Source organism: Priapulus caudatus, unplaced genomic scaffold (genome assembly GCF_000485595.1).
Source record: "Priapulus caudatus unplaced genomic scaffold, Priapulus_caudatus-5.0.1 Scaffold48, whole genome shotgun sequence".
Taxonomy (NCBI): Eukaryota; Metazoa; Priapulida; class Priapulimorpha; order Priapulimorphida; family Priapulidae; genus Priapulus; species Priapulus caudatus.
In genome coordinates, this window is record NW_014577109.1 from 549,380 (window position 1) to 610,214 (window position 60,835).

The window sequence follows — 60,835 nt, forward strand, 5'->3', positions numbered from 1 at the left end:
CATTAAAGATATTGTCAATGAAATCTTGTAAAACGAACCAAACGAGTGTGACACCACAGACTGTTTGTTATCTGCGTGTCTATATAATATGCTATATAATTGCCAAACCCTACCTAATTTGCATAATTTTTTTTAATTTAAAAACCCCTAGCCCTTATTCATTCACATACCAAAAATGAGCAAAGTCCGTTGAACCTGAACTGACTAATGGCAATTCCCATTTTTGCCAAAAAATTGCCGTGGCTCGAACGTACGTCGACTGGCGTGCTCCAAAATAGGACGTTTAATATGGGAGCACAGCAGTAACAACTATACCCAATTTCAAACATGTGGGTCAAACGATTCCTGAGTTATAGTTGACCGTAGCCAAATGTTGACGGACGTACGACGACCCATGGCAATAGCTCAGCTTGACGATGTCAAGGTGAGCTAACCGGACGGACGTATGACGGACGACGACCCATGGCAATAGCTCAGCTTGACGATGTCAAGGTGAGCTAACCGGACGGACGTATGACGGACGACGACCCATGGCAATAGCTCAACTTGACGATGTCAAAGTGAGCTAAAAATATGAAACTCTAAGCCACTTACCAAAAAAGTCTCCCTCCTCGTCGCTGTCTCCGCCCATCTCGCTTTCGAGCTGCGCCGTCATGGCAGCGATCTTACGCTCGGCCTCCGTCGGGCCCTTGGTCCTCGGTGGCGTAATGTGGTATGGGAGAGGTAGCCTTGGCTTGGGGCTTGCCGGAGAGTGAGGCGCGGACCTCTGTGGTGATTCGATGGGCATCGGCGGCGGGAGGCGAGCGACGCCGTTCGGCGCGCCGTACGCGAGGCGGCTCGCGCGCTGGTGAACGGCGTTCTGCAGCTGCGGCGGCTGGCTGTAGGCGGCGTTGGTGGCGTGCGCGAGCGTGACGGGCTGCGGGGGCGCGCGTGGAGGCCGCGCCGCCGCCTCCTGCTCGTCGTAGAAGACCTCGCGCTGTGGACTGTCGTCGCGCGCCTTGTGCACGATGTGGCGCTCGTAGGCGGCGGCCGCCGCCGCGACGTTCGAGCGCGCCTGCGGCTTCGCCTGCATGATCGGCCGGCCGAGCGCGTCGATGGGTCGGCCGAGCGATGAGACGCTGCTGCGCGGGCTCGCGTGCTGAGACTCCTGCGAGTCGGCACTCGAGTCGCGCGAGGCGTAGCTGCCGCGGCCGAACGGACCCGGGTCGCTGACGTCCGAGTGCACGATGACGCTCGACTGCGGACTCGAGCTGCCAGACTGGACGCTGGACGAGCGCGGACTGGACGAGTCGTAGATGTGGTTGACGACAGTCATCGGCCGCGAGGGGCTGTGCACGGGGCTGGCGACGCTCTCGCGCGGACTGCTGTACGGACTCGACTTCGGACTCGCCTGGTACTGGTACGTCTTCGGGTACAGCTGCGGCATGCGCGGGATGAGGCTGGGGCCGGCGCCAGGGGATCCGTTGGCGACGGCCGCTACACGACCCGCGCTCGCCCCGGCACCGTACTTTGCCGAGTAGAGGATCGCCGAGCGTTCACTCGCCGGCGACAGCAGCTCGGGCGTGGTCGGATCGGCCGCGCCGCGGCTCATCGCCTTGACCGGGCTGACGACGGCCCTGCCCAGCGGCCGGCCGCCGTGCACCTCCCCCCTGCCGGCCGCGCACTCGTCGTTGGAGAATCTCGCGTGGTGGCGCATCGGGCTGCCGCTCCTCGGACTGCCCGCATAGCTGCCCGGCGATGGCGGCCGGAAGTCCTGCTGGTTCACGTACATCTCGAGCTTCTTGTGAAAGTCGTGGCCGTGCGTCGCCGCCCTGAACTTACCCCGCGCCTCCGCCTCGAGGATGCTCAGGTCTTCCATGAGCTTTGTCGCTTCACGACCGAGTTCTTCCCCATAGTCTGTCATGGCTTCTACAGAAATCATGTACAACTCTTGAGCATCCTGAAAGACAACGTCGGTTTTATTCGTACGCACTCGTACGCATTGCTACACTGTTCAATACACTGTTCATTCGCAAGTCTGCTTAGAATACACACACACTGTGAAATCATTCACACATTGTAGCTAATTACAATAACCATCACAATTAATAATGCAAATGTTGGCTGTCAGATAGCAAGTTGCCTGTAACACTTTATTTTCGTTTATACTCATATAGCAGACCAAAATAGTGTCATGTCGGTTAACCTAACCGAAGGAAAGTTGTCCGTCTACACCACAGACGTTCTATCCGAGTTTATTAAATTATGATAACTGACAGCTTTGAAGATAATTTAAGGTCACGTGACTGCGAGTTTTCTGTTTACTACTTTAGACGGCACTGCCACTGTGGAACCCGGAGTGTGTGTAAATACGTTTTGTTATTTCCACGCGCAAGCAGCCAAAAGTTAAAACTTATCTCTAGGAGTTTGAACCTGATCGCCTAACTATTCACGTCAAGAATCGAGCCTGAACATGTTTGCATTTATTCTTTCTAATGTGCTAATTCTTTCAATAGGGGTCGAAATTAGATTTTTATTATGGTATCCATTCGGAATACCAGGTATTGAAATCTGGTATCCCCCCCAAAGATTTGGTATCCCATTTTTTCGATAGTAATTTTAACAATTGTTTGCCTTCGAAACTCATCGCTCGCATTCATTTTACATATGCCTCCACAGTACACTGCAGACGTATTGTCTAGACGCATTGTCTGGTTCGCTTGATACAATGTATACACATCACATTTACGCTGGCGCTTGCAAATTATTACGCTATGCCTGCTGTATAACGCTAGAGTGGCCTGCGGTGATCGCGCGCACTAGCTCAGATGTGCTGCCGTATAAAGTTGATAACTCAACAACCACTATCCCGATTTTGACAATTTTTTTTTTACTATCCCGGCGGGATACCAAGCATTGAAATCTGGTATCCAACACAAGAATCTACTATCCCGCGGATATCGGGATACCGCTAATTTCGACCCTGGACTTTTGTCTTTGTGATACTGTACCATCAGTTGCCATGAGAGAGTCCTTTAGAAGCAGTTTCATCGCATAGTTTATTATACATTAACGATTATTGTTTTTCATATTGAAGAATAGCTTGTTTAATGCTAACGATGTAACAATGTATATGCCTATGCAACATACACCCTAGCTATCTGTAAATAAACCCGAAATTCCTTAATTTCACAATTACACTGTACTTACAAGGTTACTAGTACCATAGTCATGCATATAAATATTAATTGGATTAGTTTTCAAAACTATAAATAATGAAACAAATAAAACAATGCACCACATTGCCAATTTCATATCAATGTTGTAAGTTTGTAGTAATCATAACTAGAATAAAAGTATTATGAATAACTTCGATATAGAAAATAGAAATCAATACCACATTTTCTCTAACAATTAACCTCAAATTAATGTGTATACTGAAATTTACATGGGTTATCAGGGTTCTCCAAGCTTTTTCATTATAGCATGACGGGTGCTGCCTTTACGGTCCTAGTTGCAAATCGCAGAAGGCGGTTTGCGTGCTAGGGGGGTCCGGGTGCTATGATATTTAGAGTGGCAGGTGCATTTTAGGATGGCGGGGCTCGTCGATAGCCTGGCGGGCTGCCAGGCTATAAGTGCTCTTGGAGAACCCTGGTTATGACTTAAGGTTGTCGGGCAAAATTGCCAAACACAACTACATAATCAATTCTGCGATGATTGCACTCTAAAATCTATGAAAACTGAATGTTAAAAGCCAGTGAGCCTGTGAAAGTTTGAGTGCCATGCGTATCGCTTGATACCGTTGACCATAAAATTCTACTAGCCAAGCTAAAAACGATCGGAATGAATATTAGTACTGTGTCTGTGAAATGGTTCGGTGCTTATCTCTCTGGTAGAAGCCAAATAACTGATGTAGGAGGTACCCTCTCTAATAAGGACCCTATATTGCATGTGGAGTACCACAAGGCTCGATTTTGGGTCCTCTGTTATTTCTGATTTATGTTAATGACATGTCAAAGGTAGTTAACGTCAAGCTTTTATTATATATGCTGACGATTCGGCCTCAGTAGTTTCAGGGACAGAGGTACTGGCTATACAGGAAGAATTAAGTAGAGAATTGCATTCCATTAATAAATGGTTCAATGATAATAATTTATCCTTGCATCTTGGAAAAACAGAAAGTATTATTTTTGGAACTAAACACAAACTCAGGGATAATCCAAAACTGGACATCAGATGTAATGGGGTGGCAATTGCACATAAAAATACAGTTAAGTATCTAGGAATAGACTTGGAAGACTCCATGAGTGGTGAGGTAACGGGAATTAAGGTTGTGAAAAAGGTTAACAATAGATTGAAATTTCTTTCCAGAAAAGCTAAGTATTTAAAGTTTTTAAACACTGCATTTAAAAGATTACTAGTTTCTGCCCTAATTCAATGTCATTTTGACTATGCAAGCAGTATATGGTACAGCAGTCTCACAAAGCTCACAAGGGCTAAGCTGCAAGTGTGTCTAAATAAAGCCATTAGATGTGTTCTCAAACTAGGTACTAGAGCACGTTCAAGGCTGTAAATTGGGTACCTGTAGAGTTCAGAGTAATGCAAATGAAGGTCAATAGGGTTTTTAAAATATTACATAATCTCGGCCCACAGTATATGACAGAAGGTTTTATGTTAACGTCAGTCTATAGTTTCAATACAAGGGAAGGTGAGATGTCTATTTTTAAACAGAGGGTGGGAAGCAGTGGGAAAAACTCTTTTACTTATACTACAATTGAAGCTTGGAACTCTCTGCCACAGCAAGTTAGGACAAATTCTGTTTATTCTAGTTTTAAGTATAGTGTTAAGAAATGTCTGATGGAAAAGGTAGAAACATTAGAGGCAGAGGAGTATGATTTTCGCTAAAATAATTCAGTTGAAATTAGGCATAAGAAAAGTTTGTATCATCTTATGAGAATGTACCATTCTATGACCGGTTAAAACTACAAATTTGTATATTTCAATAGTTAGTGCTGATAGTAGTGTAATTGTTAGATTCAAAGCATAGCAAAACAAGGACCACAATGTAAATAAATGTGCTAGTCATGCTTTGTGTGTATATATCCTTGGTAGTTATCCAATTTTATGAATTCAAAATTTTATTGTAAAAGTATGCTATGTATTGTATATGATGCATAATTGCCTAAATAAATAAATAAATAAATCGCATATATGCATGATAAACGGTTGCATTGAAATTGAAAGAAATCATGACAGAAATTCATAAATTTATTATAATGAAAAATATATACACAGCACATGCTACATGAAGGGTAGCTCCAAGAAACGATCTTTGCTAATGGCGCCGTCACACCTCCGTATGAAAGCCAGCGTATACCGACGTATGAAAAATTTGGTGAATACGCTGGCGTACGTCGAATAAGTTATGTGTAAGCTTTGTATAAGTTAAGAGCATGCTGAAGCACGCTGGTATACGTCGTAGTACGGAGAGGTCGTCGGAAAATTTTCAGCATGCTCAAAATTTTCCGACGTATGCCAGCGTATGCCCATACGTCCCGCATACGCGGGCCATAAGTTGTAGGTAAGTTATGCGATCGTTGACACACGTTGACACACGTTACTTGTAAGTTACTCATAAGTCGAAATAATGTCTAGCGTACCCAAAACTGTTATTTCTAACCTATGCAGTAACCTGCTCTTGAACTATGTGTAACTTGTATCTCCCAGCGCATATTGACGTATGTAGACGCCATTTGACTTGTCCGGAGCGACCACCAGAACTCTACTAGACGGGTTTTCTAACTACAGCTACCGTATAATGGTGTGATTGGCAGACGTTAGGGAATTAGTATATTAATAAAGTGTAATGACACTGTGAGCGCTCACCACAAAAATAAGGCACAAAAAGTACGGAAGGGCTTTTATATAGAGCAAAGACCACAGACGTAAACATTAAAGACAGATGATGTGGCATCGATAATCGCACATGAATGAATTTATTGAAAACCAAAATGAATCACAATTAGTGACGACGTAAGATGCGCGTATACCCTGCTTTGAGCGATGGCCCGTTTGACAATTAAATAGGGTTTATGCTGCGGTCGCGTACATGTCTTGCTTAAAACTATTACGTCTAATATAGACGTCATTATCGGCAGGGTGGAGAGGCAAATACAGCATTGTGCATTAAATATATGTGTCAATAGAATCTGCTAAGAAACGACCAGACGAGTGTGACAACCACAAGACTGGTTTGTGTCTATATACAGATGCATATTATAATTGGCCAGAACCCTAGCTAATTTGCGATGAATTTTTGATAATTATAACCCGCTACGCTTAGATTCCATCTCACATCCAAAATAAATAGCAAAATCCTGCTTGAACGTGAACTGACTAATGGCAATTCCCATTTTTGCCAGAAAATTGACGATGCTTCGAAAGTACGAACGACTTGGCGCTTCAAAATCAGGACGTTATAATAGCGGGAGCCGATAGGCAGTAACAACTACACCCAATTTACAAACATCTTCGTGGCCAACTGACGTTCCTGAGTATCGTTGACCGTAGCGAAATGGTGACGCGACGGACGGAGTAGCGCACGGACGATGACCCATCGGCAATAGCTTCAGCTTGCACGATGTGTCAAGGTGACGGCTAAAATGGTACTGCGATGTGGTGATTACTGCTGACGCGTAAATGTATGATACTCAGCGATGTCATGTGCGGCTTATAATTTGAAATCGTCGAGCGCGAGCTTTTTATAGCTACGACACGTGATCAGTCGGCGAATACGCCGCCGCGCGCTATGCCATAAGTTAGACTATCGTTGCGATAAAGTGTGAACCGGCCGGCAACACGCGAAGCATTCGTTGGGATAATTAATCTATAAAGTTCGAAACGTTCTAGCATTACGTTACTAATACGTTTAAAGTATACGTCAAACTCGTTATGAATACGCCTATGTAATATGGCCAAAAATAGAAAAAACATCGATAGTTCAGCGTATGCCGTAGCGTTTTAGAGAAATTTGATACTCTGGCCATAACGCTGGCTAAATCGTCAAGGGGACCGATTCCTCACACCATTGTGCTCGCATTGCGGTCGCGTCGCCGTGTTGGATATAGGAAACCCTGTGGTTAGCTGGGGGGCGTCCATTAACATTGAGAGGAATAAAAGGTAAAGTGTAACAGATTTCAACATCATGCCTTAACTAAACTTCAATAATTCTAACAAATAATATTGTTAAATAGTTAATACGTGCGTTCCATTATTATAGTCTAAGCTGTAAAGACAAATTAACATTCTTGTTTTGTATTTGCGTTATATATAAAATCAGATAACGTTTGGGCCAAAAATAGAACTTGTTTGGTGAGCTTGAACTATACCTTCATACTCGAGAGCTCGAGTTTCTGAATCAATGGTGCGAATTCGTCAACACTAGTTACTGAGGTAGTAGTAGGCTATTCACTACACCAACAGATCCCAACGCCAGCCAAGTACACTACACGATACGCCCCGTGCTATGAACTAAACTAGCTTATAGATATGGTATTCATAGCACTATTGACTGTAAACGAACACATAGCTGAAAGATATTTAAGGCATAAACCTAAAAAATATACTTTTCCTTAGCCTTTAAACTGTGCCACAAAACATGAAAAGAAACTTCGAAGGAAACACCAGACAACGTATGATGCCATTATCTTACTACGCCACGCGGCAGTAATATTGCATTGGAGAGCATACATTGTTGAGGTCGGAGTTTTTGCCGTAAAGCCCACTTCGGTGGCGCATACAATGACGAATACTTGGTTCCAACTGCATGCAGTTGCCCGCAGTGGCAGTGAGCCCCTTCGCTCACTCACATATACCAATATATGCTATCGATCCTATATTATATATATAATAATATATATAATATAAATATATATATATATAATACACATATACTATCATATATTATCACATATACCCTCAGTATCAGTAGATATCGATATAATCAATTATATGTGTTATATGATATCATATAGTCAGTAGACAGATACTCAGGATATTAGATTGAGCCATAGAGCAGAGAGCGCCATCTGTTCGTGAGAGTTTGTACTTAGTTCCAGCCAGCACCATGCAGTGTACAAAGAGTTCATAGAAATCAGAAGTAGATAGAATCCATCCCTAATAACATTTATCAGGAAATGTCAATAATATAGGAGTGCTCTATTTACGACAAACCGGGTGTTATTATTTATTATACATATGATAGAACATAGATTATTTATATAAACTACGTAGATTAATCTTTGATATGCAATGATACATAGTAGATTAACTATGCATAGAATCAGACCTCCGATTTAATTTAATAGATCTATAAATCATCTACTATTACTCACTCCTGATCACATGTATATACTCATAAAATTTTATAATATAAAATCTTATTGAGATTTATTAATCGTCAATTAAAATGATATAATTATATGTATATAATATATAATATATATATATATATATATATATTAAATAAATTATATATATATATATATAATATACAAATAGCCCCTACATACATATATATCAGAGTTAATAAAGGACAATTTCGTATTTTTTCGGTAATTATTTCTTATTAACTCCTGATATACTATATATATAGCGTTCATGGCAGTAAGTGTAGTAAACCAGCAGATGCCGACCCTACAATTTTATACATGGAATATGGGCGCTTCGGGCTTTCACAAACTGGCGTACTTAAGTATTTAATCATGTTAAATCACTATCATGATTTAACTAATCATAATTAACAGGAGGTTAAGTATGATTAGTGATTTAATCATAATTAAAGTTAATCACGCTTCGTGAAACCGGCCCCAGGTAACTTTTGGCGCGATTTTGGGTGAGTTCGATGATGACTCGGGGGAGTATTGGCGTATTGTCGTATTGCGTACTGGTGATCCTGTTCATCATGTCAGAATATTACTAGTATTATTATTAGTAGCAGTACTAATATTTTACGTATTTAACATATTTGCTATAATTATATAATTATAATGAGATACGTAAATATTCAGATGCAGTAGTAGTGCAGTAGTCATTCATATGCTATGAGTAGTCATTCAAGGCAGTTTCATTTATATCAAAGTCCTGGGGTGGTCGAACAAGTGACAAGCACATTACAGAAAACTGTTGCTTTAAAAAAACATTTTGCCTGGAGACTTAATACTTGCAGATCGTGGTTTTGACATTGAATCCAGTGTTTGTAGTATGTGTGCTGAAGTAAAGATACCAGCTTTTACAAAGGGGAGGAATCAGCTATCCCCCCTTGACATATAAAGCACAAGGAAAATAGCCCATGTGCGAATACATGTAGAAAGAGTAATAGGGTTAGTTAGGCAGAAATATACAATATTACAAGGTACCTACGTTACCAATAGATTTTCTAATGTGCAAAGATAGTTGCCAACTATTGACAAACTTGGTATTGTGTGTTGTGCACTTATGCGAGTCCGTAGTTCATTTTAACTAGAAGGATAGGTGTTGCCTTAACTCCATTGAGGCCTATCGAGGGGTCACTACATGTTTTGATGTTATGGTGTCTACAATTTCTTGATGCAGTTTCCCTTAGAATTTACACTTCAGATGTTGTACATATAAATGTATACGACCAGCTGTTCAGTACATGTTGTGTTCTTAGAATACAAATAAACTCCTCCTCCTCTCTCTTTCTCTGTCTCTCTCCTCCTCCTCCTCCCTTTCTCGCTTTCTGTCTCTCCTCCTCCTCCCTCTTGCTCTCTGTCTCTCCTCCTCCCTCTCTCTCTCTCTCTGTCGTTCCTCCCTCTCTCTCTCTCTGTCTCTCCTCCCTCTCTCTCTCTGTCTCTCCTCCCCCTCCTCTCCCTCCCTCTCTCTCCTATTTCTCCCCTCCTCTCTCTCTCTGTCTCTCCTCCTCCCTCTCTCTCTCTCTGTCTCTCATCCTCCTCCCTCTCTCTCTCTGTCTCTCATCCTCCTCCCTCTCTGTCTCTCCTCCTCCTCCCTTTGTCTCTCCTCCTCCCTCTCTCTCTCTCCTCCTCCTCCTCTCTCTCTCTCTCCTCCTCCTCTCTCTCTCTGTCTATCTTCTCTCTCTCTCCTCCTCCTCTCCTCCCTCTCACCTCCTCCTCCTCTCCTCTCTCTCTCTCTCTGTCTCTCCTCCTCCCTCTCTCTCTGTCTCTCCTCCTCCTCCTCCTCCTCCTCCAACTCCACGCAACCTGATTAATTACGTTCTACCAGATAAGTACTAAATAAACAAGTCTTGAAACACCACTATATGTCTATGCTACTAATTAGTAATCACGATGAAAACTAGTTCCACGAAACTTTCTTATAGATTCTAGAAACAACACTGTTAGAAACAAGTCCGTGAAACATACACTACGATGCAATACAATTCATTTTAATCTAAACTACAGCAATATCACAATTTTTATTTACATCACATATTTCGAGTTACGGGCACGGTTTGGTAACTTTGCGTTTAATGAGAGCCATTGTTTTTTTTACAATCTGGACAAAACCATTTGCCCTTTGGTGCCGAAGTAATCTGTAAACACGTGTAGTGAAACCAGCTGAGTTTACAGTTTTGATTGTCACAACCAATCATTCTTCCGGACTGAGGACTCCACTTGCCAACAGTAACACCAGGTGTTATCATCACTGGCTTGGCGGTTAACTCGGGAGGAATCACAAGGCAGTGAGACCCATGGCAATAGCTCAGCTTGACGATGTCAAGGTGAGCTAAAAATGGTATTGGCATGTTGATACTCTGACGGTAATGTTGATACTGCGATGTCTAGTGCGGTTATAATTTGAATCGTCGAGCGGCAGCTTTTTATAGGCTACGACACGTGATCGTCGGCGATACGCCGCCGCGCGCTATGCATAAGTTAGACTATCGTTGGGCATAAGTTGTGAACGCCGGCAACACGCTAAGCATTCATTGGTATAAGTTATCTATAAGTTATCGAAACGTTCTATATACGTTACTAATACGTTAAGTATACGTCAAACTCGTTATGAATACGCTATGTATATGCCAAAAATAGAAAAAACATCGATAGTTCAGCGTATGCCAGCGTTTTAGAGAAATTTTGATACGTAGGCATACGCTGGCTAAATCGTCAAGGTGGGACATTCCTCACACCTTTGGTGCTCGCATTGGGGGTTCGTGTTGGATATAGGAACCTGTGGTTAGTGGGGGTCCATAAATTGAGAGGACTAAAGGGTAAAGTGTAACGATTTCAACACATGCCTTACTAAACTTCAATAAATTCTACAAATAATACTTTAATAGTAATACGTGGTTCCATTAATTATAGTCTAAGCTTAAAACAAATAACATTCTTAGTTTTTGTATTTGCGTTTATATAAAATAGATAACGTTTGCAAAAATAGAACTTGTTTTGGTGAGCTTGAACTATACCTTCATACTCGGAGCTCGGAGTTTGCTGAACAAGTGCGAATTGTCAACACTAGTACTAGTAGGCTATTCACTAACAGTAACACTAACAGCAACAGTCCAACGCCAGCCAGTACACTACACACGTACGCCACCGTGCTATAACTAAACTAGCTATAGGATATGGTATTAACGGCTATTGACTTAAACGAAAGCATAGCTGAAGATATTTAAGGCATAAACTAAAATATAGCTTTCCTTACCTTAAACTGTGGCCACAAAACATGGAAAAGAAGACTTCGAAGGAAACACCAGACAACGTTGATCGCATTTCTTACTCACGCCTACGCGGCAGTAATGTTGCATTGGAGAGATACATGTTAGGTCGGAGTTTTGCGTAACGCCCACTTGGTGGCGATACCATGCAATACTTGTTCCAAACTGCATGCAGTGCCCACAGTGGCAGTGCCCCTTCGCTCACTCAGGATACTCACATATACCACATATATCTATCGAGTCATAATCTAGATATAATATATATATAGTAGTAATAGCTGATATATATATATTATATATATATTCACACATATTATATCTATATATCAAATATACACCTCGTATCAGTGACGATATCGTGTATAAACAAATATATTGTTTTATTATGTTGGATTCTGATGCTACAGTATGACGCATACGTCAGGATCATAGATTGGAGCCAAATGAGCAGAGAGCGCCACTCTGTCCGTGGAGTATTGATACTTGGGTCCAGCCGAGAGCAGCCATGCAGTACACGAGTTGCATAGGAATCACGACAGTAGATAGAATCCAGCCCTGAATAATGTTCTCAGGAATGGCGAAAGTTCTGAGGCGTGTCTATATTACGACAACCGAGGAGCAATCTGCGAGCACAACAAACAACGTGTGCTTATTACATATACATTAGATATAGATCATATGATATTATTAACTACGCGTAGATATCTTTATATGCCATTCATAGTAGATAACTTTGCATAGAGATCAGGAAACCTCGACATTTATTTAATAGATCCTTATAATCATCTACTGTTCTACCTCCTGATCACATGCTTATAGTATCTCATACAAGCTATATATCTTATTGAGATTTATTAATCGGTCAATTAATAAATGATATAAATAATTATATAATAATTAATATATATATATATAATAGCTATGAATATATCATATATATCGATATAAGCTATAATATGATATAACTACTATATATATAGCTGATACCTAGGCCCCTAACATACATATTTCAGGTGGTTATTAAAAGACAAATTGTAATTTTTGTCAATTTTGTCCTTGATATTAACTCCGTGCGATATATAATGAGTATAATAGGTTACGGGGCATCATGTCAGTAATAGCTGTAGGCTAATACAGAGATGCGACCGTACATATGTTTATACAATGGAAATAATGGGGCTTGCGTGGTCACGGAAAAACGTCGGTACACTTAAGTATTTAAATCATGCAGGTAAATCCACATAATCAGGATTAATATCAGAATATACAGAAGAGGTTACAGTATGATGGATGCACTGTATACACTAATTAAGTTAACCACGCTTCGTGAAAACCGGCCCGCAGGTAACTTATTTGGCGCGTTTGGGCTCGAGTTCGAATGATGCACTCGGGGGGCAAGTATTGGCGTATTTAACGGTGTATTGCGTACTGGTGATCCTGGGTTCATCATGTCAGAATATTACAGTATTATTATTAGTAGCAAGTACTAATATCTTTACCGATATGTTAAATAGTTTGCCTATATATATATATTATGTTATTATACTGAGAGTAGTAGAGATATTTCAGCAATGCATAGTTAGTGCAGTAGTCATTGATATGGCTATGACATTAGTTCATGCAAGGCAGGTTCATTATATTCAAGTCCTGGGTGGAGCTCGAATCAATTACGTGGACAAGAGCACACTGTACAGAAAACGGGTGGCTTTTAGAAAAACGGTTTTATGACACGGGAGACCTGTAATACTGCAGATCGTGGTTTCTGACATGAATTCCAGTGGTGGTCGGTTACGTATGGGTTGCTGAAGTAAAGATACTAAACGCTTTTACAAAGGGGGGAATCAGCTATTCCCCTGACATATGAAAGCACAAGGAAAGTAGCCATGTGGCAAATACACTGTAGAACAGAGTAATAGGGTTGAGGATTCAGGCGAAATATACAAATATTACACACGGTACCTACGTTACAATAAGATTTTCTATGTGCAAAGAATATCGTTGCCAACCTATTGAACAAACTTTCACGCACCGTATTGTGTGGTTGTGCACTTATGCGAGTCAAGTAGTTCATGACCTAAACCTAGAAGGTTAGCTGACTTGCCCCCTGACTACCATTGAGGCTATCGAGGGCGTCATTACATGGTTTGAAAGTGTTAGTTGGCTGTCTATAATTTTTGATGCAGATTTCTCCTTTAGAATTATACACTTCCAGATGTTGTAGCATGATAAATGTATCGACCAGCTGTTCAGTACATGTGTTGATTCTTAGGAATTACATAAGACTCCTACCTGCCTCTCTTTCGTTCTCTTCTCTCTTCTCTCCTCCTCGACCTTCCCATTTTCTCTGGCCCCCCCCGTAGTCTGTCTCTCGCTTCCCTGGATCACTCCCCTTACTTGCTCTTCTGTCTCATCCTCCTCTCTCTCTCTCTCGTGCGCCTGTATCTTGTCGTTCCCTCCTCTCTGTCTCGGTGTGTGGTGGTCTCTTCTCTGCTCTCTCATCCCGCTCCTACCCTCCCCGCCGTGGTACTCCTATTTCTCCCCTCTTCTCATCTCTCGTCTCTCCTCCCCTCTCTCGCTCTCTGTCTCTGCAGCCTCCTCCCTTCTCTCTCTCGTCTCTTCCTCGCCTCCTCTCTGTCTCTGCCCTGTCCTCCCATACTTTGTCCTCTCCGCCTCCCTCTCTCCCCTCTCTTTGCTGCCTGCCTCATCTTCTCTCTCTCCGTCCCTGCCTCTCTCTCTCTGGTCTATCTTCTCTCTACTCTCTCCTTCCTCTACTCCCCCTCTCACCTGCCTCACTCGCTCGTCCTCGTCTCTCTGTTCTTTTCTCACTCGCCTCCTATTTTTTTCCCCCCCGCCATCTGCGCTCTCTGGTCTTCCCTCCTCCTCCTCCCTCCCTCCTCCAGACTGGGGGCACGCACCTGATTTAACGTATCATACCCAGCTAAAGTACCTAAATAAAAAGTCTGACACCACCGTACATATGTCTATGGGCTACTAACAATTAGTAATCACGATGGAAACTAGTTCCAAGAGACTTTCTTATGTTCTCGAAGACAACTGTTAGAACAAGCTCTGCCGACTGCAACATCACTACGAGGCTATCATCATTTATAATCTAAAACGATACAGGCAATTCACAATGTTCATTGACATCACATATTTCCGAGTTACGGGCACGAGATTTGAGTAACTGGAATCTGCGATATGAGAGGCCATTGTTTTTTTTACAATGATACTGAACAAAAACCATTGCACTTTCCGTACGAAAGTTATCTGTAAAACGTGCGTGGTAGTGAACCAGGCATGAGTTTTACGAGTTCTGGCATGTGTCACAACCAGATCATCTGTTCACGGACTAGAGACATCCACTGCCAACAGTAACACAGGTGTTATCATCACTGCCTTGCAGCGGTATAACTCGGAGCAGATCACAAACAGCGAGCAAGTGATCGGTCAATTTGGTGTGAGTGGGTGCATGTGTGTCTGTGACGACCCATCTGTGTGCGATAGACGCCCGCTAGAGCTGGGGCGAGAATCTGATGATGTGTGTGGTGTTAGTGCTGTGTGGTGTGGTGTGTGTGATTGTGTGGTGAGCGAAATGTAGAGCTGGGAGTGTGTGATGTGCGCTAGCGCAGCGCGCGAGCGTGCGGTGCGTTGACGTGCGTGCGTAAGCGTGCGTAGTGAGACAGATGCCTCCCATTTCCGCTTGTTATACTTATCATAAGTATGCTTCAAAGCATGGCCGGCGGCATCGAAGACGTTGGTAAAAAACGGGATGTGACTGCAAGGAGCGTACCTAGTAGGCCCTATTGCGGCTTGTGAACAACTCCATACATGTGGAATGTGCTTTTAAACGAAAGTTGCATTTATTGTGATAATATCAGAGGGAAATGATCGTATTTTGATTATCTAAGGATCTATTTATTATTCACTCCTGAATTCCCTGATAATATTATAGGCATAACATACATATGCAGAATAGACTTGAGAAAGAAACGTAAGGCGTCAGACGGCAAATGGAATCAAACTATCAAGCTCTCACTCGCATAATTCAGGGGTTGTTGTGAAGGCAGCTATAGCCCGAGCCGTAAAATAGTTGCAAGCATTTTATTTCGTAAGCGCGAAAACGATTTCGTGATTTTCCCGCCTGACCTGTTTTGGTTGTGTTCGTTACCACCCTCTCTATACATTAATTCATTAAAGTCAACGTGGAATTATGCTATGGAATGTTAAATCTTTTGTGTGTTCGGCCTGTTTTAGTATCTTTTATAATTAATTAAATTAATTATTTAATTAATAAGATATGAGATATGGTAATATTTACCTAAATAAGAGAGGTGGTCCACAGTTGACAGTGAACTAACAATTATAATAACATTTAATGCAACATTAGCGCTACTCCAGCAGGATCTTCCGTCACGCATGCTATATACGCTCAGCATGAATATAGTGGTTCGATAATCTGACTAGAGACTTTTTCTATTTGCAAATAATATAGCATGACCGGCGAATAAGGCATAGAACCTGTTGTGCATGTCGTGGAAACAAATAGAATCGTCCACCACCTTGTTTCCTGGAGTCTTTAAATTACTCCATGTAGAGAATTATTAATTTACTTTTAGCCAAGATTAGGATATACGCGAGTGCGTGTAAACTGTAAAAGCTAATAATTAGGTAATTTGACCGTTACTTGCCATTCAACAGCTTCTGTATAATTTTGCGGTAATTAATAATAAACGCATGCAGTAGAAAGAATCATACATATATATAACACACATATAAGCGAGAGATATCGGTTCACGTATATACAACTGTTTATTTATTTATGTGCCATATAGGGCCTACGTCTATATACGGCACATAAACTCCATTGAAACTGCGTATAATAATTTAGGTAAACACAACATAAGTACATTTACTATTCAATATTCGTCTGATATTAACGATAATATTAATTACGTCTATAATAAAAATATTAAACATTTATAGAAACTCGCGCTCGCTCCGTGTTACTGTATATGACATTCAATCAACGAGATCGCCCATTTGCTCTATTACGGGCACGCAAGCCTCTATCTGCACGGGAATGGTACGCTGCTCCCTGATCACCAGCACACCATGCTCCATGCTCGTGCTCAGACTCGTAGCTTGCACTCCCTCCGGGATGGGATACTCACGCTCCAGCTCCAGGTGTTGGCCCTCCTCGTCCAGGATACCGTGTATCTTCAGCATGCCTTCAGCGGTCACCTTTACCGTCACGTTCTCCGACCGCATGCCGAACGTGAAGAGTCGAATGCAAAACGGGCGAGTCGATCGAAGACCTTCGCCTATCTTGCCCCTACGCCTCTTTTTCCTACTGTCACTGTCACTACTACTGCTGCTGCTGCTGCTGCTGCTACTGCTACTACTGCTGCTACTACTTCTCCTTTTCCTCCCGTGTTTCTTTCGGCGCTCTTTATTCTTTCTCTTTTCTCTCTTCTCCTCCTCTTCGTCGTCCTTCTCCCGGTTTTCCTCCCCTCTCTCTGGCCGCTGCGGCACCTCCTTGATGAAGTCCCACCTCATGGAGCCGCGACTGTGTCCGAACGGTAGCGGGATGGAGCGAGCATCACTACTGCCGCACTTGCGCTCGCCACCACCTCGATGAGCTAGGTGACCGCACACGGCTCCGTGACGGCGCCTCTCGTGTTTGTGGCGATGACCGCACCGCGGGCCGGGTCCCCACGGCGCTCCGGCGTGAATGCGGTGATGCACGCGCAGGTGAAAAGGAGGGTGACAGTTACCCGGTAACATGGCGGAAGAAGGCACGCGTTCGTCAGCGGCTGGTGACCGATTCGATTGTCGTCCGTGTCTCATTTACACGCTCGTCGCAATGTCACTCCTACTGTCCTCCTGTCCCCGTGGCGTCAACCGTGGTGATCGACTCGTGTACGTGCGTCGTATGGATGTGATATGCACCTCGGAAATATTGTACTATAATTTAGATTCACTCGATATGCGTGCGATACACTCCCTACAGTAAACGAGTTTTCGTACGTGCAGCTCGTATTGCCTTTACCGCTATTACCTGTTTGCCTACCGAATGCGTATAGCTATCGTCATGAAACACGCACTAGTGCGTCCAGCCGCAAAGCAGCTGCTTTATATACTTACAGGGTTGAAAACGACGCAGCAACGTTCTGCCGACGTACAGCCGACGTACAGCCGACGTTGTTCTAAGCCATGAGCGACCGACTGTAAACGTTTCTCCAACGTTCGACCTAGTTCGTCATAATATACATGCGAAATCGTACCTGAAACGTATATAGCACGTGCTCTATAATATTATCGATCGCTCACCACGTCCCGTGTTCGTGATTCCAAGGACGGGTTTGCAACAGCGGCTTTTATTACTACGTAGTCAGTTTTTCGAGCGACATGTTGAAACGTCAACACAAAACGAACCAACGTGGCAACGTGAACAACGGCAAATTAAATACAACAATGAGAAACTGATCCTGGTTAATACAACGCTACTACTAGCATCTTTCTTGTGAACGTGTGGCCTTTTACACGGTTCTACTCGTCACGGGCGCGCGCGCATACACGCGCGCACACATACACGCGCGTACACATACACGCGCGCATAAACGCATACACGCGCGCACGCATACACGCGCGTACACATACATGCGCGCAGAAACGCATACACGCGCGCACGCATACACGCGCGCACGCATGATAATACCAAGAGTAGATAATAACACATTGTCATTAATGTTATTATCTACTCTTGATAATACATCTGTTTATTTACACGGTGTTCACATACGGATCATACGCGTTATCGCTACGTAGGAAAAACGTCTGTTGGACGATGCACGGTGACTCATCGTCTATTTATAGAACGCACACGACGCAAGTGAATGCTGACGCTGACAGCGTAAATGTAGCGTAGCTGATCTATGACGAATCGCATAGAGTTGCGTCAGCTGCTAAGAAAACGTTGACAAGACACGGTCACCGAAAACGTTGCTTCGACGTTCAGAAGCGCAGGTATATAAGCTATACGGCGTGCTGCTCTAATTCATTCAGCAATCTGATAGATTTCTCTACGTGCGCGTGAAGACGTGAGCTGTGCGCATCTTATACGTTACAAAGAAGAACAGATATCCAAGGAAAATAACAAGCAGAAAAGAGCAAGACGGCGAACACGCTCCTAGGCGATTCAGCAACGAAAACAAGACACTATCGCACTTTTCCGTCGGAGAACTACAGGTAAGAATGTTTGGCATGAACGTAGGGAGTGGCGAGGGCAGCTGCTGTGGCGCATGCACGACGCTACCGCCACCGCCACCACCACCCAAGCAGCGCTCCACATCCAGTGCCCGTGGTAAGCTCTGGGGACATCCACATCCTCCGCATCCTGGTCCATGGAATGCGATGCATCTTTTCCCACCTGCCTCCGGCGAGCACTGGGGACACCCGCACGCCGGTGAATGGAACGCCATGCCTCCTTTCCCACCTGCCTTCGGCGAACACTGGAGACATACGCACCCCGGTCAATCGGCGTACATGCAGGGAGGATATTCGGAAACAGACCACGGGAGAAGGAATGGACCGATGGCACCGCCGCCGTATGGCGCATGTCCACGCGGCTCGAAACAACATGTGCGCCGCTATGTATTCGACGGTAGCCGTGGGACAATGAGCTGGGACTTCACCAAGGACGAGCCGCCGAACGAGAATGACGAGGAAACAAAGTCATGCACGCGTCCGTTCTCCATTCAAGTCTTCACGTTCGGCATGCGGCCGGAGAACGTGACGGTAAAGGTAACCGCTGGAGGCATGCTGAAGATACACGGTATCCTGGACGAGGAGGGCCAACACGTGGAGCTGGAGCGTGAGTATCCCATCCCGGAGGGAGTGAAAGCTACGAGCCTGAGCACGAGCATGGAGCATGGTGTGCTGGTGATCAGGGAAGAGCGTACCATTCCCGTGCAGATAGAGGATTGAAAGAATTTATGGAGTCCGCCGACCAGCTCGCTAATTTCCTTGCTGAATTCCCGACCGGCCTATTGCGGTGATCATTAGATATTTGCGCAAGAAAAACATTGAAATAGTAATACTACCATTTTTATTGTTGTCTATATTTCATTGATCATAATAACGTTAGTCGCAATGTACGTTCTATTAGAAATAGCTACACATTTGTTTCAAAGTTAATTTTTTTTTAACAATTATTCGTGGATGAGAGATATTTGGTGAGGTTTAGAATAAAGAAAACCATTACTGGAAATGTGCATTATATTGTTTGTGTTTTCAATCTAATCACCCCGAAACCTTTGATTTCGTAATTTGCACATATTACACTCATCAATAACATAACAAGACGACATTTTAAGAAGCTTTATATCATCAATTTATATTTCAGAAAATACATATTGACAAAATTACATCCACAGACCATTATTATTGATATAGCAGTTAGTTGTTGACATCTGCTAAGAGTGGATTTACACTGGCACGTACAGACACAAACAATTTAATACAGAGATAATCTCTATAGGCATGCTGGCAACCCTACAGCACACAGGTAAACGCAAAATATGCCCCTACTAACTGTCACACAATTAATTAAATCGTTAGCCAACATGTGTGATAACCTGTACGGCATTTACGTGAAGTCTATAGCCGCGGTACGCTAATGAGTCTTAAATGTGGACAGATTACCTGCCAAGCAATGAGCTAAGAAGAAACTGGGAACGTTATACGGGTTACAGGGCACTCCGTCTGCAACAAAGAGATCGGCTTGTTGCGTTTACGATTACCTTACAATGCGCATCAGTAACGGACACAACCGAAGAAACTAGACCAATCATATAGAGTATGTGGGAAGTGTATATTTAAAAGTGCTCCAATGGCTAGATGTGAATAAAGCACTACCTAAACATCAACACCACTGCTACTAATATTGTAGCAACACTGTTGGTTTAAGGCCGCGCAAACACTCGCGCATGCATTTGTACAGACTGGCTGGTACACAGAGTAGCTGAAGGCGATGATGTAGAATAAGAGCATGCTTGTTCACACGACACAACTAAGTAGTAGTATGCATTATACAGTTTTTGATCGGCTGGCTCTCATGACCATGGGTTATGGAGAGAAGCAGTTTCACGTGCAGGACTAAGATCACGGATAGGCTTCCATATAATTGCACGTGTAGTTTGACGCGACTCGGCAGACTCCCCACGAGTGTTCGTGATTAGGGGGTCAACGTATTTCTTACTAGTTAGGCCAGGTCAGAATGATGAACGACTCTTCAGACGAACGCCTCTCAGCAGTTGTTGATGCGACAGGACCGCGTTTGCATCGCGGCGTTTATCCGCACTTATCATCGACGAATTTATCCGAAACAACACCATAACATTAAACAACCGCGTTGTTCCACCCTCCTACCCCTGCTCATGACTAGTAGGCAATCGTGATGCTGACGTACGCACCGCTGTGAGCAAGACGAGAGCGACATGCTCACACCATCTACCTCTCATCACTTCACTCACCGATGCCCATACCGAGTTGTATCAGATTTCATAACGGCGAGAGATTAAATACACAGATAAATAATGTTGTCCGTCCGATCAACTGTGCCGTGTTCGGCGGTTGTTGCATTTACAAGGTCGTGTGGGACACGCAATATAACATTACCACGAGCGATATACTGTGCGCACATTTGCAGCATTAAGTTAGCATACAATGTATCTACTATACAAATATACACTCTAACAAGGAAGTGTGTTGTGCGCTTCCCCGATATTCGCGGTAAACGATATTGTTTAGGTGTTTGCTCAATTGTTGTTACTCTACGCGCTCCAATAAAGTTCTAATAAATTACACGATCGAATTACCTGTTTCTGGTGGATAACAAAGCGTGGCAAATACAATGTAACCTGCCGTGCCGCTACACGCGTGAACCTGCATTAATATTACAAACAAGCATCAATGAAAAATCACGGCTACTGTACAGGCACTTGTAGCTCCCAAGCACCTGCACAAAAATGCATTTATTTACAAGAAAGCTACGATCTGTCCAACCAAAAACATGTGCCGACCAGAGAGCAATTTCGCACGCCACCTCACTGATTGTGCCAATGCCAATGGAGTTCAATACCAGCATTCAGATGAATCAGACATATCATATGTGTGGTGGAAGTTTATACAGCATTCCCAACACACTTCCAATGTGTTGCTTCCCTATCGATTTAGGCCTGCATACGAAAATAGAGCAGATTGAATGCAGTTCACCGATTTTCATTCTTGCACACAAAACAAAATTTACAAATGCTCATAAGCCATTGCTCATGCGTGAATCAAACTGGCTACAATTAATCTAGCCAAACTGAACATATGCAACGCCAGTATGCTGTCCAGAACTGGCCCGCTCGCTGTAATGAAATCACATAAGCAAACTTGCCAGGAATAATTCTGGTTAGCTGTGAATTGACCATGGACAGCCAGTCATGAGCGGCCTCACCCATCCAGGTGTGTGGGAGACCGTCTCACAGGCTGAACGGGGATGCTTCCCTGAACCGCGCGGGACTAGCTCAGCCTTTGTGTTTTGCCTCGTGATTGTTAAACTTTTTCGCCGTAAGCTTTGCGGTGGCCTCTTGTTCCCCTGAGCTGTCGTGAACATCACCATCCGACTCCGAATCACTCCTTCCATCCTTCTGAACCTGTGCGTCCGCAAGAACAGTGCGAAAACACATTCATTAGATTAGAATTATTGTGTAAAACACACACAGGCATGATCACAGTGTGCAAGAAATAACAGAGTATAATAACTGCAATTTCCTCACAAGTTCTTTTTTGTTACACCCAGATAACAACAAATGAGATAGTGAAATGGAGTGTCAAGCACCACGATTAATGAATACTATATTGTTCACAACATATCATGCAATTTTGATCAATCGCCTCGAACCTAAAATACGGCATGATTAGTTTTCATTTCAATAATGAAAATGCAGGCTAAATGATTACACACCTACTTAATTAGATATTTAGCAATGACGTTCTTATTTTAACAGTATGTGAACTGTTATTGTATATATTAAACTAGTTTATTAATTATGTTCATAACACTAATAACATATTAAAAGAAAAATGTATAAATTTTAAAACGAAATCCGAAACACCGAAAGGTTTAGTCAAACGCGTTTCACTTTCTCCGAAAACAGGCTACAAATCATGCATTGTGCTGCTACGACCGTGTTGCTACCGGAACATAACTTAAGGCTGCTGGAAAACGCTGACCAGGCATAATAGACACAGTCAAAATTAGGAAAGCAAACTGACCGCAGACGCCTCAGCAAGTACATTTCTAGGGCAGTCGATCGCGAGTACCACGACGAGGAGTGGACGGAGAGGGACGTAACCGATTTCTGGTCACCACTCGCTGCAACCGTCCAGCCACGGTTAGAAACCGGTAACAAACTTGGGTGGCCAGCCAATACCCGGGCACCCGACGTGCACGCCAGAACACGACGGCCCCCACATCCACAGGCGCCCTCTTTATGCCTGCTGGCACAACAGGCACACAGGGCGAGTGCGCACGCCATCGCGGCGACGACAGGGCAGAAAAACGCAACATGTGAGCGAGAGGTGGAAGGGTGTTGTAGCACAGGGCAGAAGAATGCCACGTGTGAGAAATAAGGATGTGGTAGAACAGGACAGAACGGCAGCACATGCAAGTAGGAGGCAGAAAGGTGTGGCACAGAGTGAAGACGAATGAGAACGGAAAGTAGATTAATATGGTACACAGGGTAGAATAACCTCACAGTGCAAGTAAGTGTCAAGAATAGGTTGGCAGTGCAGATTATAAGAATACTACACTGGTTAAACAGGTTACCAGGAGTTAGAAGGGTATGATAACACGGAGTAGGAGAACATCATGTGTGTGAGCGAGAGTACAAAAGGGTGTGGTAGCACAGGGTAGCAGCACAACACATGCACGAAGCTCACTGGCCCACCAGCCACTCATGAATTTGCCTGCCTGATAAAATTACACGGCACGGCCAACGTTGCGACAGTTGGTCCTGAGTATGTCACTGGGAAGACTACGTCAGAGGTAGAGTTCCGAAATTCGTTCGCTCTATACTAAATTTCAAGGGCAAATCAGTCACATAAATAGCCAATCACCAGGCAAAAAGATACTACTTCAAACGCGGCCTAGACGTGGACGAAGCAGCAGGTTGCTACACTATGCACCAATAGCAAGTGTTCAATGCAGGTAGGGTTAGTACGGCATCGTTAGAGGGCATTTTGCAGACGCATAATGAAGGATGGAGGTGGGGCTATTACAGCACCACTAAAGGGCAGCACGGCACAAGAGAAGCAGCTGCAGTGACACGAACACTGGCTTGCCCACTCTGCCTTTACCCACAACTGGCATTAGTTTTAGTTTGGCTGAAATGAAGCCAAAGGGCTGCCGCACGCAAGGTGCCAATAAAGATTTTGGATCGTGTCTGCTTCCTACTTTCTTTCCCTTTCTTTCCTTCCCATGCTCCATAGCTATACATATCTCTCTCCCTCCTGCTCCACACTTGCTCTTGTTTCTGCATCTCCCCGCTTTTTCTTTCATCTGCATCATCGTATTCACTTACATCTCTATTTACTTTTCACTATCTCTGTCTCTCTATATATAACATGCCCTATCCTTCCCTCTTTGCACATCTCTCGTTCCAATTTCTCGCTTCTCTATTGCCCTGTATCCTACGACTTTCAAACGGGATTGCCTAACAGTTGTTTGAGTAAGGACAGACTGTGCCGACCCAGTGTGCAGCTAGCTCATCGTTTACATACCTGGCCTTCCTGTATGGCTTTACAAGCAACTTGGCATAGCATATAGAACCAGATTAAGTGAAGAATTTGCAGGAGATACAGGAGAGCGAGGAATAGCATTCTTGATTTGAATTCTCCAATGATGACGTGAGCATCATACATGACTGTGCGTAAAACCCTGTGGGGAAAAGGAGGCATCGGTTATTCGGACTTTGCCGGTGGTGCCAGCAGTCGGCTGCAAAACAAAACTGTTAACGATCGATGCGATCACAACAAAACGAAACGGGCAGAGGGAGATGCGCAGGGTAGGGCCGGCAGGGCAGCGTCTCATCCCCGCGACTACTTACCCACCACCACCCACGCGCACGCGCACTCGGCGTACGTACGGCGCGGTGCCGCAGGAAAGCAGCTAGACAGCAAACCGCGCCATAGCAGTGGCAACGCGCCCTTGGCTGCAGGACTGGTAAGGACGAGGCGCGGGCACTCACTGCATGCACTGGCATGTAGACTGGTCATGCACAGGCAAGTAGGGCACACCTCTGCTGGTGCCAATGCGTCAGCCACATCATATGAGAAGGACAGATGTTATCCACACGGTGGAACGCACACTTAACTATTGTAATCAGTTACCGTCCTAGGGGCACCCTAAAACTAATGTTCAAAATGTATGTAACCCAGCTATAATTGCTCCTGGTGGATCTACTAAATACCGGACAGTTGAACATTGCCAACTATGTAAAGGCATCATCCGTCTCCAGACAACTCGTTACGATATACACCTTGGACTCTTGGTCACAATCTTGGGAGCTGGCAGACACCGCCACTTTACACACTACTTGGGAGCGGGACGAATGAACGTGAACGAATGACAGAGATAGAGATAGAGGGAGAGAGAGAGAGATGACAGATAAAGTAAGAGTGCACAACTCGAAAACGACAAACTCAAAAACGGTGAAAATTAAAAAGCAGACGCCGAGCCAGCTGTCATGTCTTACCGGGACGGGCACATCAAGTTGTCTACAAAAGGTTCAGAAATCCCAAAGACTTTTGCTCTGACGAAGTTCTTTCCGACTGCACATAGTTCGCCGAAGCGATCACCATGAGTAACAATGACATCTAAGAAACACACGCCAATGCTTGCATCTCCAACAGCGGGCCAAAGCATGCCATAAGCTGTCAAACAGCGTCCACACCTGTGCTAAGAGCATGCAACTGCTGCCTACTGAGCATTTCAAGCCAGGATTCATTCGTCGCGTGCACCATTGTGAAACCAACATCAATCACGAGTCACGCCTGTTCGACGTAACATCGAGACCATGCGGTCATACACCTGCAGATTTCTCCTTTTGACCTTCTTGCTAGCACGCCTGCACAATCTGATGTGGACATGAATACGGGATATCAAACCAATAACACGTTTTATCCCCAACAAGTACGTCATCCACACTATCCACTTGTGTCAAACAGACATCACCATGGATCTTCTAAAAACACCCTCATACGAGGGTACACCATTACCAATAACTAGATAAATAACTGGTTCCATTTGTTGCGATCAGTCTCGCAGGATGCAGTTTGGAGTTGAATACTACGAGGTAAGGTATCAGACTTCAAGCAGCATTCGCAAAGCAACATAAGCGAGAACCATAGCGATGAGATAAGCCACCAGCAACGAAGTTAAACAACTCGTAATAGACAACTGTACTATAGTCGCGTAGCGCTACGTAATAACTGCATGAATTTGTTAATTCACACGCGGATTAGAACAGAGATCGGTTACGGAAAAGTGCAAAGGAGTGGGTGAGTTATGTCTGGTAACACTTTGGGAAACCAGACTGTTTGTTACACATGCAGGAAAGCAGACTTCGCATCACAAGAAGCAACGTGTCAATCTGGTCAAAGAGCGTTGTACTGCACAGTCCAGTACACGTTAAATTTGGTCAAAATTTGATGCAAGTACACTGCCTCTTTAGCTTTAGAGCTTATACCAATGTTATGCCTGATACGCAGATGGCATTCAGGGATATACAAGGTGGGTATCCTGGAAGAAAAACGTGACCGTCTGTCTTCTGGAGGGACAGAGGAAGATGTTTCTGGTAGCAGCATGGTCGTATGCAGCGTTTCAATCATGTCAAAGCAGGTGCTCCTACCTGTCCAGTCACCACGGCATAATACGCAATGCGTAATATCATGTAGAACCATATGACATGCAAGATTTGCAGTATAACCAGTAAGCCATTGTAGATGATATATGCAGACATAACACTCATATTGAGCATGACATGGCCGACAGTCAGGCCAAAGTACAATATCCTGCGAAAGAAATAACGGAATGAATAAAAACATTGGATACAATTTGGCAAAGTCTCTGAATTATTAGTAATAGGTTTAGTTCCCCCACCTACAGATATATAGCACAACACCGCCCACTTCCACTGTAAGAGGGTGGCATTGCGTAGTGCAAAAAGATAAAGGAAAACATTATAAATTGAAAAATTAACCCAACACACGCAAAATCTGAGGGACAGAAATTTGGAACACCAAGGATGTCATCACACTTCTGCAAAGGCTATGTGTGCAGTAGGAGGCATAGGCAAATGAACATAATTTACACAACAAGAAATAAGAGGAATGGATAGTTCACATTGGGAGGCAGTATGGCTAGTGCGGCCTAAACTTAACTCCCGATGCTGTGCATGAGTGGCTTTTTGAAAATTATAACCAAGTGCAGCTCTTGGAAAGGAAAGGGGCATTGAATAACACCTTACAACGCGAAACAACATTCACATATCCATCACCAAAACGAAACCGTTCTTATTACGTACACTTACTTACTATGAAAGCAGTTTATGACTTTAACACATAAGCATAGGGTGGCTAGCATTCTACTTACTGATAATTCGTATACTGAGGGGGGGGGGGTCGAAATAACGTTTTGCTACTGACCCGTATGGAGTAATAACCTCTGAATAGCAACTGACCCATACGATTTTCAGCAAAGTTCTGATGGCATGGCATGTCGAGTGTGTGAATATTTTGCTACGGAAGGCCTTGCGACATGATGAGGCACAAGTACTGTATACGCCATATTTTTCGCGTACAGATATTTTCGCGAATTCAGACTTGAAGGACAATTGCGCAAGCGGTTAATTTCGCAGTCGGTGGATTAGGAATTATTCAGTATGAATTGTTCGCGTGTTGTTATTTTCGCGGTCGGGAACGCAGTCGCGAAATTTGCGAAAATTAAACCACCGCGAAATATACAGCGTATACAGTAGATAAAACATGGCAGCACCCACTGCTCCGCATGTGACTCGCTGTGCTTGCTGTGATGCGGTTTTGCGATTTCACGTATGTTTTACACTAATCCAGGTTGAATCAGTTACTAAACAGATAGTCAGATCCGTAGTACCGTGATAGATACTGTGAGTAGTGGGCAAGCATTGGCAGATTGATGCTTTATGTGATACCTGCTCTACGTATAGTACAAATGCTATATTAGACTTGGCGTTTTGGCCAAATTTGAATTATGTTAATGACATTTGTTAGCACTCCTGGAAACGTGGTCCATTAAACTTATTTCAAATTGAAATAAATAGTTGATAGAAAAAAATGTTGCATAGTTCATATCAAACTGAAAACAATAAAAAGCCCACTTTCCCAGCTCGGCTTTCCCATTTCGTGCTGTAGCATTATACATGAATATACATCCAAAATTACACTTTAAAAAATTAACCCTGGGAAACGTTGCATGGCAGTTTCCTTCTTACATCATAACACACCTATCACATCTGATCTATAGTTATCTGTATATGCCTCAATCTGTACTTGTTTCGAGTACTTGTAACGAGTGCTTAAAAGACAGAATTAACATACACAGCTTTGCAAAGGCCAGTAAATGTAATCACGTTGCAATGTGCAAACAACCTACGCACATTACTAACAACGACGACGACGTAAAAAACTTGCTATGCTGCTGACATGTGCTGGCACTTTTATCTACATGTACATACGCAGTTATCTATACACGCACACTGGCCTATAGACCGATGATCTGCAGAGATCTGGTGTCTGTATAGGATCCATGATGCCACGATGCAGCCAGTAGCATTCACATGATGTTAGACAGTATCAGTCAGGTTGCAACACCTAGTGGGAGATAACACGCCTGTGGTGCGACTCTTATGCAGTACTGCTGACCTCCATGTCTAGACTCCACGAGGAAGGCTTCTCTGCAACTCACTAGACTTATCCGCATAGCAGCAGTAAGCTTGCCGTGCTGCTTGACAAGAGTGCAATTTCCGACATATTAGGTGACAGTTGTGCAATGCAATGTGCGGTGTAACGTTGCGACAGCTGGCTGTGCAGAAGGCAATGACTGCTGTGCAATAGAGGCTTGCCCTCGGATACTGTCCCGTCACTTCAGCCATACGAGCGTTTAGTGGTCTAACTCCCACCTTTAACTGTTTGCAGATGGATAATGCTACACTCATACATAATCCGTATGACAAGGACTACAAATATGTATCTCAACGCACAAGTAATATTTCCTGAAAAATTCATGAAAAATGCTACTAAATTTCCTAACCAACAACATCAATCTACCCAGTTGCACATTTACAGGCAATAACCTTCACAATCATGGCGATGGAGACTTCCAAGCCTAATTTAGGAACTAAACCATAGTAGAACAAAAGAGAGGCATAAAACTAGGGGCGATAGGCTGTGGGTATTACCTTTGTAGGCATAAAACTAAATAATTTCAAATGGACATAACCTAAAAATCTCCTTTTCAACTTCCAACCAACAATAATAACAAGAACAGCTTGCAAATTCAATATTTTACAATATAGTTTAGAATTTAAGAAAATAAAAACATATTAAAGTAAACACAGGCCTTCCATTATTTTGGCTACACAAATGGGTGTACACTAAGGTGCCCGTTATTTAAAACGAGATTTTTTTTATAGTAATAATAATAATAATATTTATTGATTTATATTGCGCACGTTACATGCAGATATGTTCACGTGCGCATTACATAGGCTGATTATAAAACAGCGGACTGCAACACTGTAAAATATAGATACTTGAGTTACGAGACAATCCTATAACAATTCCTGATTATAAATAGCGGACTGCAACATTGTAAAATATAGATCCTAAAAACGACAATAATATAACATTTTCAATAAAATAGAACTCAAATCAAAAGTACACCTAAAATATAATGTCTATGTGTTAAATGCAATGTTAAATAGATGAGTTTTGACTAGGCGTTTAAAAGATTCCAGCAACTTTTCACATCGAATATGACTAGGTAGCTTATTCCATAATTTTGGGGCAGCTGATGAGAAAGCTCGATCACCAAGTGTAGCCAACGTTTTTACAGCTGGTGGCTCAATTAACATTTGGTTACCAGAGCGCAGACTGTACCGATTAGGTCTCTTTAATATGACTAATTCCCTGATATAATCTGGTGACATACAATGTAATGCCTTAAAAGTGATGAGTAGTATTTGAAACTCTATATGGAAATAAACTGGCAGCCAATGCAAATGATATAAAACAGGTGATATATGATCAAACTTGGATACATTGCAGATAAGCCGAGCAGCTGCATTTTGGACTCGCTGTAACTTATTCAGTTGTACCTGGGGCAGACCATAAAGTAAACTATTGCAGCAATCAGCACGACTAGTAATGAATGCGTGAATTAGAATTTTTGTTGATTCCGTAGAAAAAAACGTTCGGATTCCTCTAATATTATGAAGATGGAAAAATGAAGTACTGCAGAGTTTGGAAACATGAGTCTCCATCGTTAGCCACGAATCAAACCAGCAACCCAAGTTTCTGGTCACGGACACTGGCGAAATGTTACAACTCCCGACAGTGATATGATCAATGTCCACTTTGCACAGTTGTTGCCGGGTACCTATGATGAGTCATTCCGTCTTGTCGTCGTTCAACATTAGCCGATCAGCACGCATCCAGTCACGAATATCTTTTATACAGGTTTCCATCGCAGAGACAGCCTGTTCCTGGATGGCAGCAGAATTTGGATTGAAGGCTCTTGTAATGCCAATCCTAGACTGAAGGCTCTTGAGTAAAATATCATGATCGACAGTATCGAAGGCAGCACTGAGATCCAAAAGCACAAGGAGAGTAACTTGCTGGTTGTTCGTGTTCATTAATATGTCGTTCTTAACTTTTAACAGTGCCGTTTCAGTGCTGTGTTGTTTCCTGTACGCTGATTAGTTTAGACACATAGGTGAGATTGCTGATTGGGCGGTAATTTTTTAAAACAAGGTCAAGGCCCGGTTTTTCCAACAAGGGTATCACGAGTGCTTCTTTCCAGTCCTCAGAAAATGTAGCTGTATCTAAAGAACAGTTGACCATCTTAGTTAGAGCAGGTAATAGCTCGTCAATGCAATTGATAATTAATGGGGTTGGCATTGGATCCAATGCGCAGGTCTTTTTTGATGAATTGTTTATATAATTTTTAACTTGTTCCGGCGACAAAACTCCTCAAATAAAACCGCAGGTGCGTCGTTTCCGGTTAGTTCCACATGCTGTAAGCTGCCGCTGCCGAGCGTTGTCTGTATGTCAATAATCTATTGAACAAAGAAGTGCCCGATATCGTTAGCGAGCACAGACCGGTAGCAGGTAACGGATAACTTCGTTTTGCTTTAATAGTCGTTTTGTAGCTCTGAACAGTTTTCCTTGATCACAGCTATTCGTAGCGATAAAGTTCGCGTAAAAATTACGCCTAGCTTCATTCATCAAGTACGTTGTGCGGTTTTTGTAAGTTTTATAAGTGGCATAATCGGACAAAGACTTTATTGTCCTCCAAATTTTTCCCGCTTTCCGTTTTTGTCTCTTTGACATTCTAATGTTGTCGTCAAACCAGGGCACACATGGTCTTACAGTGATAGATTTGGTATTGAGAGGATCATGCTGGTCTAGCAAGTTTGAAAGAGTTGTAGGATTTCACTAGTGAATTTAGATCATCGGGAGAGTTACGACATAGGTCTGAAGCAGAGATATCCGCCTTTAGTGACAGTAGATCAATAGATTTTAGCTTCCGGTATTTTAGTTCCTTTACAGTAAATGTAGGTTTTGGGGCCTTAAGCTCACACGTAACTGCAGCATGATCAGAGAGAAGGCAACCAACGCGTGGTGAACCACAGATAATGTTGTCAGCTTGGCGATTAATCATTAAGTCCAGTGTGTGACCTTGTACATGGGTTGGTTGTTTTACGTGCTGTTCCAGCCCCATTGATTCCAACAAGTTCAAAAGTCTATTTGTGTCAGGGCTATCAGCATCAACATGAATGTTAAAGTCTCCTGTTATGAAAAGAGTATCAGCAGTGGAGACTGGGTGCTCAGAAGAGTATGGCGGTCTATAGATAATGGCAAGTCGTAGTCGAAAAGGTCCAGATTGAATTTTCCATTCTGAATATTCAAATGAAGCTGTCTCGGCAGCTGCAATGTTATTGACAATCAGACTGTCTCTAAATACAAGTGGTGTGCCGCCTCCTTTGCGGGTCCTGCGTGGCTGATCCAGAAGAATATCCGAGAGGAGTGGCTAGGGCTCTAGCAGCAACATCATTGTCGGTAAGCCATGTTTCAGTTATGGCAATCAAATCAGCTTTACTCTCGCAAACAAAATCAACAAACTCTGCCGACTTGTTCTTTAAGGAACGAGCGTTTAGAGTACATAGCTGCATGAACGGCTTCTCAGTGACAGGCATCGCGTCGACAGTCGGCACGTTAGCAATGAATTTGATACATGAAATAGGCTTTGAGCTACGTGTACTCTTGCAGTAATAACTGGTGAAATAAACTCATACGGATGAATACCGTTCAAGTTCGAATAATTGTTATCCGGCTGACGTCCGACTGGCCGTCGTGTAGCATTGATGAGGGGTTTAATTGGCCGACGGTAATTTCTGCCCGCCCTTGTTCCTCGCTGTCTCATCTTTGATTTCTTGCACAGCTGTAGTGACTTTATTCTCGTCCATACAGCACTGTTTAGACTTGATTTGTCGATGGCAGAAACTTCACGGTCGATTGAGCGTAGCATTGCACTTGTGTACCGGGCAGCCATATTGTGACGCTGAAGAACTGTAGCAGATTTGCTAAGAAATCCCAATTTTGCAGGCCAAAATGTTCACAAACTATCGCTTGTAATTCACTTACAATGTTTTTTGCCTGTACCTTGGGTGTTCATAAAAGTACTTGTTTATAACAAACACAAATAAAACACTTAATAATCGCGTAAAATTACACAAATGGGTGCAGCTATGCAGCGCAACCCTTCAGCATAGTCACGCACGTGTATTACTATCGTATCGTATTTCTACTATAGTATGAACTAACACAACAATAGCCGCGTTCACACTTCACACGTAGCAAGAAATTCGGTATTTAGCGTTCACACGAGGCAAAATGCGCGGTCCAAGAAATACGGTATCTAAACAGATCCGGTATTTCATGTAAATACGAGGCTTCCCAGACCCCAAATATTTTGCCGTGCTTGAGAAATACCGGATCACTTGCACCGCGCATTTCCTCGTGTGAACGCTAAATACCGTATTTCTGAAGCCGCGTATTTTATAGACTGCTCCGCGCTCGACAGTTCCAGTGTAACGCAAGTGGAACTGTCGAGCGCGGACCAGTCTACGTATTTTATCGGCAGTTGGTGCGCATTGAATTGTTTATTTCGCATTGTTCGCTTGATTGTTACTAAAGCAGCTCGTAGCTCGCAAATACGGCATTTCTGGAGCCGCGAATCAGCGTGTGAACGCTCGGCCGCGTATTTGTCTCAGATTCGGTATTTCGCAAATACCGTATTTCTGGAGCCGCGAATCAGCGTGTGAACGCTCGGCCGCGTATTTGTCTCAGATTCGGTATTTAATAAATACAAGGTCTCGTCTGAACGAGCCTAATGTCTATTTTGAGGCATAAAACCAGAGACTGCCACACCTGCAAAGGACCAACATTTATAGCATAATCTGATGATTAACCATTTTAAAATACAATCAATAGGCTTTCTACATATTCCCATCTTTCAAATAAATATTAAATAAATAATTATTGTCAACAATGTGCTGGAGTATCGTTTATTCATGAGAGCCTGCACAAAATTAACTTTTCAATAATCTCTTCTAACATACGGATTATACTTGTTGTACATAAAATCACGAATTGGTTAGTCATTAGCAATGTAATTTAAAGTGGGTCAAGTCTGTTGTAAATACATCCTAATGTTTAGCCATGGGCACTGCATTTAATAGACCTTTACATTAAATTTAACCGTGTATTATTGTTTCCCTAGATCTGCATTTTTGTTTCAGTTATAACTAGATACTCACCTGTAGGGAAAGATGACTAACCGTGTCAAGAACCACATCACCGTAAATATGATGAACAAGAGATCGCACAGCCGATGCAGGCGGCAGTACTTCGCCATCTTTGCTGCCTAAAACACGACAAGGTACACGCATGCAACTCGCTGCCACTAACTGTTGTCATCAATTCTCTAACTAACCGAAAGCACGCGTAAATTACTGTGATATTAAAATTTCTAGACCTGGTCAGCTATGATGGATGTCCAGCTGCCTAATACTAGTGAAACCCAAAACAGCCATATAGCACTAAAGCATGCGCTATGCTTCTGCCAAGGTCTGTACATATCACACAGGATAAGGCTACAATTAAAATTTTTTTGTTTGCCCTCACCCGACCAAGGCTGAAAAGTTTGGGTAGGTAGGGAGGGTTTTTTCTTTTTTTTGAGAAGGGTCTTTTTACAAATTCAGCATGGTGTCTACATGCGCGGGTGTGCTTGTGTGGAGATACCTTTTATGTTGAATGTTTGTTTTGCTTAGTACATATAATGTATTGCTTACAGATTTATATAATGTAGTGATACAATTTGTAAAAAAAAAAGAATGGGAAAGATCAATAATTTTTTTTGCGTCAGTCCCTTTTTGGCGGGTCGGTCGGGTGAGAGCAAACAAACAATATTTTTATTATTTATATGGCCTAAGCCTCACTAGCTCAGAAAGGCAGCTATCTATTTAAATGCTTGACCGTACAGATGCACAAATGCAGTACTATTACGTATCACTGCTGCATTACCAATAAGCAGAATTTAGAGATACAACTATAAAGCCTAGCGCAGACTAGAATCGCAGCCGAGTTGCATGAAAAAGTCGCAAGTCTGTGGGAACGTGCAACTGCAACTCGTAGTGATTTTGGTCGCTTGCAACGAGTTCCAAGAAATCAAACGGGTTTGATTTTCAGCAACTCGTCGCTCACAATCGCTTCGAAATCGCATGTGTGCGGGTAATCTAAGTAATGGAAAGACAATGGAAAGAGAATGGAAAGAACAGCAGTCGCTAGCATGCGCACACACAATGAAGCGTGCGACCGATCGCATGCGGTTGCAGGTTGCAGCAAGAGCAACCAAAAGTCGCAAGTCTGCGCTAGACTAAAGTAATGACTCGTGACAGACAATGCATTATAACAACTGAACACTACAGGTAACTACCTCCATCCAGAAATCTACTGCGTCATGTATGACCAAGACAAGTGTGCCAACACGAATCATGTTTCCGCCCCAGGAGAATGTCAACAGCATCAGTGTACACATGTGATGTACAAACATTTGCCAGAAATCCTGAAAGAAAGCAGGTATCGTATCATTATGTATATGTGTAGTTTGCATACGTACATGTAGACGTGCATAGATTCACTCCGCAAAACATCCATAACATAACATTACAATTTAGACTTATGACAGTCATAATTACCGATGATCTTTCTAAAAATGCCCTCCCCCAGGCACCCAATTTACTGAACCTGAATATAAAATGCTACTTCTACTGAATTATTTTATTACCTAGATATAATACATTTAATTATTATGTGCAATATAATGATAAAATACCACACGTGTGCTCTCACCAAGTGAATACAACATAGTAGCAGTTCAAAACATTTACACACTCCTAGCCTGGCAACAACCATTACCTATGGAAGTTACTTCCTATACAGCACAGCATGCACAAGAGATTAAAGCACTGGAAGCACCATTTGCTTTTTTATATTGGGGCAAATGTAATTATAATGCAATTTCAGTAGTAGTACGAATATTTGGCAGACGGATGATAATCAAATCACAATCTCACAACATAGTGCCAGAAAACCTCCCATGTAAGTAAAATTATCCCGTATTCTCCAAAACACTGGCTACTCCACATACAAAAACCTTAGCACTAACCTATTCTGTAGTTTGCAATCAAATTGGACGAAATACATTTTCTCGTGATAGAGAGCTCAAATATAATTTATGATTGCTATAAAGGGATAATATCACCAATAAACCTTATAATGCTTACTCAGCATATTTCCTCAAACATAATGCGAAACTAACCTCATTTTTCATTTTTGAAAGCTACCATGACATTATCAAACACAACAATCGCTGTACACTTCCATAGAAACTACACGTCTCAGTGATTCACCCTGAAGAATGTCCAAATTACACCATGAATAATTTGAATGTCCAAATTACACCTTGTCAGCAATATCCAAAGCGTAGTGAAATAAATTTTAATTATTTATAATATGTGGGAACTACTCAACACACCAACACACTCACACCTGTCATGTATTAACACATACAGCACTGCGCACATGGAACAAATTCACAGCACTGTTGTATTGTGTGCAATAAAAGCCCTGGCAGGGCAGCTATGAGCGACCAGCTACACGAAAGCCGTGAGTACACCTATACACACTCACGCTCACACCTACATGGATAAAACATATGCCTAGCAACCTACAATCAGTAAACGCATGAAAATAAAAGTGTCAAAATTGGACTGCCAACAACTAAAAAAAAAACAGTAACTATTTCTGTCATTGCTATACTGGCTGCAAGACCAGAGCAATGTAACTCATAACATTAAGTCGGTCATACCTTCCGTTTAACATCCAGAAACTGGGAGAATGTGAGTGATAAGTAGAATGACATCTCTATCATGTAGAACCAGTAAACTTCTGGAAGAAGAGGCTGCAAAAATAGGGACTTGATTACAAACGTTGACTCGTGAGTTTAATATTATCTGTAATCTATCAAGCATAGTTATTCTTATTTTCTCAAATAAGATATTTCAGATAATAAAATGCACAATGAATGATATAGGCACCACCACCAGTTCTACTTAGTTAGATGTGTCTGCTGCACAACATCTCTCACTAAACAATTAAAAAGCTTGTATTTTGTTTTGAACGTCGCAGACATCCTAAAAGTTGTTATTATTTCCATATATAATTATAACATCAACCACAAATTTCACACAAGAGATAGTGATTCGAGTTAACGTTGTGATTTCTCAATGTGTAAATACATTCAACTTGAATTAAACCAGTATTCATCAATCCTAAAGCCACTGAACGGTTTAGGCAAATTAAACGATGTACATTCCTACAACTTTTGCCACAGCAGCCACTGTTGGATTTTGTGTGTATATTATTTATATTATCAGCTTTCAAACATTCCAACTATCCTTATTGACATCGTGTGTTTTTCTCCAAATATGGCATAGATTATAGTCTCAAAGGTTTCTGATATAAGTTAGGAAATTACAATGTGCAGGTAAGAAAGTTAATATTGTTATGTGGACGTGGATGAATAGCAGTTTTAATAACAGTAAAATGAAAAAAACCGGTTGCTAAACGAAATAATAATAATAATAATAGAAGGGATGTTTATGACAGCCACTAACCTTATTATAATCTAATGCACCATATTATAGTATACAGCTAATTAAAGAGTACAAGCTCCTTACCCATAAAATGAACTAGACATCTTTTAGTACACTGGCTAGCAACGTTATCAGTATCCTATCAGTTCCACAAACAAGTGCCGCGGAGCGACAGCGTTCTTAAGTTACTGCGGTGACTCTGTGGTGGAGTGTGGGATTTCTAGTACACCTGTTCAGTCCCCAAAATGTGTTCACATACACGCCGAAAAGTGGAATGCACAGGATCGGTATCAGGAACCTTCTCAAAATGTCGTTGGGATCGTTATGTAAGGTGCCACGAGATGGGCGTACGTTTAAGTTCTTCAGATTAAACGAGATGGAAGCTCTCATAGCGTAATAGTAGGCAAAACTATTTGCAAGACAGAATAAGGTAGCACTCATCCATTTAACCTAAGCAAGCCTACAGGCTGCAATGGCATAGAGAGCTGCCACCTGTAACCAATTAACGCCAGGCAAAACTGCACCAACACGATGCACTGGGAGGCCACTGGGCATGGACACGTTACATGTAACATACTGACAGTCACAGAATTCTATGAAATTACGGATTTATAGGACATTAACTTTTTTAACCAATTTAGCGTTTTTGGAATTTCACTGTGACTCTGGTAGCTCATATCAGGCATTTGTATAGATTTTAGAACCGGGCAGTCAAATTTCTTTCTAACAGCAGTCACCAATCCAGTTTTACCTCCTTTGGAGGGTCAAGGTTATTGAATTACCTCTTCGCATGTCGCGGGCAGAGTAGATTTATGGTCCTTTTGCATATGCCATACAAAATTGCTAGGTCACCGGCTTGAAAAAAAGTTTTTCTATGCCTGCGTCGAGCCATGGGGCCTCCGAAAATGTCTCTAAAATTGCCTCGTGCCAGATTTTGACCTTTGACTGTTGACTCCAATTGCGGCCAGTGATGGCTTTTCGCTACCATTGATGCTATCACACTATCCGGCCTAGTCGAGCCGTTTGGATTTGTGCCGCATTTGCTTGTCTCATACCTTATGGTTAGGAGTGATGTGCGCCTACTTTTTGACACCTCTTGACTTTGACTTTGCCCTTTAGCTTCGAATCCCAAAAAGAAAATAAAAAAAAAAAAAATTCTCGGTTTTGCGATCCCCCCCCAATGTGCGATTATCCGTGCCGTATTAGTCGGAGGCGGTTAAGATTTGTGCCCAACTTTGACAGGCCGCAGGGACGCACACGGACGGTCACGGACAAGCGATTCTACAAGCTGGCATCTGACTATGTCAGATGAGCTAAAAACAAGGTCATATAAGGGTAAATAGGACTAGTCCTTGCAGCTAATCAGCTGGGATAACATATGATAACAATCTGCGGCAGGTAACAGAGACCAATGTTATTTTCTTAAAATTCTTTCATGCTATGACCTTGCCCAATGCACTTTAGTGTGTGAATGTATTTGATAAACTTCTTGTGCAGCTTTTTTCGCATAACTGACTGTGACACTAACACTATACAAGGTGCGCAGCAGCGACAGGCTCATCTAACGTCTACTGCGGTGACTCTGTGGTGGAGTGGTGGGTTTCTAGTAAACCCTGTTAGTCCCAAATGTGTTCATTATGCCGAAACAGTGGAATGCACAGGGATGTATCAGGAACCTTCTCAAAAGAATGTTCGTTGGGTACATTATGAGTTGCACGAGAGTGGGCGGTACGTTTAAGTGTCTTTCAGATTAAAGATGGAAGCTCCATCATACTTAGTAGCAACAATATCTGCAAGACAGAATAGGTAAGCACTAATCTGTTTACCTACACAAGCCTACAGGCTGCGCAATAGAGATCTGCCACCTGTAACCAATTAAGGCAAAAACTCTACAGTAGCAACAACATGCACTGGCAGTAGCCACTGGCAGTGGCATCGTTACATGTAACATACTGACAGTACAGATGCCATATAAATTATACGATTTAAGGAGATAACTTATGTCAACAAATTTGCTTTTGAAATTTCACTGTGACATTGTAGCCTATGTCATCCAGGCATGTTATTAGATTCTACTAGCAAACCGGCAGTCAAATTCTTTCTAACAGGCAGTAAAAAATCCATGTTTAACCTCCTTTGAGCGGTCAAAAGGTTATCCGACACTTACTCTTCGCATGTCAGCAGAACGGGACTTTCATGGTCCTTTCAATAAAGCCACTAAAATGCCTAGGTCACGCTGAGAACAAAAAAGTTTTCCATCGCTCCGTCAGCAATGTCCTCAGAAAATGTCTATCTGCCCTGTGCATTGACCTTTGCCTGTGACCTCCATTTCGGCACAGTGATGGTTTACTACCATGCATGCTATACAACCGACTATCACGAGCCTAGGTCGAGCCGTTTAGATTTGTGCCGCAATTCTGCATTTCCTCCTATACCTTAGTTAAGGAGTGAATGTTCCCTTCTTTTACACCTCTTGACCTTTGACTTGTTGCCCCAGCTTCGACATCCAACTCGTTTTCTGATTACCCCACGTCCCGAATATCGTGACCGTACGTCGAGCGGTTAAGATTTGTGGCCCAACTGTTGAAGCGACGCGGGTCAACGGACGGACGGAGGACCGCACGGCACGATCAAGCGATTCTACAAGCTGCATCTGACTATGTCAGATGTCAGATGAGCTAAAAATACAGCAACAATAATCACCTGGAATGGAAAGTTGATCCAACAATGTGTTGTGTCCCAAAACCATGGTTTCTGGAATTAAATAGCACACAATTAGTAATAGCTACAGAAATAATTATGTAGTTATCTAACCTTATATAAGATGAGATTAATATTATGTATAAAGCACAGATCACAAACCTGAACCGTGATATGCCAACAGTACGTGTTTAACATGTGCCCCAACTGTAGGGCTGCAACGATGCGCCAAGGTTTCGATTCGATTCGATTTACGATTCAAAGTCTGCGATTCGATTAATTTCGATTCGATTCATGAAAGCAAGGCAAGACTGTTTGATATGTATATTATTTTAATCACAATGAGAATTTCAGGTAACAAGTAATCCCTGACTTTCAGTGTCTATCACAGAAACAAAAAAAACGTAAAAGTATTGTCGCTTCTTGACTAGAACTTGAAATATAAGTTAGAAAAAAGTGTTTTTCAATTTAGTACAAATTTTTTAAAACTTTCACAGTCACGACTCACTACATGTGAACTACCACATCATCAGGAATGATCATGTTTTTTGACAAGCACACAAGCATGTCCACATTTTCACTGGACAGGCATGCTCGGTGTGCTGTCTCCAGCCGTGGAGAACACTCTCTCGCTTGCCACACTTGTAGCTGGTACTCCAAGGCACTGCCTCGCAGACTTAGACAAAATGGGGTAGAACAAATTAGTATCCAAATTGCCTACTCAAATCGAATCGAATAGAAAATGAGAGATTTTGAATCGTGAATCGAATCGGCCGCTTGAATCGTGATTCACGATGCACCACGATGAATCGTTGCAGCCCTAGCCAACTGTAGTTTAAAAGATAACAGAACTGCTTTATCAGATCTATCAATATAGGTATACGCAGTGCACAAAATCAGCAGCATCGCATTGCACAATGCAATGTAGAGTTCAGGTAATGCTATCCAACTTAAGATTGCATCACAGACGCAACTATACGAACACCAATATGGATGAATAATGTCCTAGGCCTATCATAAATTTCATCTATAACTAGTGTTGTCAATCGGTTGTAATTTCGTAATCGATCATCGGTTGGACCCCAGTAACCGATGATCGGTTACAATTGGTTACTCGGGTTGTTGAATGCCTGCGTGTGCATGTACGTGTGTGCATGTATGTGCTTGTTTATAATTATAAAATCCCTAGTGTGTCCTAGACTTTAGCTCCTCAACAGGAAGGAACTCCGGCGAATCTCGGGTGATTCCCGAACTAAAATAGCGATGATATCTCTGATTCTCATCAGTTTTCCAAGTTTTCTTGTTCAAGTTTTACATTTATTTTCGATTTTTCTCTTCTTTTTTTTCCCGATGAAATCGATTATTGATTTTGATAACCAAGCGCTTGGTTCGAGCCACTGTTCAACCGATGATCGAGTATAATCAATGATCGTGACTTCACTATCTATAACGCATATCGATAAAGCACTGCTAAAGTTCATTGCTGCTCATTTGCTATATCAATGTTGACAAGTAAAACTTAAGATAACATATATATATAATTATTGTGATAAAATACTCCAAATTTGCAATAATCTTTGGTGAAGATTTTGTTGTTGCATGAGTGCATCTGTGATGCTTATCATAATCGTAAATGAACGTTTTTTCAAACTCAATTAAATTAAACACTGTTCAAAATGTTTCTGAATCGGTGATATTTTACTTCTCACACAAAAAAAACAATTAAATAGCGAGCTGAACTTTTGTTATATACTATCCGTTACATAGCTAGTATATAGCCATGGCATCATTTTAAAGTGCATGGGATACACTGATAAACGAGATGCTTATCACTTGTATAAACGCTTTCAATCACTTTATCACTTGTATCTGTGGGAGACATCCAATGGAGACTTCTCTACCATCTACTTCAGTCGAAAGCAACCAACTGTGAAGTGGCTTGTAGAACAATGCCTCTTTCCTACTTTGCACACTTACACTGTACTTATCGATTGCAACTTCTTTCCTATCATAGCTGTACATACTTACATTCCAGAGAATGCATACTCCATATACAAAGGCACTCAAATAGTAAAGAAACCTCCAACTGCAAAAATCACAAATATTCCGTAAGTATTGTACAGTGTAACAGTTGTACTTTGTAAATGTGAAACAAAGAATATTCAATCTATGTAGTTTTGACATAACCACAACTGTGCTCTCTGGTAGAAGCAAAATCAGAATTTGCAGCTAGTCAAGTCACTTTCAATTATAAGCCTTACATTATGAGCAAGACTAAATTACATTATTTTAGTTTTACTTGACTACTTTATTAAAAATGCCTTCGTACACCTCTTTTCCCATACCCATGGCATCACTGGGTTACGCCTTGCTTAGAACATATGATAAAGTGAACAGTGGCCATAGTTTTTCATTGGTGGCTAAAAAATAACTTTGGTGGATTAAGTCTTGGCTCAAACTTTAAAACATCCAGAGCCCTGATTATGGATTGACAGAAACACCTTTGAGCAACTGAAAATCTACATTTCCCCTTCTACTACTCAACAACTGTGTAACACTAACAGTTCACTGTTAATGGTGGCTACAGATTATGTGTAGGATCGACTACAAGATATAGATAATACAGTGAGAGACACTGAACAAATTTCACGAACCGGTCCGGGACAGGCTTCAACTAGGATGCTCACATTTGATCACACGACATAACGGGCGAGTCAACCGTAAGCTAGACGAGCGCATGCAGCGCGCACGTACCAGCTCTCTGTGAACTTGCGCAGTACGCTCGGCCTGTCCTGGTTCCGTCGCTGTCGGAACCACCGCTCGATGTGTCGCTCCGTCACGTCCAGCTGCTTGGCCAGGCCGGTCACCACTCGGTGGCTGGGCTTGCATGCGTGTCGGTATGCCTCCTCCAGGACAGGGTTAGGTGCGGCCGGCCGAGGTCTCGTGTCCTTAAGATTGAAATATTGACCGATGGGTGCAGCAACAATTCTGAAAGAGAACCCATGGCAAGACTGAAATACGTAGTGACTGGTGTCGCCCCTGTGAAAGCATGAAAAGACATTTTACTAAACCTATTAGTATAATACACTTTAACAGGGTTTCTTCTGAGGGAAAATTAGACAACAGCAGTAATGGCCAGTTTGGGGGAAAAACGCGCATGATGGATTCAAAGGCGCGCAGTAGGCACGAATGTGGATTCTGCAGGCAGACGTGGGGGGAGAGAGTTAGATGGGGGTTCTGGGGGTCTCCCCCAGCAAAATTTTAAAAATTTGAATGTCTTAGACTGCATTTGAGGTACCCTGAAAATAAAAGTTCACCTTTTAGTTTAAATCTTACTCTGTTAGCAGACCTACCAAGTCTCACGCATTTCGCGGGAGACTCACGCATCTGGACCCATTCTCCAGAAAAAAAACGAAAAAAACCAGCCCGCGACACCTGTTACCCAGGTCTGTGGGTGTGCACATCGTGGCTGCGTATGTGCTTGCTTGCTGGGGCGGCATTGATTAAAGTACGGGGGGGGGGGGCGGCGAATGCACTAATTGTTAAGGACCGGACACACTAGGCGATTTTAATGCGATGTAATCGGGCGACTTTATCGCCCAATAATATCGCCCGATTCTATCGGGCGAGTCGAGTGGACACATCACGCGATTTTTGACGACGAGTTTCTACCGCCACCTACCGCCACCTACCGCGCACTACCGCTACCACGTAAACATCCACATAGTAACGCCGCCTAACCAGTATCATTGAACAACTCTGATTGGCTGATGAATTGTACAATCGGGCAACTAAATCGCTGACATGGACACACTAGGCGATTGAGTCGCGCGACTGAAATAATCGCCCGATAATATCAAAACGTTTTGATCGATGCGATTGAATCGGGCGACTAAATCGGCGGCGACTGGCTGGACACATTAGGCGATTTTCACCAGCGATCGAGTCGCCTGACTGAGTCACCCGATAAAATTGCCTAGTGTGTCCGGCCCTTTACAGTCGCGTGGGCATGCTTATTATTGTATATGTAGATCAGGGAGCGACAGCAAAACTTTCCCGGAATAGAGTAAAAAAGCTGCAATCAGGAATGACACACGAGTGTGCCGGCACACAAAAAGAAACGTTGCTGTGAATTTCATTACGATTTACCATGTATATATAGTCAGAAGCACGTGGTGATCTATTTATTTTTGGATTGACACTATTATTGACACTCGGCAGGTAAATACATGAACATTTTCACAATGGCGTTGTAAAATTTGACAACGGCGGTGCACCGCAGTGCCTCCTATGTAGAAGGAACCCTGCTTTAAGCATTCAGGAAAAGAACGTGCATTGCAGGCGAGGTGGGACACAAATGGTATTTAGTGACTATCATATATTCAATTTAGTGAGTCATTAAATCAACCAATCAGATACCACTTATTTTTTCCTCAGCCAATCATAGGCATGGAATTATTGACAAACACTAAATGATTTAATGATAGACACAAATGGTATTTAGTGACAGTCACAAATTCAAATTAATGTCTTTCATATATTCTATTTAGTGACTGTCATATATTCCATTTAGTGACTGTCATATATTCCATTTAGTGACAGTCATTAAATCAATCAATCAGATACAACTTATTTTTTCTCAGCCAATCATAGGCATGGAATTATTGACAAACACTAAATGATTTAATGATAGACACAAATGGTATTTAGTGACAGTCACAAATTCGAATTAATGTCCATCATATATTCAATTTAGTGACTATCATATATTCCATTGTTCATATTGTCCAATGTTCATATATGTTCCATGCCTATGATTGGCTGAGAAAAAATAAGTTGTATCTGATTGGTTGATTTAATGACCAACACTAAATACCATTAATGTTCCTAGATCCAATAGCAGGAAATAAAACATTGCTGTTGAGAATATAAAATTTAGCCTGGATAAATGCCAAATCCAAAAGAAATTCCCTCTATGATAACAAGAGTAGATAATAACACATGTGTTATTATCTACTCTTGATGATAATGACAGTCAGGCAACCACTCTGCAACCTCGCCTTAAAGGAATAATAGGTCCATTGATTTATGCAATGTTGACGAATGCTAGAGTAGCTGACACCTTGTGTAGTTAATAAGTACATTACCTTATACTAGCCAAACACGTATTAGTTTATCCAATATCACTGCTGGTTACATTACAAACAAGACTTGAAATCGGTTGTTGATATGTATCAACGTATCATTTACGTGCCGTAAATGTCATCCAGAGTCAAGCGATGACGTAAACATTTGTGCGGCCCGTATGTTTTGGACGCCAGATGAAACGGAGGCGTCAGCGGTGTAACCACGGCCACGAACTAAACATGGAAATAGAGTAAAACACACGTACTAATCACGGACGCACGTGGACAGCCCTGAAAAAAAAGTTCCTTATCACGAGCGTCCATGTTTACGAAATCACTGATGATAGCATTGCGTACGGCCGAGCATGCGTGCGAAAATGTCCGGTGCACCCGCTTCGCCGGCAGTGGGTTGAAACTGTAAACAACAGATTTTTGGACTGCGGATTTCAATTAGACATTTCTTAGTAACCAGCAGTATATTGGACAAACTAATACGCGTTTGGCTATAAGGTAATGTACTTATTAACTACACAAGGTGCCCGTTACTCTAGCATTCGTCAACATTGTATAATCAATGGACCTATTATTCCTTTAACTAAGGCAGTGTGTAAGAATGTACTGGCATTTTACTTTTTCCTCTGACAACAACAATCCTTAAAGGCTGGCCAAATCGCAACGGGGTCTTGAATCTTTGGGTGTAGCAATAGTAAATGTTTAGCAAAGAAATGTGTCCCATATGTTCTGATAAGTGACAAGCTGGGCACGCATACAGCACAACGTGTGCGAAACTGCAACTGCTGATAAATGCAGACAATTTTTTAAATTTCAATAACTATTTTTAAAACAAGTGCCGCAGAGCGACAGCGCTCAACTGACGTGTACTGTAGCCGAATATTCTTCTGATAAACTCACTGGCAACCGAATCAAGCGCGCCCTCCCGCCACCGCGTTCGCGCTCAGAGCATACATATCTAGGATACCACTAATACAGATCTAAAATCTATGATACTGATAGGCTTTGCTATACCGGTAGTACAGTAATAAAGATACAGCTGTGTAACTTTAATGACTTCACTATATTACATGTTATCATGGATATGCCTCGAGCACGAGCGTAGTGGTGGTGGTGGGAGGGGGGGGGCTCTAATAGCAAAAGCAGTTCAGTCCTTTGTTAACAGTCAACAAATCCGTGTTTACCCCTCCTCTTGAGGGTCAAAAGGTTATCAGACATTTTACTCTTTGCACGTCAGCGCAAAGCACATTTCATGGTCCTTTCAATACAAGTGCCGCATAGCGACAGCGCTGAACCAAAAAAGTTTTCCCCTCGGTCCGTTAGACCATGTCCTCAGAAAATGTCTGATATCTGACCTTTCCCCCACTGCCCTTTGACCTGTGACCTCCAATTTCGCGCTGGTGATGGGTTTCTCCCCATCACACTATAACATTGAATATTAAGAGCGTAGGTCAAGCCGTTGAGATTTGTGCCCGCAATTCCGTATTTCCTCCTATACCTTAAGTTAAGGGGGAAATATTCCCCCTCCATTGACACACCTTGACCTTTAACCCCAAAATTCGACATCCCACGTCCTTTTTGCGCCCCCCCCCCCCGACGTCCCGAATATCGTGACCGTACGTTGAGCGGTTAAGATTTGTGCCCAACTGTTGACGGGCGGACGGACGGACGCTCATGCGATTCTACAAGCTGCATCCGACTTCGTCAGCTGAGCTAAATAGTAACGAACAGTGAAATCGGACGAACTAATATGATTTTGGAGCTATGGTTATACACTTATAAACAACGTAAGATCTCAGATATTTTGGTGTAATGTAGCCATAAAAAATAACCTTTAAACATTGGCAGATTAATATGCTGCAGATTACTGCATGCCTCTACATTTACTCCTATTACATAAACATGTGTAGAACTTGAAGTGCTGAACGAAATACTGATGGAGTTACTAGAACTAACAAAAGAGCTGCGATTTTCCATACATGTACATCAATCAATAAAACAACTAGCGGTACAAAGTCCACAAAAAAAGTATTTTTCGAGGTTATATAGCAATCTTGTATGACATATTCTGGAACGAAATATGCTTAAAATCCACTCCATTAGTACTATGTCATCACAATAAAAACAGCAAACACAAAATTCTATGCGAGGCCTAATATAGTTCACTGTAACGATATACGGCACCCACTCAAATGAGGATTTTGCATTGATCAGTGGCAGCAATAGCCAATATATGCGAGTGCGAGTAATGGTGAAATTCTGAATGCTGATAAAGAAGAAAAATGCATAGTGTGTGCTAAAGAATCTGTTTGCCTAGTGTTTCCGGTCACCAAGCCTTGCATAAAAAAGTAGATCAACTGTGCAGCATTTAGGATTTAGGTGTGTACCACCACTAAATTTCTAGCCTCTCTACGTTGATCCGCGCCATTGCTTTCGTATATATATATACTATAATTATATCCACTGGGTTCTGAATAAAACACTTTCGTTTGAATACCAACATCATCATGGGACAGGCATTTTTCCACAGTTAGTAAGAATGCTTCTAAGATCAATACACACAAGTACAGTCACTTCACCATAAACTATTCCTAATGAAAAAGGAATAATCCACACCAAATTTTACCAATACTTCAGGTTACTCTACAGGTTTTAGGCAAAATTTTACTGATTTTTCATTTTCATTCTTATACAATAGTTAACAATATGTGCCACCTCAATACATAATCATTTCTCCATATAACGATACATGTGAAATTTCAGAGCGTTTTGATTGCCCGCGTACACATGTAGTGAGCCGCGGCTGACGTCAGAGACATGATACAACCAGCATTTTCAGGGTATTCACTAAGCCAGTATCATTCAGCATCAACCCTTCTACAGCTGTCATCTGCCAGTGATAGTTGAAATTGCTGTGCGACCGAAAATAGCCCCTTTTATCTACATACCTCACATTTTTGCACGCGTTTGTTGACATATAGCTTAGCAACGGCACGCAGTACACATCGTACCCGCATTTTGCATGAAAGTGCGATGGTAACCTCGTAATTTCTCACAATTTCTCAAGGTGCATCTAGAACATTTTACCAATTTAGTGGTGCCAGCTAGTCATGGATATGTCACAATAACTACTAACAGTAGATGTTTCACATACGTTCACCAATTTTGCACACAGGCGGTCGATCATTGTTAAAAATAGAAAAAACACGGATTTCTCCGTTTCGATTTCTGCCACGATAGCCGATGTATAAATGGATATTTCTTTGTGATTACAACTCGGAATGATTAAATTTTTTTTTTTTCTCTCTTTTGGGCCAATCAAATTTCCTTACTTTCCCTGACTGGAAAAAGGGACTAATTTTTCAGGTTTTCCCTGATTTCCTGGATGGCTGGGAGCCTTGGGAGAGCACACGCTATCACACCCATGTTGTAGTTACAAGTACCTTGTTGTTTGTATAATGTTACAACCACGGGTGTTGTAAGGCTATAATAATAATACAGTACTAGTAGGCCTATGGAAACCCCCAATGAAACTATTTGCAATAGTCATTTACATTTGACACAGACAATCTATGAATTAATTAATCATTCTTTGTGATAGCGTCTGGCTATTTGTGAATCAATTAGTTGTGCTTGGAAGGTCAACTAATGTACTACACATGATATAGTAGCCACAAGTTCCCTTCTCGCTTAACACTACGTTGGCGAGAGGGTCACAAGCCGACGCAATAGAATATTGTTCGGCATGACGTGCACTGCTATTAATTGTAAAATTATCTAACTTTTTATGATTGTTACCGCTTCTCTGTACTTCCACGCCTCGATTTATTATATGTGCGCTATCACTGAGCATGTATTTATGTGTCAGCGAGTAATCTAATATATATTTGAGTTTGTATGTATGTATGTATGTATGTATGTATGTATCTTCCCTATAGGCGGCCAAACCGCCCAAGCGATCTGGATGCAATTTTCACAGGGCCATCTCTTATACCCGGGGAGTGTTCCTAGATGAAAAAAACCTGTGAAACCGTCAAACTCACCGAAAAATCCGTGAAAAACCCGTCAATTCGTGAAACTTCACACAATGTCAGCACTCACTGTATAGTGCTGCCACACAGAGAAAAATCGATTACCTCACCTCACCCGGCTGCTGGTATTGTGAAACCGAAACCAATACTAAAACACACCACAACCAGCACCAGTTTCACCAGTTCAGAGGTACTACTCACTCAGCTCAGAGGTTCAGTTCAGATGCTACGATCTCACAATGCATTGTACCATTTGAACGCTATGCAGTTTCCGATTCAGTATGAAAATTTCTTCATTTCAATGTGCATGGCTGCGTGTCTCTATCTATACTATGAGCAGCTAATAGCTCCTGATATTATATTCCTTTTATTCATGCTACGATCTCACAATGGATAGCTGTACGTGGGGAGCTCAAGAGTTGGAGACGCCAGGAATCTCTACATATTTGCACGAGAGAATAAGACGAAAAACATTCTTTATCAAGAGGCTTTCAAATGAAAAGTCCAACCCATTCCCAGGGCTCGAATTTCCCCAGTTTGAGGACTAATCCGTACGGATTTGTTCCTTCACAAATGAGCAAATCCGCTCAAAATCTAAGTAATCCGTACAGAGTAGGCTAAATTTTACTATGAAAGAAAAAATTGCATGCAGGACAAATCGTCCTGAATAAAATACCTTAAAGTTAAACATTGCTATTTTAGCGTTGGGAGCTCAGCATTTTATTGTACAGATTTGTCAGATAGTTGATTGAAATGCTGTATAATGGCTCTGCCACCACAGACTATTTGTCTCCTCTGTGTACATTTAATGATTTTAAGACAAAATTGACTAAGAAGTTGCTGAGGTGGAAGGAGCACTGTACCGGCAAGTTATTTTTAAGTAATCCGTACGGATTTCCTTCAGGTTTCCTCATGAAATCCATAACAAATCCGTACGGTAATTTACTCTACGGATTACCGGATTACCTCTGAATTTCGAGCCCTGCATTCCTACATGCTCTTATAATAACTTTTTGTCATTTACACCGTAATACTATTATGTCCCAGGGGTTCTAAGTTCGGTTGTGCTGTCATATAAATGTCATACGTAACAGTTTTTTCGTTTTCCCCATGCTTATTATCTTATTACACTCATTTCTTAATATTAATATTGTCTGCAAGGTTATTGTCGATTTTTACCCAATGTTCTTATTCTGTCCCATTATTAGTACTATGAATTAGTAGCACGATTTTACCCAGCGCAGCGGGTACCCGCAGCTAGTTATTTATAAATTGATAAGATAAAACTAAAAAAAACGCCGCCATTTTCCCATAGATTTCCCATCATACGTAGCGAAAAATACAAGTACAAACCGGTACAAACAGTACAAAAAGAGACATAAGAACATCCAGTATGGCGTTTTACAACGTTCAAATAGTATAGCTGTTCGACATTCTCTTATTTTAACGTGTATTTCGAGGTAAATAGTAATTAAGAAGTGATGCGATAGTTGCAAACATGTGACAGGTGAGGTCAAATGTGGTAATACATTGTGTTATTTACGAAATTTTACGTATGGAAGGGTGTCAGGCTCCTACGACGTGTAACAGTCGGAGAGCCTGGTCGGTTTAATGATATAGTACTAGTAGCTACTGAGGGTGCAAATCCACTTTAGGCACCTTAGGTATACGAGTGATGGCCAGTTCGTGTGTTCATCAACTGTGTGGACTTTCCGTATATCAAGGTATGAAACCGCTACCTACACATTAGTGTACTAAGCTAGGCAGTGATACTTTACGAATAAGTGTGCTATAAAATGCCCGGCGAGGGCCACCGCGATATTCGTTTTTAATGCCGGCGTTTTACTACCTCTACGCTCCCTTAACTAAGCAAACGCCTACTTGAGCCCTAAACCTAACCCTACTTCCTACCCTAACCTTGTTGTACTTGAGTAACCGATAAAATTAAACTCGAAAAGGACCGCGATTTAGAACATCGTACGCGTGACCGGCAGCCGTCGCATCTGTATAATGTAGACCCACCAGAGGTGGGTACCGGAGCCTTTTACCTTTTTTCGGGATGGCCGATGATCCACTCGTGCAGGTTTGCGGTGTATTTTCAGAACTTTAGAATTCCATGGGGTTTATTCTCAACCAACTTTCTCCGCGATTTGGGAATTTTTGGTATGCATATACGTCTGGTATTAACTAGATCTGTTATAAAAATTCGAAGTGAGGCGTCGCGATTTCTGAGCGCATTTCTGTGAGCCTGTGCGTACGCATTTCCCATGCGCATAGCGTCGGCAAACGGCGTCTGCCGCTCGATTGCCGTCGTGGTCGCTCTTACACCGAGTACGTCAAGCAGTCCTAAAGAATGGCGTCAGATTATTCGCCGCTCGTCTTGCTTTTATCAGGTTATTCGTTTCTACAAGAGTATTGCCCGATACATAGGAGTTCCAGATAGGCGGGGGTTGTAGTGAAATAAACCCAGTTTGGAAGTTCTAGTCTCTGAAAATACACCAGCAAACCTGCCCGAGTGATTCACTCGGGCATTCCTCCGCAAAAAAGTATAGGCTCGCGTTGTAACCCTATCCTCTTGGGTTTGGGTTACATTATTGTATCTACCGTCAGATATACGCCGGCTGCCGGGCATATAGCCACTGTGTATACTTTATGACTTAGGGTTAGGGTTTTTGAATCATTCTTTGATATATGGAAAGTCTGTGCATCAGTTGATGATACACATAACTCTGTGCATCACTTCGTGATACCTAAGGTGCCTAAAGTGGATTTGCGCCGCTACTGAGTACTGGCTGTATCTTAATCAATGCAACCCGCCGGTGTTATCAATTCATGGTTGATGAATTTGCAATTTTTACGTGAATAAGTCACCAAGTAATAAAATGTTAATTCGATTTCCTAACAACTCAAAATACCACAGTCATAAATTAAAAATAGATAATATACGAATACCAAATAACGGACATCGCTTTTATCATTAGTATTGCCATTGGCATTCTAAGCCACTGTGTACAAAGCGAGGGAAAGCGAACTATGGCCGCCACCAGTACCAACCTTTCAAAAAGATAGCGAAACATCAATACTCCCACTGCTAGTGGAACAGAAGCTAACAGATCACTGAATTCTACATAACGGACTTCGTCTGTGCTGCGTATATCCTCCCATGTTACATTCGGTGGTAGCCAAAATCCTGGATTCCAAAACCAAGCACTAAAATTTTGTCCGGCTTCCAAAAAGACGGCCATTTTGGGTGCAGCGTTAGTGGGCGTGCCGACGATATTTATACTCCGTAAAACTAGACTGGTACTTGCTCCCACCTCTCGGCTTAGTTACTCGATGGGATCCCATCGAGGTGGGAGCGAGTACCAGTCTACCATGGAACATGAGTGGCTAGCCGTACGCCCTCTATCACAACCCGGGGAAAATTATTACAGCTCTAAAGAAATAATCTTCCGCAGGGATCCTATATAATACTTTATCAGGGCTGTATTGGCCTCCCAAAATGTGCTACTGCAGAAAAATGTAGGATCACCCAATAATAATAGCATAAGTGGCACTTATATGGTGTGTCACTGTGTGCAGGCACACACGGCGAACGGCGCAGTCGAAGGCCATGTAGGGGGTCTGGGGGGCCCTACCCAGAAATGTTTGAAATTTAGAGCCTGGAAATGGCATTACCTCCATTTTCAGGCTATGTTGAAAGCAACCAATTCTGATCATTTTAAAAGGTCAATTTGTAAATTTCAAAAAGGAATGTACTGATGTTTTGGCTAAAGTACCATGGTATCTCAAATATATATTATGAGTATGATAACTAATAAAACATTTTTTACAAAATTGTATATACTAACATAATTATAAAAAATAAGCTTATTTTCAATCTGCATTTATACTTTCACTATGTACATCTGTATGTTTTGAAGTTTTGTTAGTTATGTTGCTTTGCTTAGATCCAAGTGACGTTTCATCTCCTTGGTATATGGAGTGGGTACAGGGGGTTGTCTTCCTCCCGCCTCCCTCCCCTCTCCTCTCACTTCCCTCCCCTGTCCTCCTATCTCCCTCCCTCAACACCTCCAGGATCCTTTATATTTTGCATTTTCTTTTTTGAATGTCACTTGGTTTCTCTGACAGTTTGCGTAATAAATGTATTAATCTTGTACAATGTATTTTCTCATGTAATTATTTCTCGTGCTATGGATTTCTTTTCTTTTTCTCTACTTAGTATACTTTCTCTCTCTCTCTCTCTCTCTCTCTCTCTCTCTCTCTCTCTCTCTCTCTCTCACGCGTACAACATAGTATAATAGTTTGTTTTGAATGAAAATCCTCCCGCCCACTGGCCTCCCTGCTCCCGCTCCCCGCTCCCCGCTCCCGCACCCTTTTCTCCCGTCTTCCGTCCCCTCCACTCCCGTCTCCCATATCCCCCGCCCGCTGTAACCCTCCCCTCTTCAATAATGTAACAGCGATTTTGATTAAATATGACATCTTCGCGCCATCTATCGGGAGAAATAATTCATATGCGCACATTGTATGTTGTGTGTAACCGTAAAACGCATTATTAAATGTATTATAATACTCTAAAACGTATTTAAAGTAGAGTGGAATTAATATAATTACAGTACCTATACAGAACAACATTTACTGGAGAAGATTGGTAAAGGTTTGGCCGTGAAATACCCATCCTACACTTCGATGTATGTATTTCAATAATGTAGCAGCGACTTTGATCAAATATGACATCCTCGTGCCATCTGTCGGTAGAAATAATTTATATGCGCACATTGTATCCAGAAGAGACCGGATACTAGAGAAGCGTCGCCAAAGGGAAACGTTGATCATGCCCGCTGAGCGCGAATCTTGCGTGCAGTTCCGCGGCAAGGCGCACGCAACAGCGGGCACCTCCTATGAAAGTGTACCGCGCTGGCCACTATATGGATCTGTGCGCGAAATTCGAAGGCTGGCGCACGTATCCATATAGAGGCCAGCAAACACTCTGGAATTTTAGGTATATAAAAAGCATATCATCATTGCAATAGCAGACTAGGTCAGTTGAGGAGATAACACACACACACACGCACACGCACACACACAAAACGGAAGAGATATGAGAGAGTAAAACGACGTACCTAGGTCCGATCAGACAGCTAAGTGTAACATGTACGTACACGTAAACGCTAGGCGGATCAACGCCTCCTATGCGGGACGCCTCTAGTATCTCTAGCTGCGGCAGGCCATAACATGATGATCAATGCAGAACTCGTCTACTAGTATTAATTCCACTCTACCTTAAATACGTTTTAGAGTATTATAAATGCATTTCACGGTTATACAGTGTGCGCATATGAATTGTTGCTACCGATAGATGGCGCGAGGATGTCATATTTGATCAAAGTCGCTGCTACATTATTGAAATACATACATCGAAGTGTATGATAGCAATTTCACGGCCAAACCTTTATCAATCTTATCCAGTAAATGTTGTTCTGTATAGGTACTGTAATTATATTAATTCCCCTCTACGTTAAATACGTTTTCGAGTATTATAATACCTTTAATAATGCATTTTACGGTTACACACAACATACAATGTGCGCATATAAATTATTTCTACCGATAGATGGCGCGAGGATGTCATATTTGATGTATAACTGATATCCCTTCTGCGCGCGAATGCACCAGTTTGCGTGATAAATGTATTTATCCTGTACAATGTATTTTCTCATGTATTTATTTCTCGTGCTATGGATTTTTGTTATTTTTCTCTACTTAGTATACTCTCTCTCTCTTTTTCTCAATCCTCCCGCTCCCCGCCCCCTCCTCTCCCGTCTCCCGTACACCCGCCCCCTGTACCCCCTCTTATATGTAGCTCCTTGGTTCGCTGCACAATTTTTTTGGTCAAAATAGTGCCACGGCAGTGGCGTGCTGCCGTGGCGGCCACTACGGACCTGACTTTATGATTGACTTTAGGATGGGAATTTCACGGCCAAACCTTTACCAATCTTATCCAGTAAATGTTGTTCTGTATAGGTACTGCAATTATATTAATTCCACTCTACGTTAAATACGTTTTAGAGTATTATAATATCTTTAATAATGCATTATACGGTTACACACAACATTTCTTGAACTAAACGTAATTACTTTGACTATGTTTGACTATTATTTGTCAAACGGCATTATTATGGTTAGATAGGCACGCACCTCCATTAAGTTCGATGCAGATTTTCGTCATTCAAAAATCTATCACAAATGTACTCACGCCCAACGCCAACAGGCGACGCGTCATGCATGATCACATTTATTAAAACAAGTGCCGCAGAGCGACAGCGCTCAACTGACGTGTACTGTAGCCAGGTATTCTTCTGATGAACTCACTGGCAACCGAATTAAGTCCGCCCTCCTGCCACCGCGTTCGCGCTCAGAGCATATAATTATTATCTAGGATACTACTAATACAGATCTAAAATCTATGATAGGCTTTGCTACACCATGTAATGTCCAGTCAGCCCAAGTCTGAGGTTCCTCCAACCAGCTGCAGATGGAGTGGTCATCATCCAGATGCTGAAGCCAGCTACAGCAAAAAGCTTCAACGAGTATGCACATTGCACAGCAGGTCTTTGTGCCCTACATACTCTCAAAACTCCATCAAGCAACGCGACTGGACCTGGTGTGGGACCGCTACAATACAGACTCGTTGAAGGGTACAGCAAGAGCCAAGCGCGGAAAAGGGGTGAGAAGACGGGTGGTGGGTGGTGCAACGATCCCCGGGAACTGGGCCAGCTTTCTCAGAGTCGACGAGAACAAGAAAGAGCTGTTCAGCTTCCACTCTGGCGTCCTTCACGACTCATTCAAGCTTGCGGACAAGGAGCTGGTCATCACTAAAGGAGATGATGTCTTGAGCAAGCCACCGCTCCTAGATACTGCAGTCCTGGCTCCTTGCAACCACGAAGAAGCCGACAGCCGCATGATGCTGCATGCCGCCCACGCTGCTCACAATATCCACAAGAAGATCCTCATCCACACAGTTGACACTGATGTTGTTGTCCTGGCAGTGGCTCTGGCACGAACCCTGGAGGAGGAAGCCGAAGTGTGGGTGTCCTTTGGCACGGGCAAGGCTTTCCGGTTCTTGGCAGCCCATGAGATGGCGCGGGCTCTGTGCCCTGAGAAAGCACAGGCACTACCGATGTTTCATGCTTTGACGGGCTGCGACACGATCTCCTGCTTCGCCAGACGTGGCAAGAGGACAGCATGGGCAGTGTGGACAGCTCTACCTCAGCTGACCCAGACATTCACTGACCTCTCCACTGCACCAGATCATATTGATGAAGATGCCATGGACACCATCGAGAGGTTCGTCATCCTGCTTTACGACAGAGCAAGCACCGCAACCGATATCGACAAGGCACGCCGCAAACTGTTTGCAAAGAAGAGCAATGTCCAGCTGATCCCACCGACAAGTGCAGCCCTGAAGCAGCACGTCCGACGAGCAATATACCAGGGCGGACATGTTTGGGGTCAGGCCCTGGTTCCTGCACCAACATTGCCATCACCAGCCGACTGGGGTTGGATCAAGACCAGCGACATGTACGAACCTCTCTGGGCAATGCTCCCCGAGTCTGCCGGGAGCTTATCTCCTGCAAATGCCAGAAGGGCTGCATCAAGAGGTGCAAGTGCAAGAAGGCCAGTCTGGAATGCACACCACGGTACCTGTGCTTGCGACAGGGAGTGCTCTCAGAACTAAACTCGCAAACTTAAGATGAAGATTCTGAACTGTTCCAGACAGTACACAGGTACTGTAAAACAGTGAACTTATCTGCATATTGCATTTAGCAGATTATGTGTTAATTAACATAATAATTAAATGTAGTAGTGTCCCTTGACCACAGAAGTATAACAATTGACTTGCCCATGATTGATCTGATGAGAGCAAGCCACCATAATTATCACTATCTGGTTCTGTTATTGTTGTTGTATTATTGATGTAATTAGCCTAATTGTGTTAATAATTTTGTTAATTGGCATCTCAATTGGCGTGGACAGTGTCAATGAATAGCTATTGACAGAAGAAGAAGGTCAGATAACATTTCCACAACTTAAATGAATCTAGCCTATTCACAAGGAATGTCAGCATTTGATGCCTGATCATGGGTTTTCTTGTCGCCATTTCATCTGCAATTATCATAAATATGTTAATTAATATCAGCAGCATCTCCCAAAATGTGACTAGGAGCTATCTGGCATGTCTTGATTCAAAACATTCACTAAAACCTTCAGCAGCAAACTTTATCTAACTTCTGTGTGTCTTTTGGGTGTCTGCTGGCGGCCATTTTGGAAAATGGCCGCCAGGGGGCAGTTGGGCGTTGGCTCCACACCCAAATTTGTTCATAATATATTGGTCTACCTCTGTGCCAAAATTGGTGCTTTTATCAAATGAAAGTGTCAATGACACTGTAGCTCACCACAAATAACGTTTTTATAATATTCAGATTAAGGCACTGCCTAAAAGCGGAGCTCCCGATGTGTAACGTGTAAGATTGAGAGGATACGCTTATTCACGTAGCTGCTATATACCACGTGACAATGGTGTTTCCCTGCCCATAACACAACTTTTGTCAAAGGTTAATTGGTTGCATGGAAATGTTTACTTCGTATGAGTTTTTCTAGGCGGTAGCACAACACGGTTGCCATCTGTATATCGCAATATCTTTGACAATGTAGTTTGGATTTCAGTTTCTGAATATTGCGTATCTTTCTGTTTGTAGGCTATGTTGGGCTTTCTCTTATTGACTGGTTGATAATAGTTCTTTTTTTGTGTTTTTATTGTTTTTTTTTTTTTTTTTTTTTTTTTCCTTTTTTTTTTTTTTTTTTGTTCTGCGTTTTGGTGTTTTCATCTGTTGTCTTGAGTTCATTGATCTTCATTTGGTATTTTTGTGGTTTTTTCTTCAGTCTTTTCATTTCTTGGGGTAAGAACCATTCTTTCTGCTTCTTGTCGATACACCAGAGGTTGATGGATTATGCTTTGGAATGTCGGCTGCTGATGTTGGCGTATTTGAATCAGGGCAGATCGGGACTGCTGGCTGTAGTTCTGGAAATTTCTCATGCAGGAATTGAGCTCTTTCCATCCAGATGTCGAGGGCTTAGGATTAGGAGCAGAAGAGGGGCTCTGAGTCTGTACCAAAAGCAGCTAATGGAGCAATGTCATTGATGAAATTATTCTATATGATTTTCCTTGAGTTTAAAAGATTCCTCACAGATTCTTGTGAACACATCAAATTCTTTGGATTGCTAAGTTTTTTAAACCTTCAGCAAAGTCTTGGAAACGAGACCTGCACACTGGATTTAAGAGCAGGAGATAAATAGGCTTCTCCATGAGACAAAGAAAAATGGGAGCTCTGCTGTCGCCAGTTTCAGTCTGGCTTAATCATTCGAAAAGAAACAAGTTCAGCACATGTCGCGTTTTTCAGGTCACTCTGGGATGCTGGAGGTCAGGGAAATTCAAACTCAAGATGACTTTTGGCTACGCCAGGCGGCAGTGAGATTTCACAGCTCAGCTTGCTTCCCTTCTTTGGAGCGCAATCTGAATGTAATGATAAAAAGAAATAATCGAAATTTAAGAAATGAAAAAAAAAATAAAAAATGTTATCGCAAAATCGACTTGATTGAACTGAAGTGCAGAACTATATCACATATTGTTATTTTATTTATTATGTATATAACTTAAATGATTTGCCCATATGAATTTTGCACTTATAGCCTATGGCTTTTTGTTCATTTATTGATTTATATATTTATTTAGTTAGTTATTTATTCGTTTATTTATTAATCTCGAGGTCTATTTATTTATATATTCATTGGTTCATTTATTTGTATATTTATATATTTATTTATTTATCTATATATTCATTGATTCATTTATTTATCTATCTATATATTCATTGATTTATTTATTTATCTATATATTCATTGATTCGTTTATTTATCTATAGTATATATTCATTGATACATTTATTTATTTATCTATATATTCATTGATTCATTTATTCATTTATTTATCTATATATTTATTGATTCATTTATTTATCTTTATATTCATTGATTCATTTATTTATCTATATATTAATTTATTTTTTATTTATTAGCTCACCTTGACATCGGCAAGATGAGCTATTGCCATGGGTCGTCATATGTCGTACATTCGTCCGTCCTTCCGTCAACATTTGGCTACGGTCAACGATAACTCAGGAACCGTTTGACTCACATGTTTGAAATTGGGTATAGTTGTTACTGCTATGGGAGAGGTTTGAACGTCCTATTTTGGAGCACGCCATTCGACGTACTTTCTAGCCACGGCAATTTTTTCCAAAAATGGAAATTGCCATTAGTCAGTTCAGGTTCAACGGATTTTGCTCATTTTTGGTATGTGAATGAATATAGGGCTGGCCCCAAATGTCCAGTTGCCAAATGTTGACCCTGCAATGTAATTACTTTGAAACTTTTTTCATGGAAATGTGTTCTATATAGTTAGGAGAGGCTGATTTAGCTTGGTTGCTACCTGTGCAACGTTGAGCATTTTTGGAATTCAAGATGGCCGCCGCCGTCGATCTTGATTTTGGTTCAATTTACAATTTGTGATCTCGATGCCCTAGAGTGTCATGCAATACCTTTTTTAGGGGTTTTCGAGGGCAGGGAGTCCATTTCTGAAGTTATTTTTTAGATATGGGGTCAATGTCAAGGTCAAAATGACGGTGAAACGGTCAAAATAAGACACTTTAATGTAAATTCAACGAGAAAATAGCAAACAGCCTTAACAGTACACAATAAACAGTAGTTGTCCAATCCTGCTATGACTCCTCATCCTCATTACTCCTCAATCCGCATCATCATCATTGTCATTGTCGTCATCTACCCACTAGCTGCTCTCTCATTGTCTTCTCGGTGTCCATCTGATTTTTCGTGAATTGACTACAACAGGCGACTCCTCCCTCGCACTTGCAATAGTCTGTGCATGAAAGGCCTGCACGGTTGCAGCTGCAACGTTCCCCGCTGCATGCCTTCCCTCTGCGCTGCAGCTGCAGCTCACTACATCCAGGAGGCGCTTGGGAGGCAACTGGGGCTGTTGAGATGCTCGGTGTGATGGTGGAGCCTTTGATACTCCAACCAAGTTGGTATATGTAGAGCTTCTCCAGGTGGGTCACGTTGGTTTGCTGCCTTCCACCAGTAGCATCTGAAGGTGAGTTCGCAGCACATGCAGCTGCAGGTTGAGCTCAGTCGGTGGCAGTTTCTTCAGTTGTGGCGGGCTCCTTATGCGCTGTGGTAGAGGCGAGTACGTGCATCATTCTTTGTCGTACAACTTTTCTGTCCGTAGAGAGGGAAGAAGAAGCTGTCTGCTGTCGCTGTTGAGTTGAGCATGGGTCCGCGCCAAGCTCTCCTAAGCACTTGATCAGATCCTGGTATATCAATCTCCAGGAGCTTGAGTGCTGACTGTTTTCCGTTTTCGCGAAGGGGTACGACACCGTAATCGCAGACCTGACAGCGGGCATGGACACGCGAGAAGCTGGCTGCACTTTCTGGGCCTAACCGCTCAAGCAGTTTTGTTGATATCCAGGACATCACATTCACTTTTCCATTTGAATCTTGGCAATGACCCGCATCCTTGATGTCCAGTACACCAGGAGGACGAAGACGTCTGTGTTCATCAAC

At 42.3% G+C, this 60,835-nt stretch overlaps 2 protein-coding genes across 3 annotated transcripts in view; both read right to left on the minus strand.

Moving 5' to 3' along the window:
* Positions 1–824, minus strand: part of LOC106820807 (LIM domain-containing protein jub-like) — a gene marked incomplete in the record, with an annotated part of 75,084 nt that extends 74,260 nt beyond the window's left edge. Inside the window, 1 exon segment of the mRNA XM_014825376.1 lies at positions 595–824. Within this exon segment, the coding sequence (XP_014680862.1) occupies positions 595–787 (193 nt within the window).
* Positions 825–20,051: 19,227 nt separating this feature from the next.
* Positions 20,052–52,404, minus strand: LOC106820810 (ceramide synthase 6-like). Of its 2 annotated transcripts, none has more exons than XM_014825379.1 (9): positions 52,193–52,404; positions 42,724–42,957; positions 41,998–42,055; positions 39,973–40,023; positions 36,483–36,575; positions 35,049–35,177; positions 33,871–33,977; positions 24,515–24,671; positions 20,052–22,386 (listed from the first exon to the last, which is right to left on the minus strand). In XM_014825379.1, the coding sequence occupies exons 1-9, from the start codon at positions 52,381–52,383 to the stop codon at positions 22,258–22,260; spliced, it is 1,149 nt and encodes a 382-aa protein (XP_014680865.1). In that variant the 5' UTR covers positions 52,384–52,404; the 3' UTR covers positions 20,052–22,257. The 2 variants fall into 2 exon arrangements, with proteins under 2 accessions (XP_014680865.1, XP_014680864.1); XM_014825378.1 differs by lacking the exon at positions 24,515–24,671 and adding an exon at positions 26,644–26,806.
* Between the last annotated feature and the right edge of the window lie 8,431 nt (positions 52,405–60,835).

What these genes read in the sequence shown, in the direction of transcription:
- LOC106820810 (XM_014825378.1), bottom strand. Translation starts at nt 52,383, where the DNA reads ATGGCCGTCTTTTTGGAAGCCGGACAAAATTTTAGTGCTTGGTTTTGG. An exon ending in TTTCGCTATCTTTTTGAAAG is followed by an intron (nt 42,958 to 52,192) that starts GTTGGTACTGGT and finishes GTTCTCTTTCAG; the next exon opens with AATTGTTGCTGCACCCATCG. An exon ending in CGCAAGTTCACAGAGAGCTG is followed by an intron (nt 42,056 to 42,723) that starts GTACGTGCGCGC and finishes TGATTTTTGCAG; the next exon opens with TTGGAGGTTTCTTTACTATT.